At 50.3% G+C, this 70,325-nt stretch overlaps 2 protein-coding genes across 2 annotated transcripts in view; one reads left to right on the top strand and one right to left on the bottom strand.

The window, feature by feature from the left end:
- The window catches only part of LOC115830857, a 21,309-nt gene extending 21,274 nt beyond the window's left edge, over positions 1-35 (bottom strand). The window contains exon 1 of the mRNA XM_030795826.1: positions 10-35. The gene's annotated coding sequence lies outside the window, so the exon portion shown is untranslated. The remainder of the gene's footprint in view (positions 1-9) is intronic.
- Positions 36-15,635: 15,600 nt separating this feature from the next.
- MMD2 (monocyte to macrophage differentiation associated 2) lies at positions 15,636-68,241 on the top strand. The gene is made up of 7 exons (XM_003277910.2): positions 15,636-15,878; positions 47,188-47,269; positions 53,494-53,654; positions 58,223-58,297; positions 62,990-63,091; positions 64,286-64,355; positions 66,654-68,241. Exons 1-7 carry the CDS (start codon positions 15,832-15,834, stop codon positions 66,855-66,857), a joined length of 741 nt encoding a protein of 246 aa, XP_003277958.1. The 5' UTR covers positions 15,636-15,831; the 3' UTR covers positions 66,858-68,241.
- Positions 68,242-70,325: the final 2,084 nt, after the last annotated feature.

Below are 70,325 nucleotides of genomic sequence, written 5' to 3'. Positions count from 1 at the left end.
ACAACTTACTTTGTCCCCGATGGCAGTGAAAGTTGTTCAAGTGAATTACCTCTTCATTGTTGTTTCCCTCTTCCATTTTCTTTTTTTTTTTTTTTTTTTTTTTTTTTTTTTTTTTTTTTTTTTTTGAGACGGAGTCTCACTCTGTCGCCCAGGCTGGAGTGCAGTGGCGCGATCTTGGCTCACTGCAAGCTCCGCCTCCCAGGTTCAGGCCATTCTCCTGCCTCAGCCTCTCCGAGTAGCTGGGACTACAGGCGCCCGCCACCACGCCCGGCTAATTTTTTGTATTTTTAGTAGAGACGGGGTTTCACCGTGGTCTCGATCTCCTGACCTCGTGATCCGCCCGCCTCGGCCTCCCAAAGTGCTGGGATTACAAGCGTGAGCCACCGCGCCCGGCCACAAATGCAGACATGCACATACGGGACTGCTAATATCTAAACATGGTAACTATGTGTTTCAAAAGGGCTGAAAAGGAAGCAAAGAGGAACAGTAAGAATGAGGGAGTATCAAAACTCTTGCCATGTATCTGGTCAGGGGAACATCTGAAGCTTATGCTGAAAACATTCCTTAAGAAAACATATCCAAGGAGGTGGGTCAAAAAAAAAACCACACAGGCCGGGCGCGGTGGCTCACGCCTGTAATCCCAGCACTTTGGGAGGCCGGGGCGGGCGGATCACGAGGTCAGGAGATCGAGACCATCCTGGCTAACACAGTGAAACCCCGTCTCTACTTAAAAATACAAAAAAAATTAGCCGGGCGAGGTGGCGGGCGCCTGTAGTCCCAGCTACTCGGGAGGCTGAGGCAGGAGACGGGCGTGAACCCGGGAGGCAGAGCTTGCAGTGAGCCGGGATCACGCCACTGCACTCCAGCCTGGGCGACAGAGCGAGACTCCGTCTCAAAAAAAGGGGGGAAAAAATGTTCTCTTTGCACGATCAAAAGGACAACTGCTACCCAGGCCCTTAGGGATTCAGAGCCCTGACGGATTTGTCAGAAATTTCTGTAACCAGCACGCCGCGCACGCTCCACGTTGGTTGCAAGTAGCCCAAGTCTTGGATCCCTGGTCTCGTTCCACCGGGAGCAGGGCCACCTCGACGCGGGGACAGTGGCCTCGCTCCCTGCCCAGCGCCCGGACATCCGAGCCAGGCCAGCCCCCAGCGCCCCGCAGAAGGGTTTGACGCACTTGCGGCACCCTCGCGAGTGCCGGGTGACAGTCGCCAACTGTCGCGGAACAACACGCGCTCCAGATGTGAGGGGAGAGGAGGGAAGACGCCGCCCGCCTGGGCTGGGGTTCACAGGCCCTGGCCGCCTCCCGCCGCTCCTCCAGGCCGCGCTCGGGTGCACGGACACCGCCCCCGCGGCGGCCTCGGGCCGGGGGGAGGGAAGTGGCCCGAGGGGCCGGCTCGCGAAACTTCGCGAAGTGGCGGGAGGGGGTCGCTCCCGCCTCGCCACCGCACGGGGCTTGGAGACGCCCAGCCCAGCTCCCCGGCCCGATCCCGCCCGGGCCTCGGCCCGCGCCCCTCAGCTCTGCGGCGCTCACGGCCCGCGCCCCCGTCCCCACCCCCGAAGCTCAACTGAGGCGCCCCGCAGAGAGGCCGCCTCGCCTCACAGACCCGCCCAGGAGCTCGAGCGCGCCCCGCAGCCGACACTCACTCGCCACTCAACTCGCCGGCTAGGCAGGCAGGTTCGGCGGCCTTCGCTACCGCGCCGCTTACTCCTCAGAAGCCGCAGCTGTCAGCTCAGTGGCAGCCGCAGCTGTCAGCTCAGTGGCAGCCGCAGCTGTCAGCTCAGTGGCAGCCGCAGCTGTCAGCTCAGTGGCAGCCGCTGCACTCCTTCCGGCCCTGCCGCGGCGTCACCTCGCCCACGCGCACAGCGCCCCCTCCCGAGTAAGTACAGGAAAAACCATAGAAGCAGTTCGGGTGCTGCGGAGGAGGGACCCGGGGGCTCACCATAGAGAGGGCCGCCTAGCTGCGCCTGCATCCGGGCTCTCCGCCTGCGGAGACTTGACTCCCCCACGAGGCGGGAGGATGAAAGAAACGGAGACCCCCAATCCCCGACCTCACAGGAGCCACTGTCTCCCCAGAGCTGAAAAGGGTATGGGGCGGGTGGTTGTGGGCGTTTACTCGATATCTATTTATTTGCCCTAATTCCTTTGGCAAGTCATTCATTCATTCTGCAAATATATTCTGCGGATTTCCTGTGGGCCACGCACTGTTCTAGGAATTGGGGAAATTAAGAGTAAAGTGGGTCCCATGGCTGGGCACAGTGGCTCACGCCTGTAATCCCAGCACTTTGGGAGGCCGAGGTGGACGGATCACTTGAGGTCAGGAGTTCCAGACCAGCCTGGCCAACATGGTGAAACGCCGTCTCTACTAAAAATAAAAAATTTAGCTGGGCATGGTGGCGCGTGCCTGTAGTCCCAGCTACTCTGGAGGCTGAGGCAGGAGAATGACATGAACCCAGGAGGCGGAGCTTGCAGTGAGCAGAGATCGCGCCACTGCACTCCAGCCTGGACGACAGAGCAAGTCCCTGTCTCAGAAAAAAAAAAAAGAAACAGAATCTCGCTTTGTTGCCCAGGGTGGTCTCGAACTCCTGGCTCCAAATTATCCTTCCGTCTTGCCCCCCTAAAGTGGTGGGATGGCAGGTGTGAACTGCCACGTCTGGCTGGGAATTTTTTATTAGTAAAATGGGAATTTTAAGATATTATCTATTGCCCAGTGTTCTTGCAAGGATGAAATGGGGTCATGTGTGAATTGAGAAGCTCTCATTGGAGTTTGTTGACATGTTCTTGTCTTAAGCATTTTTGGAGTCATAAAGACAATTATCCTATCTCTGCATTTCTCCCAGTGAGGGCGAGAGGAAGCTACTCCTTCCTTCTAGGTAGTCTGGAATCATTCAGGTTATTTTTGAAGCCTCTGGCGTTTTTTTTTTTTTTTTTTTTGAGATGGAGTTTCACTCTTGTGCCCATGCTGGAGTGCAATGGCATTATCTTGGCTCACTGCAACCTCTGCCTCCCGGATTCAAGTGATTTTCATGCCTCAGCCTCCCATGTAGCTGAGATTATAGGCGCCCACCACCACATCCGCCTAATTTTTGTATTTTTAGTAGAGGCAGGGTCTCACCAAGTTGGCCAAGCTAGTCTCGAACTCCTGACCTCAGGTGATCTGCCTGCTTTGGCCTCCCAAAGTGTTGGCATTACAGGCGTGAGCCACTGTGCCCGGCCCTGTTTTTTTTGGGGGGGCGGGGGATTGGGGTCTCTGTCAGTGAGGCTAGAGTGCAGTGACTCAATCAATCATAGTTCACTGCAGCCTTGACCTCCCAGGCTCAAGTGACCCTCCCATCCCAGCCTCCTGAGTAGCTGGGACTATAGGTGTGTGCCACCACGCCCGACTAATTTTTTAATTTTTTTGTATAGATGGGGTCTTTCTATGTTGCTCAGGTTGGTCTCAAACTGCTGGCCTCAAGTGATCCTCCTGCCTCGGCCTCTCAAAGTGCTGAGATTATAGGCTTGAGCCACTGCACCTGGCCTGTTTTTGTTTGTTTTTTTGAGACGGAGTTTCACTCGTTACCCAGGCTGGAGTGCAATGGCACGACCTCAGCTCACTGCAACCCCTGCCTCCCAGGCTCAAGTGATTCTCCTGCTTCAGCCTCCTGAGTAGCTAGGATTACAGGCATGTGCTACCACACCCAGCTAATTTTGTATTTTTAGTACAGACACAGTTTCTCCATGTTGGTCAGGCTGTTCTTGAACTCCTGACCTCAGGTGGTCCACCTGCCTCGGCCTCCCAAAGTGCTGGGATTACAGGCATGAGCCACCATGCCCGGCCTGTTTTCTCTGTCTTAATGTTAACCAGCACCAAGAATCAGAAGGGGCAAGATAGCTACCTGCAGACTAAACTATTGTCAACAAGTGATGTTTTGCTGTTTTCCTGGGAAGAAGCATGGAAGTTCCATCTATGAAAATCCGTATCATCCGTGCTGGCTGTAATTCCATGCAGTTACGACCAAAGGCGTGCAACATGCACTCACCCCGTGAGCCTGCCAGAGAGCAGAGGCTGTAACTCCCCCGCCCCGTGAGTCATCAGGGCACGGCTTCATTGCATTTTCTGGTTACAATTAGTTTAATGTGCATCTGACCTGTGACATCATTGACAGTAGTGGAGGACCGCCATTATTCACAATTTGCCCGTCATCATTTTGTTCCCAAGAACTGTCATCAGCCGTGTCTACATGAAGGTGTGCTGGTGTTGTCATAGAGGACATTATTCCCGAACTCAGTCTGCTTTCAGAAGCAGTAATTTCCTGCCACTTTGGCCCATTACTTGCAAAAAAAAAAAAAAATCAATGGTATTGAGGTGTACTTTATACATGGTACAAGGCACCCCATTTAAGTGTACCTTTCTATCAGTTTTGACAAATTTATACACCCTCGTAACCCCCCACAATCAAGGTAGAGATCATTTCCATCACCCCAAACTATTCCCTCCTGTTCCTTCCAGTCCGTCCATAACCCTCATCCCTGGCGCTAGGCAACCACCTGCTTTTGGGTACCTGCTTTTTGTCACTTATTTATTTATTTATTTATTTATTTATTTATTTATTTATTTTGAGATGGAGTCTTGCTCTGTCACCCAGGCTGGAGTGCACTGGTGCGATCTCGGCTCACCGCAACATCCACCTCCTGGGTTCAAGCGATTCTTCTGCCTCAGCCTCCTGAGTAGCTGGGATTATAGGCACCCCCCACCACACCCAGCTAATTCTTTGTATTTTTATTTTATTTTATTTTTGTTACGGAGTCTCACTCTGTAGCCCAGGCTGGAGTGCAGTGGCGTGATTTTGGCTCACTGCAACCTCCGCCGCCCAGGTCCAAGCGATTCTCTTGACTCATCCTCTCGAGTAGCTGGGATTACAGACATCCACCACCATGTCCAGCTAATTTTTGTATTTTTAGTAGAGATGAAGTTTTGCCATCTCTACTAAGAAGATGGCCAACTAAAGTTGGCCAGGCTGGTCTCGAGCTCCTGACCTCAGGTGATCTGCCTGCCTTGGCCTCCCAAAGTGCTGGGATTACAGTCGCGAGCCACCCACCGCGCCCGGCCCTTTTCCTCATTTTAGACTAGAATGTCTCTTTCTGTAGTTTCACATACATGGGATCATATGGCATGTACTCTTGTGTCTGGTTTCTTTTGCTCAGCATGTTTTTTGTTTTTTGAGACAGGATGTCACTCTGTTGCCCAGGCTGGAGTGCAGTGGTATGATCTTAGCTCACTGCAGCCTTGATCTGCCAGACTCAAGCCATCTTCTTGCCTCAGCCTCCTGAGGAGCTGGGACTACAGGCACGCATCACCATGCCTGCCTAATGTTTTTGATTTTTAATAGGGATGAGGTCTTGCTATGTTGCCCAGTCTGGTCTCGAACTCCTGAGCTCAAGTGATCCTCCCACCTCAGCATCCCAAAGTGCTGGGATTATAGGCGTGAGCCCCTGTGCCTGGCCTCCGAATGTTTCTGAGATTCTTTTATGTTACATGTATCAGTAGTTCATTCCTTTTTACTGCTGAGTAGTATTCGACTGCAAAGATATGACACAATCCGTTCATCCATTCACCAGCCAATGCACACTGAGTTTCTTTTATTTTGGGGCAATTATGAATAAAACTGCTATGCACGTTCATGTAAAAGTTGTTGGGTGAATACATGTTCATTCTCTAAGTGTGGAATTGCTAAATCATATAGTAAGAACCAAACTGTTTCCCAAACTGGTACATCATTTTACTTTCCCACTGGCACTGAAGGAGAGGTCCAGTTGCCATTCTTGGTATCGCTAGTCTTTAATTTCAGCTGTTGTAATGGATATGTAATGGTATATCATTGTGGTTTTGATTTGCATTTCCCTGGTGGCTAATATGTTGAGCATCTTTTCTTGTGCTTATTGGCCTTTTGAATATCTTCCTTTTTTTATTTTTGTTTTTTTTAGAGACAACATTGTCTAGGCTGGACTGCAGTGGCATGATCATAGCTCATTGCAGCCTTGAATTCGTGGGCTCAAGCGATCGTCCCACCTCAGCCTCCTTAGTAGCTGGGACTACAGGCACATGCCACCACTCCTGGCTAATTTATATGGTTTTTTTTGGTAGAGATGGGGTCTCGCTATGTTGCCCAGGCTGGTCTTGAACTTCTGGCCTCAAGTGATCCTCCCATCTTGACCTCCTAAAGCACTAGGATTACAAGTGTGAGCCACTGTGCCCAGCCCTGGCCTTTTGTATATTTTCTTTTGTGAAATTTCTGTTCAAATTTTTAAAATCCCATTTTAAAAATTGGATTTGTTTTTGTCTTCTCATAGTTGACCTGTAAGGGTTCTTTTTATTGTTTGGATATAAGATTTTAGTATTGCATACATTTCCTCTGGCTTACTTTTCATTTTCTTCTTTAATTTTGTTTTTCATTTTTTATTTTCCAAGGCTGTCCCTTCCCTTCCCCTCTCCTCCCCTCCCCTCCCTTCCCTTCCCTTTCCAGACATGGTCTCACTCTATTGCCCAGGCTGGAGTGCAGTGGTGCAGTCTCGGCTCACCACAGCCTCAACCTCTCAGGCTCAAGCAATCCTCCCACCTAAGCCTCTCAAGTAGCTGAGACCACAGGCGCGCACCACCACACCCAGTTAATTTTTGTACTTTTAGTAGAGATGGAGTCACTTGATCTTGATGAGAACAACATAGTGAGTACTGGGATTACAGGCGTGAGTCACCGCACCTGGCCGAATTGTACATTTAAAAATAACTAAAAGAGGCCGGGCGCGGTGGTTCATGCCTGTAATCCCAGCACTTTGGGAAGCCGAGGCAGGCGGATCACAAGGCCAGGAGTTCGAGACCAGCCTGTCCAACATGGTGAAACCTCGTCTCTACTAAAGATACAAAAAATTGGCAAGGCGTGGTGGCGGGTGGAGGACGCCTGTAATCCGACCTGCCCGCGAGGCTGAGGCAGGAGAATCACTTGAACCCTGGAGGCGGAGGTTGCAGTGAGCTGAGATGGAGCCATTGTACTCCAGCCTGGCGACAGAACGAGACTCTGTTAAAAAAAAACAAAAAGATTTAAAAATAGAACAAGGCCAGGCACAGTGGCCTACACCTATGATCCCAGTGCTTCAAGAGGCTGAGATGGGAGGATTGCATGAGACTAGGAGTTTGAGACCAGCCTAGACAACATAGCAAGACCCTGTCTCTACAAAAAAATTAAAAATTAAAAATTAAAAATTAAAATAGGCCGGGTACACTGACATGAATGTAATCCCAGTGGGAGGCTGAGGTGGGAGGACCACTTGAGACCAGGAGCTTGAGACCAGCCTGGGCAACAAAGTGAGACCTCATTTTCTAAAAAAAATACATATATATATATATGTATATCTACGTATATGTATATATATATATATATATGTATATCTACGTAGATATATATATATATATATATATATATATGTATGTATGTATTTTTTTTTTTTTTTTTTTTTTTTTGAGACGGAGCCTCTCTGTGCTGCCCAGGCTGGAGTGTAGCAGCATGATTTCGGCTCACTGCAGTCTCTGCCTCCCAGTCTCAAGTGATTCTCCTGTCTCAGCCTCCCAAGTAGCTGGGATTATAGGCATGTGTCACCATACCCAGGTAATTTTTGTATTTTTAGTAGAGATGGGGTTTTGCCATGTTGGCCAGGCTGGTCTTGAACTCCTGGCCTCAAGTGATCCACCTGTGTCAGCCTCCCAAAGTGCTGGGATTACTGGTGCAAGCCACCATGCCTGGCCAAAAAAAATTTTTTTATAATAAATAAAAATAGGCAGCGTGTGGTAGCTCATGGCTGTAATCCCAGTACTTTGGGAGGCTGAGGCAAGAGGATCACTTGAGGCCAGGAGTTTGAGACCAGCCTGGGCAACACAGTGAGACCCTCATTCTCTAAAAAAAAAAAAAAAATAGCCAGGCATGATGGTGTGCACTTGTAGTCCCAGCTACTAGGGAGGCTGAGGTGGGAGGCTGGTTTGCACCCAGGAGTTCAGGGCTATAGTGGAGCTGTGATCATACCAGGTGGCAGAGCCAGACCCTGTCTCTGAAATAAAAATAAAATAAGACCAAAGTGTGTTTCCTACTCCCACACCACTCAATACTTAACACAAAGTACTTTTTTTGTTGTTGTTGTTGTTTTTTGTTTTTTTTTTTTTTTTTTTTTTTTTTTTTTTTGAGATGGAGTCTTGCTCTGTGGCCCAGGCTGGAGTGCAGAGGTGTAATCTCGGTTCACTGCAACCAACCTCCTCCTCCTGGGCTCAAGCAATTCTCCTGCCTCAGCCTCCCAAGTAGCTGGGATTACAGGCACCCGCCACCAAGCCCGGCTAATTTTTGTATTTTTAGTAGGGACAGGGTTTTGCTATGTTGGCCAGATTTGTCTCGAACTCCTGGCCTTAAGTGATCCACCTGCCTCAGCCTCCCAACGTGCTGGGATTATAGGCGTGAGCCACCATGGCCGGCCTGTTTACCAGTTTACTCTAAAGGGCATTACGAAAAATGCAGAGGAATGGCCAGATGCTGAGGCCGATGGGGCAAGTTTTGTGGGAAGGGGTGGAGCTTCCATGCCCTCTCTGGGCACACCACCCTCCCGGCACGTCCACATGTTCAGCATCGAAACTCTCTGAGTGCTGTCCTTTTTTGTTTTGTTTTGTTTTTTGTTTTTTTTTGAGACAGAGTCTTGCTCTGTCGCCCAGGCTGGAGTGTAGTGGCACGACCTCAGCTCACTGCACCTTCGCCTCCTGAGTTCAAGCAATTCTCCTACCTCACCCTCTCAACTAACCAGGACCACAGGCACGCCTCACGATGCCTGGCTAATTTTTTTATTTTTATTTTTAGTAAAGTAGAGACAGAGTTTCACCATGTTGGCCAGGCTGGTCTCAAACTCCTGACCTCAGGTGATCCGCCTGCCTCGGCCTCCCAAAGTGCTGGGATTACAGGCGTGAGCCACCATACCTGGCCCTTTTTGGTTTTTTTGGAGGCTTCATTTCATAGGCATGATGTACTGAATCATTGGCCATTGGTGATGAACTCACCCATCAGTCCCTCTCCTCTCTCCGGAAGTCAGGGGGAGGAGTAAACGTTCTAACCCTCTAATCATGTGGTTGTTTCGCCTGGCAACTAGCCCCCACATCCTCAGGCTACCCAGGAGCCCCCCAGGAGTCACCTCATTAGAACAAAAGATGCTCCTATCAGGACATTACGAAGATCTTAGGAGCTCTGTGTCAGGAAACAAAGATCAAATATTACAACTAAAGATTCTCCTAGTGCCCCCGTCTACAAAGGTTTTAGAAGCTCTGCCTCAGGAACCAAGGGCAGGAACCAAATAATATTTCTTATTATATCACAATATCACAAGCAGTTAAACATCAAAAAGGGAGTCAAGGCCGGGCGGGGTGGCTCATGCCTGTAACCCCAGCACTTTGGGAGGCCAAGGTGGAAGGATCACTTGAGCCCAGGAGTCTGGGACCAGCCTGGGCAACATAGTGAGACCTTGTCTCTACAAAAATTAAAAGATTAGCAGTGTGTCATGGTGTGCATCTGTGATCCTAGCTACTTAGTAGGCTGAGGTGGGAGGATTGCTTGAGACCAGGAGTTCGAGGCTGCAGTAAGCCATGATATGCCACTGCACTCTAGCCTGGACAACAGAGTGAGACCCTGTCTCAAAAAAATGGGTTGGGGGAGTTAGACTATTACATTTAGTATCAGTGTCAGTTTAGGTTCTGTATGCCATAACATGACACAAATGTGGGTATTCTGTTTTTTGTTTTTTGTTTTTTTTTTTTTGAGACAGAGTCTCTCTCTGTCCCACAGGCTGGAGTGCAGTGGTGTGATCTGCAACCTCTGCCTCCGGGGTTCAAGCATTCAAGCGATTCTCCTGCCTCAGCCTCCCAAGTAGCTGTGGGGACTACAGGTGCGCGCCACCGCACCTGGCTAATTTTTGTATTTTTAGTAGAGACGGGTTTTCTCTATGTTTGCCAGGCTGGTCTCAAACTCCTGACCTCAAGTGATCCTCCTGCCTTGACCTCCCAAAGTGCTGGGATTACAGGCACCTGCCATCGTGCCTGGCTAATTTTTGTATTTTTAGTAGAGATGGGGTTTCACCATGTTGACCAGGCTGGTCTTGAACTCCTGACCTCAAGTGATCTGCCTGCCTTGGCCTCCCAAATGCTGGGATTACAGGCATGAGCCACCATGCCTGCCCACAGGTGCTGTTGATGCTGTTCCCTTTGCTTGGAACTCACTTCCCCACCTGGATGCCTTTTTCTCACCTGCTCCTTCTTGTCCTCCTGCTCGTTTTCCAGCCGTCTTGCAAGACTCAGCTGAGAAGACTTCCCTGACTTCCTTCAGACCCTAATACCCCAAGCAACCTTGTTTCCCCATCCTAGGGCCACCCCCAGACCCCTAGCAAAGACACTCTCCTTGACCAAACTCCAGCCAGGCTCTTTTGAGCCCTTTCTCAGCTGGGCCTCAGCCTTGGCCCATAAAGATGAGCAAACACGAACCTCGTTTCCAGCCGCTCAAGGTTGCATCCCTAGGATGGCCCCTGTCCCTCGAAAAGTGCCTGCCTGAGAAAGCTCAAGGCTGCCAGAAGTTACAGTTTGTTCCAGCAACACAGGAGGAGAGGGCCCCTGTGTCCCAGCCTCTGTGGGAGGGCAGGAACCTAACTTTGATAAGCACCGTTAGCAAACCCAGATGGTTTCACATGGACCAATGCCCGCTTCAATACTTTTTGTAATTTTTCACTCCCTGATCCACCCTCTCCCTTTTCCATCTTTCTCCTTTTTAAATTATTTATTTATTTTTGCAACAGAGCCTTATTCTGTCACCCAGGCTGGAGTGGCAGTGGCGCAATCTTGGCTCACTGCAACCTCCGCCTCCTGGGTTCAAGCGATTCTCCTGCCTCAGCCTCCCAAGTAGCTGGCATTACAGATGCACACCACCACGCCTGGCTAATTTTTTGTATTTTTAGTAGAGATGGGGTTTCACCATGTTGGCCAGACTGGTCTCAAACTCCTGACCTCAAGTGATCTGCCTGCCTCAGCCTCCCAAAGTGCTAGGATTACAGGTGTGAGCCACCGTGCCTGGCCTTTAAATTTATTTTTTTAGAGACAGGGTCTTGCTCTGTTGCCCAGGATGGAGTGCAGTGGCACGACTAGCTCACTGCAGCCTCAAACTCCTGGGCTCAAGTGATCCTACTTCAGCGTTCCAAGTAGCTGGGACTACAGGTGTGCACCACCACACCTAGCTAATTTTTAATTTGTTGTAGAGTTGGGGTCCCGCTATGCTGCTGGCCTTGAACTCCTGGCCTCAAGTGATCCTCCCACCTTGGCCTCCCCGTGTGCTAGGATTACTGGTGTGAGCCATCACGCCCGGCAAACCTGCAAAACTTTCAATTGCCATCAACCTGGCCCTGGTGGCTACTGGTGCTACCTTGAGACGGAGAGCAGGGACAGAGGGAGGGTTTTGGCCAGGTGAGGTTGATGGGCTGATCTACTCAGTGTGAGTTGTCCCTGAGGCAGGGGCCTCAGTTTTCACCTGGAGATGAGGGCACGGCTGCCCACTCCCAGAGGTAGTGGAGAGAGAGGCTTAGGTGACCAGGCTGGGCCAAGCTGGAGCCCTCAGAGGTGGCAGGAGGTGAGTGTGGCTAAAGGGAGACAGGGTCATTAGGAACACAGTCAGGTGAGCGCAATCAGGCGAGCAGAGGGGGAGACTTCTGTGTGGAGGGGCAGACCTGCCGCCTGCCCCAGGCTTGTCCCCCAGCTGGTGCCTACCCGAAGCCCCATCCCTGCCTTCTCCCTCATCATACTCCAACCCCGCCTCCTTCTGAGCAGGAGTCAGGCCCTCAGTTGCCATAACAACTGGATCCCGGCAGTAAAAATAGTAACTAATTTTTTATTCAACTTCTTTTGCTCTTGGAGAAACAGTAAATCCATTTCTAGGCTTGAGTTTCACTTCGGGGGTCCCCTCTGCGGTCCTAAAGATTCCACTGCCATGGTCTGCTTGAAGGTCAACAGCAGACTGGGGCCAGGAAGAGGGCAGCAGGCCATGGACCCTGGACAGGCCCAGCCCCAGCCTCCTGGGAGCTGTGGTTACCAGTGGCTGCCTGAGCCTGGCTGGGGCAGAGGTGTCGCTGGTACCTGGGGACAGGACTCCTCCTGACTATGCACCAATGCCTAAAAAGTCATTTCTTCTGTTTCATTTCCCTCCTCCTCCTCCTCTTCCTTCTCCTCCTCCTCTTCCTCCTCTTCTTCCTCTTCTTCCTCTTCTTCTTTCTTCTTTTTCAGACAGAGTCTTGCTCTGTCACCCAGGCTGGAGTACAGTGGCACAATCTCAGCTCACTGCAGCCTCCGCCTCCCGAGTTCAAGTGATTCTCACGCCTCAGCCTCCCAAGTAGCTGGGATTACAAGCGTGTACCACCACCCCTTGCTCATTTGTTTTATTTTTAATAGAGATGGGGTTTCACCATGTTGGCCAGGCTGGTCTGGAACTCCTGACCTCAGGTGATCCACTTGCTTTGGCCTCCCAAAGTGCTGGGATTACAGGCATGAGCCACTGTGCCTGGCCCTTGTCTTTTTTTTTTTTTTTTTTTTTTTTTTTAAGAGACAGGGTCTCACTCTGTCGCCTAGGCTGGAGTGCAGTGGTGCCATCATAGCTCATTGTAGCCTCCAACTCCTGGGCTCAAGCGATCTTACTGCTTCAGCCTTCTGAGGAGCTGGGACTGCAGGCACATGCCACCATGCCTGGCTAATTTTAAAATTTTTTGTATAGCTGGGGTTTCACCATGTTGCCAAGGTTGGTCTTGAATTCTTGACCTCAAGCAATCTTTCTGCTTTGGCCTCCCAAAATGCTGAGATCACAGGCATGAACAGTGGCTCACCCCACCTAGCCTAAAAAAAGATAGATAGATAGATAGATAGATAGATAGATAGATAGATAGATAGATGATAGATAGATAGACAGATAGATGAGGCTGGGACGGAGGCTGAGATCCTGGAGGCAGAGGTTGGAAAACCTGGAGTTCTCATGTCCCAGGGCAGAAGAGTGTCTCAGCTCCAGGAGAGAGAGAGACCATCTGCCACTTTTTTCTTTTTTTTTAGACGGAGTCTTGCTCTGTCACCCAGGCTGGTGTGCAGTGGTGCGATCTTGGCTCACTGCAACCTCCGCCTCCTGGGTTCAAGCGATTCACCTGCCTCAGCCTCCCGAGGAGCTGGGACTTGTAGTCCCAGGATGGTCACAATCTCCTGACCTCGTGATCCGTCTGCCTCGGCCTCCCAAAGTGCTGGGATTACAGGCATGAACCACCGCGCCCGGCTGCATCTGCCACTTCTAATCCACTATCAGGGTGGTCTGGTGGGCTTTGCCTCCGAAGCATTCCTGATCCCTCCTCTGGTCCCCACCTCAGCCATCCCCCACCCCACCCCCAGCCCTCAGCCCTGCCGTGGCCTCTGAAGGCATCTACTTATAACCCTCTGGTCCTCCCCAGTGGGAGTACCGAAATAAATTAGATGGAGTCAGCAACACCTGTAATCTCCGCACTTAGGGAGGCTGAGGCGGGCGGATCACCTGAGGTCAAGGAGTTTGAGACCAGCCTGGCCAACATGATGAAACTCCATCTCTACTAAAAATACAAAAATTAGCTGGGCATGGTGGTGCACGCCTGTAGTCCCAGCTACTTGGGAGGCTGAGGCATGAGAATTGTTTGAACCTGAGAGGCAGAGGTTGTAGTGAGCTGAGATGGCGCCACTGCACTCCAACCTGGGCGACAGAGTAAGACCCCGTCTCACAAAAAAAGAAAAAAAGATGAAGTCCTTTGTCTTTTTTCCCACTTCTGGTCCTAGCTCCCTGGGGGCAGAGGGAGTGGATGAGGTTATCTTCTGAATGTTCAGCAGGATCTCAAATAAAGCATTACTGTATTAATAAAAAGGAACAGGGGCTGGGGCTTGGGAAGGAGGGTGAAGTGTGTGTGCAAAGGAAGGGCCTTCTCTTCGATCCAGGGACCAATCCTCGGGTTCCCCAGGTGCCGCTGGCATGTCTTTCACATGGAAGGCTGTCTTCCCTCCATCAGCCCCCAGGGGTTCCAAGCCTCCCATAGGGTGATTGGTTTTCCAAAGCCCAGAACCTGGCCCAGGTCTTCTAAGGGAGAAAGCTGGATTTTGTACTGAGGAATCCAGCCACCAGATGCAAATGACCCTGTCTTGGGGGTCACGAGGGTCCTCAGAGTCATGAAGTCTTGGGGGAAGAGGGTTTTCCCGGAGGCCCTGACCCTTCCCAGGCAGGTCCCGTAGGGGCCCCTGTGCCTCGCAGGGACGTGGCGGTAGGGAGCCGGGCAGTGGGGGGAGTGAGCAAGCCACAGGTAGGCAGTAGGTGCTGGGCCCAGCTACACTGGGGATGACAGGCGCAGTGTCCCCTGTCTCTCCAGCCCAGTCGGGGCCAGCGGGGTCGGTGGCCCTGTCTAGCCCTGGAGGGCTTTTTTCTCCCCACTGGAAAAAGTACTGGTGGAGGACACCTGGGAAAAAGGGGCTGGATTGGGAAGTCCCCCTATCCACTTCCCACTCTCTCCACCCCCCACCGACCCCACTTTCCAGTCCTCCTACCCTCAGGTCCCCCACTCCCCACCAATTCCTCCACTTCCCACTCCCTCCACCTCCAGGTCCCCCGCACCCTCCAACCCCCCACTTCCCACTCCCCCAACCTCCAAGTCCATTTCTTCCCACCAACCCCCTCACTCCCCCCAACACCCCCACTTCCCACTCCTTCCACCTCCAGGTCCCCTTCTTCCCACCAACCCCCCACTTCCCACTCCCTCCACCCCCAGGTCCCCCACTCCCCTCAACTCCCCCACTTTCCACTCCCTCCCCCCCAACACCCCCACTTCCCACTCCCTCCACCTCCAGGTCCCCTTCTTCCCACCAACCCCCCACTTCCTCCACCCCCAGGTCCTCCACTCCCCCAACTCCCCTACTTTCCACTCCCTCCACCCCCAGGTTCCCCACTCCCCCCAACCCCCACTTCCCACTCCCCTACCCCCAAGTCCCCCACTCCCCACCAAACCCCCACTTCCCACTCATCCCACGTCCATTCCCCCTCTCCTTACGCCCCACTTCCCACTTCCCCCAACCCCTCCAGCACCCTCAGTTCCCACTCCCGTCCCCTTCCCACTCTCCCACTCCCTCAGCCCCCCAACTTTGCATTCCACCCCCCCAGCGCCCCCCCTTCCCAATCCTTCCCACTACTCCTACTACCACTTCCCGCTCCCCACCCCACCAACCCCCCACCTCCCGGCTTCCAGCGAGGGCACGGGGGAAATGGGCCGGGGCCAGGGCCGCCCCAGGCCTGGGCGATGGGTGGCTCGCGCGCGCGGCCAGGACCCCCCCCGCCCCGCCCTCACTCCTTACGCCCACTTCCTCACCCCCACCTCCTCACCCCCACCTCCTCACCCCCACCTCTCCTACCCCCATCTCCCCACGACCCTCCTCCCACCCCAGCGGAGGCGGCGGGGTCCGCGGGAGAGAGGAGGGCCGGGCTTAGGCGATTGGCGGCGCGAACCCCTGAGCCCCCCCGCGCCCCCGCCCGCCCCGCCCCCGCCACCATCTGCTCGGGATTTGGCGTCGGCGGCTCCGGGCGCCTCCAGCTCCGGCTCGGGCTCGGGCTCCGGCTCCGGCTCCGGACGCCGACCAGGTCCCCTTGGCCCCCGCCGCGCGCCCTCCAACCTGCTGCTGCCGCCGCCGCGCCCCCCAAGCTCTGCCAGCTGCCCGCGCTCTGAGCCCGGGGCCGGATTCCCATGGAAGCGCCGCGATGTTCGCCCCCCGGCTGCTGGATTTCCAGAAGACGAAATACGCGAGGTGAGCGGCGGCCGCGGGGGTCCGCGGGGAGGGAGGGAGGGAGGGGCGTGCGGCGGCAGGGACCGCGGGGGCCACCTTGGTTCTCGGGCCCCGCCGCCCGGAGCGCTAGAGGGGATCGGCGGACCCCTGACCCCCGCCCGAGAAAACCAGGACCCAGGCAGCCTCGTCTTCTCGCTGGGATGGAGTAACCGGGGCGCCCGCCCCTCCTCGCTGGGTGCCATTGGGCAAGTCGCTTCACTTATCTGAACCTCATTTCCACGTTTGCAAAACGGGGGTTATGCGAGTCCCCGTGTCCTGGGTCGCCATGAGGATTAAGCGAGCTGGTCCTTGCAAAGCACTTTGCACAGCGCCTGGAGCCCAGGCCAGTTACGCTCGGGCAGTTACGCTCGGTCTCTCTTGGGCGCTCTTGTTCATGGTAAAAGGCGTTGGTACCACCTCTGTCCACCCTTCCAGCAAGTCGGAGGAAAGAGTAAGTGCTCTTTTCAGATGGAGAAACTGAGGCTCGGGTGGGGGGGTGGGGGGGGGGGGGCGGGGCACCTGTACATCCTGGTCTTTTCATAGTAGGAACTCCGTGGTCCCCTCAGAACCTCGGTCTGTTTTGTAAAATGGTGATTGACAGACACTGTGATATCTGAGAAGTTAGGCTCCTGTTGCTTGGAATTCCAGTGAAGAAGGTGGGCGTGGGGAGGGGGTTTCTCCTTTTACATATCTTTAAGATTTTGTTGGGAGGTGTGCTTGCCTGGAAGCTGGCATGTAAAATCCCCTCCTAAAGTTGCTCCTCAGTCCCCAGTGGTCTTCCGGGAGCACAGACTGTTCTGGTGGGAGCAGCCCCTGGGGGCCTCTTTGAAGGGGGCACTAGGCTGTCCTCCAGGTCATCTTTCCCCCTCTGCCACCTGGGGTCCCCTGCCTTGGTGAACAGAGGGGCCTGGTGTGTGCTGAGGCTCCAGTGGGTGGTGAGTGGGAGATGGCTTGGCAGTATTTTTCCTACTCACATCAGTGTGGCTTGTTACTTGCAACTGGTTGTTAAGAGTCCCCTGGTGCCCCTGAAGTCTCTACAAGTTCTGGTGAGATTGAGCACAGCTTGACAACAGAAGCTCTGGGCTAGGATGGTGTCCAGGGTAGGGAAGGCTGGTGGACAGGACGGAGCCCTTCCTTCCCCCTCAGTCTCACCCTCTGTTTCCCCCTGGGGGACATGATGAGTCTATCTTTCCTAAACTTGGGGAATCCCACCCGGAGATGTGATGCACTTGGGAAGGACTTGAGGATGAGTTCCTGTGGATTTGCTGTTGGCCAGATTGTGGGACTGGACAGGACTTCCTTTTTTTTTTTTTTTTTTTTTTTTTTTTTGAGATGGAGTCTTTCTCTGGTTGCCCAGGCTGGAGTGCAATGGCGTGATCTCGGCCCACTGCAACCTCCGCCTCCTGGCTTCAAGCAATTCTCCTGCCTCAGCCTCCCGAGTAGCTGGGACTACAGGCACCTGCCACCATGCCCGGCTAATTTTTTGTATTTTTAGTAGAGACGGGGTTTCACCATGTTAGCCAGGATGGTCTCAATCTCCTGACGTCGTGATCCCCCCACCTCGGCCTCCCAAAGTGCTGGGATTACGGGCGTGACCCACCACCCCCGGCCTTTGTTTTTTTTCTTTGAGACAGAGTCTCGTTCTGTCACCCAGACTAAGGCTGGAGTGCAGTGGCACATCATGGTTCACTACAGCCTCAAATTCCTGGGCTTGTGCTATCCTCCTGCCTCAGCCTCCAGAGTAGCTGGGATTCCAGGTGTGGACCACCACCATACCCAGATAATTTTTGTATATATATATTTTTTTGAGATGGAGTCTCACTCCATTGCCCACTCCGGAGTGTAATGGTGTGATCTCAGCTCACTGCAACCTCCACCTCCCGGGTTCAAGTGATTCACCTGCCTCAGCCTTCTGAGTAGCTGGGACTACAGTCGCCCGCCAGCACGCCTGGCTAATTTTTGTATTTTTAGTAGAGGCAGGGTCTTGCCATGTTGCCCAAGCTGGTCTTGAACTCCTGGGCTCAAGTGATCCTCTCACCTCGGCCTCCCAAAGTGAGCACTTGGACTTGTAAAGGCTGGCTCCAGGGGATTTTGTGAGACATAAGTTGGTGGACTGTTCACGGGAAAGGGAGAAACCCTGGGTTGAAGGCTGCCGACGTGGACATGAAGGGAAGGAGCTCTGAAGTCTCAGCAACCAGCCTGGGCCTTTCCTACACCTGCTGTGTGACCTTGGTAGATGTCTAAACCTCTCTTGACCCCAGCGGGTTGATTTGTAAAGTCAGGAGAGCTGGTCTAAATGGTCTCTAGATGTGGACACTTGTGCTGGCTGCCCTGGAGTTGGAATAGGGATCTGGAGCTGGAGCATGGGCCAGTCTTTCACACTTGGGCCAATCCAGCTTCTATGGGTGATGGGTCCAGGGAGGAAATGGATCACATGGATTAGTTCTATTTCTGTTCCCTTCCTCGTTGTGCAGTCGTTACAACTGCACAGTCCACAAATTAGGTCCGTAATAAAGGCTTCTTAAGTGATTTTTTTTTAAAGATAGGATCTTACTCTGTCGCCCAGGCTGGAATGCAGTGGTGTGATCATAGCTCACTGCAGCCTCAAACTCCTAGGCAAACATGATTCTCCATCTCAGCCTCCCTAGTAGCTGGGACTACAGGTGTGCACCTCCATGCCTGGCTAATTAAAAAAAAAAAAGTATTTGTAAAGATGGGGTCTCACTATGTTGCCCAGGCAGGTCTTGAACTCCTAGGCTCAAGTGATCCTCCTGCCTCAGCCTCCTGAAGTGTTGGGATTACAGGCATGAGCCACTGCACCCAGCTGATTGAATGAATTTAATGGTATAATCCAGGGCTGTCCATGAGTAATATACAAGCCACAGATGTGGCTTTATTTTATTTATTTAGTTTTGAGATGGAGTCTCACTCTGTCACCCAGGCTGGAGTGCAATGGCACAATCTCTGCTCACTACAACCTCCACCTCCCAGGTTTAAGCGATTCTCCTGCCTCAGCCTCCCAAGTGGCTGGGACTACAGATGCCCGCAACCACGCCTGGCTAATTTTTGTATTTTTAGTAGAGGTAGGGTTTCACCATATTGGCCAGGCTGGTCTCGAACTCCTGACCTCAAATGATCCACCCACCTTGGCCTCCCAAAGTGCTGGGATTATAGGAGTGAGCCACCACGCCCGGCCAGCTTTAAATTTTCTAGTAGACACTCAATTTAATGTGTGCCTAATATTCCATCTTGTTATAAGAAAGTACAAATAGGTGAAATTATTATAATTTTTAGAATATATTTTAGTTAACTCTTTATATCCAAAGCATTATTATATCAATATGCAATGAATATGAACAAATTATTTATGAGATATTTTACATTTTTTTCACCACAAGTCTTCATCTAATGTAAATTTTATACTTACAGCCTGTCTGAATTTGGGCTAGTCAATTCCAAGTACTCAATAATCACATGTAGATTGTGTCTACCATATTGGTATCTTCTGTGGTGAGAGATGGGTATTCCAAATTAAATGCTGTGTGACATTGTAAAAAATGCTCTCCTTCTTGGAGTGTCTGTTTCTCAGTGGATGGTAGGGCCAGCTAACCGCTAGGTTCTAACCTAGAGTCTTTGACGTAAGTAACCACCTGGTCACCTGGAATGGTTTTTGTACATCAAGAAACATTCATATCATAAAGCTGTAAGAATTAAGACAGTATGGTGTTGGTGCATGGTTGGGCAAATTGACCAGTGGAGCAGAATAAAGAGGCCTGAAATAGATTCATGCATGTAAAGGCATTTTAAGCTGTGTGTGGTAGCACGTGTCTGTAATCCCAGCTACACCTGAGGCCAAGGCAGGAGGATCACTTGAGGCCAGGAGATTGAGAACACTCTGGGCAACATAGCAAGATCCCATCTCAACTTTTTAGAAGGCATTTTATTTTTACCAAAGACGGTGTTGCTGATAAACCTAGGCAAGGATGGTCTATTGGATAAATGGTACTGAGACAATTCACTATTCAGTTGAGAACAGTGGAACAGGAACCCCACCTCACACCATACAGAAAAGACACTTTCAGAGGGATGAAAGATGTAAACGTGAAATAAATAAAAAAGTTGAAAACTTTGAGAATCTATAAAAGAATAACTTTTGAACTTTGGAGTAAGGTTTCTGAAGGCACATAAAGTACAAATCATAAAAAAAAAGATTGATGAACTTGACTACATTAAAAATTAAGTTTCAGCCTGGGGAAGGTGGCTTATGCCTGTAATCCCAACATTTTGGGAGGCCGAGGTGAGAGGAGCACCTGAGTCCGGGAGTTCAAGACCAGCTTGGGCAACATGGTAAAACCCCATCTCTACAAAAAATACAAACAATTAGCTGGGCATGGTGAAGTGCTCCTGTAGTCCCAGTTATCAGGAGGCTAAGGTGAGAGGCTTGCTTGAGCCTGGGGATTGAGGCTGCAAATGAGCTGAGACTGAGCTCCCGCACTCCAGCCTGGGTGACAGAGGGAGATCCCGTCTCAAAAAAAGAAAAAAAGATTAAGTTTCTGTTAATCAAAAATGCCATGAAGAAAGTAGAAGACAAGCCACAGTGTGAAGGACATATTTGCAACACCTTTAACCAACAAGTAATTAATATTCAAAACATAGAGAGAATAAGAAATAGAAAAAGACAAATAACCCAATAGAAAATGTAAAAGACATGGACAGGGATTTCTTGGAAGAGAACACGGTTGAGCATGTGAAGAACTGCTCCCTCTCAGTGGTAACCAAGACAATGCAAAATGAGATACCACTTTAATATGCAGTGCATAAGAAGCCTAACTGTCTGGGTGCAGTGGCTCAAGCCTGTAACCCCAGTGCTTTGGGAGGCTGAGATGGGAGGATCTCTAGAGGCCAGGAGTTTGAGACCAGCCTCGACAACAAAGTGAGATTCCCGCCTCTCCAAAAAGAAAAAAATTAGCTGGGCATGGTTGTGTGCCTGCGGTCCCAGCTACTCAGGAGGCTGAGGTAGGAGGATCCCTTGAGCCCGGGAGTTCAAGGATGCACTGAGCTATGATCCCGCCACTGCACTCAAACCTGGGTGACAGAACAACTCCATCTCTAAAAAATACAATAAAAGGCAAAATGTAAATTTAAGATGAACAACTAGAAAAATTTAAAGTCCAAAGTAGTTCAATAAAACCAAAATATTTTATGAAAATGAGACTGAGGCCAGGTGTGGTGCCTCACGCCTGTAATTCCAGCACTTTGGGAAGCCAAGGCAGGTGGATCACCTGAGGTCAGGAGTTGGAGACCAGCCTGACCAACATGGCGAAACCCCGTCTCTACTAAAAATACAAAAATTAGCCGGGTGTGGTGGCACGCACCTGTAGTCCCAGCTACTCGGGAGGCTGAGTCAGGAGAATTGCTTCAACTTGGGAGGCGGAGGTTGCAGTGAGCCAAGATCTTGCCATTGCACTCCGGCCTGGGCGACAGAGTGAGACTCCGTCTTAAAAAAAAAAGAGACTGAATCACATGAAAATGAAACCACTTAGGCTGAGGGTTCAATGTCCATCTAGTTGCCAGTGGAAAGAATTGGAATCGGGTTTTATACAAGTCATGTGTAGCCCAACACCTGCAGGAGTTCAGGAGTTGTAGGAATGTGTTGATATTGATGGTGTTTCCAGCTGCCATGTGCACCTGTTGGAAGTAGCCAGGTGGTGCTGACCAAGACAATTCCCTGCCCTCCTGGAGCTCACATTCTTCTCTGGGAAGCGGACAACAGATAATAACTATGTGATAACACTTCAGATAGGAATACAGTCAGGTGAGATGGGGAGCTGTAGGCATGGAGGAAACAAGGATTAAGATGCCTTCTTTGGCTGGGCATGGTGTCTCATGCCTGTAATCCTGGTGGATTACTTGAGGCCAGGAGTTCGAGACCACCCTGACCATTATATCGAGACCATGTCTCTAAAAAACCAGCCAAACAAACAAAAAAACAAACAAAAAAAGGCAAGGTGTGGCGGCTCACGCCTGTAATCCCAACACTTTGGGAGGCTGAAGCGGGCAGATCACTTGAGGCCAGGAGTTCGAGACCAGCCTGGCCAGCATGGTGAACCCCTTCTCTACTAAAAATACAAAAATCAGCCAGGTGTGGTGGTGGGTGTCTGTAATCCCAGCTACTCAGGAGGCTGAGGCAGGAGAATTGCTTGAACCCAGGAGGTGGAGGCTGTGGTGATCCAGGATTGTGCCATTGCACTCCAGCCTGGGCAACAGAGCAAGACTCTGTCTCAAAAAAAAAAAAATCTCATACAGAGCACGCAACTGAGATCCCCACATGTGCAGTTCACAATAGGGTTCATGCTCCTATGAGAGTCTAAAAAACAAAAAAAGGATGCCTTCTTGGTAGGACTAACTGTGAGGAAATGCATGCAGAGTGGTATACAGTTGGTGCCAAATAAATGATGGGCTGATACCATGCAGTGTTGGGTGGAGGCTGGGGCAGTGGCTGCCCTGCCTCTGCCTGGGGGGAGCTGTTCTTTCAGCACCAGCAGGTCTCAGTGTGTTGCTTTCCTCCTTGATGGAAGAGCTGAGTTGAAGAATATGCAGGGAGAAATAGGAAGTGAGATTTGCCTGGAAACCCCCACTTCATCAGCAGTGCAGAAATGCATCTGCAGATTCATCCAGGCACAGCCCACCCTTCCAGGCTTGTCCCAAGTCCCGGGCCTTTCAGGATCCTTCAAGAATGAGCAGGGGATGGCCCCACATGTCCTTCAGCTTTGCATACCTCTCCCCAGCCAGACTGCAAGCCGCTCAGAGCAGGAGTGGGACTCAGAGCAGGACTCCCCAAGGGGCCAGCATGGTCTGGCATGTAGTGGGCATCCCTGGCTTGTCCACTACCCACAGCTGGTTAGTTGGTTCATTGATGCATTAAAAAACCTTGTTGAGGCCGGGCATCATGGCTCAAGCCTGTAGTCCCAGCACTTTGGGAGGCTGAGCTGGAAGACCACTAGAGCCCAGGAGTTCAAGACCAACCTGGACGACATGGTGAAACCCTGTCTCTCCAAAAAAGGGCAAAAAATTAGCTGGGCATGGTAGCACGTACCTATAGTCCCAGCTACTTGGAAGGCTGTGGCGGGAGGATTGCTTCAGCCCAGGAGTTTCAGACCAGTCTGGGCAACACAGCAAGACCCTGTCTGTACAAAAAATTTAAAAATTAGCCAGGTGTGGTGGCTTATGTCTGTAGTCCCAGCTACTTTGGAGGCTGAGATGGGAGGATCACCTGAGCCTAGGAGATTGAGGTTACAGTGAGCCATGATGGTGCCACTGCATTCCAGCCTGGGTGACAGAGGGAGACCTTGTCTCAGGAGGTGGGGTGGGGAAGAATGAGTAGGGCTAGATGCTGGATGGGCAGAAACCACAGGTGTCCATGACAGGACAGGACAAGCCTCAGAGGTTGCAGCATGTAAGTGGGCTCTTCAAGATGAATAAGAGTTTTCCAGGGTGAGGAAAGGAAGAATGAGGGCATTGGGGGGTGAAGTGCAGGGACCCAGGGCAGGGTCTGGTGAGGTTGCAACACAGGCTGGGTGTGGAGAGGATACTGAGCCTGGTCCCAGTGAGTCCCGAGCACACCCAACCACTGTTCTGTGGCCTCTATGGCACCATTAAGGGCTTTTAAACTGAGGGTGGCATGATTTGGGCTCCAGAGGGCAGAAAATAAAGGGACAGAAGCTACTTTTGAGGCTGCCATCACAGTTATCAAGGGAGTAGCTCTCTTGGGATTCCAAGGATAGGGCTGCAGGTGAGCTGGAGCTGTAGGTGCCTTGTAGGGTCAGGGCTGCCCTTCACCTCCTGGACTGTGGGAGTTGCCTGTGGACATCAGGCCACTAGACCCATAAACCCTTCAGGGCACTCTCTTATGCAATGAGATCAAAATAAGGAAATTTAAGCCGGGCGCTGTGGCTCACGCCTGTAATCTCAGCACTTTGGGAGGCTGAGGCGGGTGGGTCATCTGAGGTCAAGAGTTCGAGACCAGCCTGGCCAAGATGGTGAAACCCTGTCTCTACTAAAAATGCAAAATTAACCAGACATGGTGGCGCATGCCTGTAATCCTAGCTACTTAAGAGGCTGAGGCACGAGAATTCCTTGAATCCGGGAGGCGGAGGGTGCAGCGAGCTGAGATCACGCCACTGCACTCTAGCATGCTGGGTGACAGAGTAAGACTCCATCTCAAAAAACAAAAAAACAAAAAAACAAAAAAAAACAAAGAAATTTAGCTTTAAAAAGGAAGGAAATTCTCTGGCACACGTGGCAGCCTGGATGAACCACAAGGACATTCATTATGCTAAATGAAATCAGCCCCAAGGGGACAAATACTGTATGATTCCACTTATCTGAGGTCCCTCGAGGAGTCAAATCCATAGAGACGGGAAGTGGAGTGGTGGCTGCCAGAGGCACGTGGGGGTGGGTAGGGAATGGGGAATTAGTGTTTAATAGGGACAGGGTTTCAGTTTTGCAAGATGAAAAGAGTTCTGGAGATGGATGGTGGTGGCGATGGTATAAGAAGGTGAATGTAGGGCTGGGCGCAGTAGCTCATGCCTGTAATCCCAACACTTTGGGAGGCCGAGGCAGGCGGATCACCTGAGGTAGGGAGTTCAAGACCAGACTGACCAACATGGAGAAACCCCGTCTCTACTAAAATTACAAAATTAGCCAGGTGTGGTGGTGCATGCCTGTAATCCCAGCTACTCAGGAGGCTGAGGCAGGAGAATTGCTTGAACCCAGGAGGTGGAGGTTGTGGTGAGCCGAGATTGCACCATTGCATTCCAGCCTAGGCAACAGAGTCAGACTCCATCTCTCACACACACACACAACACAGACACACACACACACACACAAAAGAAGGTGAATGTAATTAATGACAGCAAATTGGATGCTTAAAAATGGTTAGGATAGTACATTTGATGTGTGTTTTACCACAGTGAAAAAAATTATTCTAAAAATACCTAGCTGGAAATGGTAACATAGGCAGGTCATTTGTTAAATGTGAGAGAGGAGATGGGGGAAAAGGAAATTTAACGTTGATGCAAAATTATGATCAAATTGTCTTAGCCTGTTCACACTATTCTTATAAAATGCCATAGTACTGTTGAGCCATAAAAAGACTGATATTCTGGCCAGGCACAGTGGCTCATGCCTGTAATCCCAGCACTTTGGGAGGCTGAGGCGGGTGGATCAGGAGACCAGGAGTTCGAGACCATCCTGGCCAATATGGTGAAACCCCGTCTCTACTAAAAATACAAAAATTAGCCGGGTGTGGTGTTGGGTGCCTGTAGTCCCAGCTACTTGGGAGGCTGAGGCAGGAGAATTGCTTGAACCTGGGAAACAGAGGTTGCAGTGAGCCGAGATTGCACCATTGCACTCCAGCCTGGCAACAGAGCGAGACTCCATCTAAAAAAAAAAAAAAAAAAAGACTGAGATTCTGTCATTTGCAACAACATGGATGGAACTGGAGATCATTCTATTAAGTGAAATAAGCCAGGCACAGAAAGACAAACATTGCATGTTCTCACTTATTTGTGGGATCAAAAAATCAAAACAATTGAACTCTTGGACATAGAGAGTAGGAAGATGGTTACCAGAGGCTGGGAAGGGGAGTAGGCAGGTGGGGAGGAGGTTGGGATGGTTAATGGGTACCAAAAAATAGTTAGAATGAATAAGGCCTAATATTTGATAGCACAGCAGGGTGACAATAGTTAATAATTTAATAATAATAATTTTTTTGAGACAGAGTCTCACTCTATTGCCCAGGCTAGAGTACAGTTGCGTGATCTTGGCTCACTGCAACCTTCGCCTCCCAGGATCAAGTGATTCTCCTTCCTCAGCCTCCCGAGTAGCTGGGGTTATAGGTAGGTGCTACCGCGCCTGGCTAATTTTTCTATTTTTAGTAGAGACGAGTTTTGCTATGTTGGCTCAGCTCACTGCAACCATCTTTTGAACAAAAGAATACAAAAATTAGTTGGGTGTGGTGGCAAAACCCTGTAGTACCAGCTACTCTGGAGGCCAAGGTGGGAGGATCACCTGAGCTTGGGAGATGGAGGCTGTGTGAGCCATGACCCTGCCACTGCACTTTAGCCTAGACTAGGTGGCTTATAAACCACAGAAATTTATAGAACCCAAAAAGAATTTTGGAAAGAAAAAAAAAACACAAAAATGTATTTCCTACAGTTCTGGAGGCTGGAAGTCAAGATCAAAGTGTCAGCACAGTCAGATTTGTTCCCAGGTGGGAGATGGCAGACTTCTTATAGACTCACATGGCAGAAGGAGCTCTCTGGCCTCTTCTTCTAGGGGCACTAATCCCATTTGTGAGGGCTCTACCCTCATGACCTTGTCATTTTCCAGAGGCCCCACCTCCTAATACTATCACATTGAGGAGTGAGGATTTCAACATGTGGATTTTTTTTTTTTTCAGTGAGACGGAGTCTCGCTGTTATCACTCAGGCTGGAGTGCAGTGGCGCGATCTTGGTTCACTGCAACCTGCGCCTCCCAGGTTCAAGTGATTCTCCTGCCTCAGCCTCCCGAGCAGCTGGTACTACAGGCGTGTGTGCCACCATGTCCAGCTAATTTTTGTATTTTTAGTAGCGATGGGGATCCCCCCCAGGCTGGTCTCGAACTCCTGGCCTCAGGTGATCTGCCTGCCTCAGTCTCCCAAAGTGCTGGGATGACAGGTGTGAGGTACCACACCCGGCCTCAACATGTGGATTTTGAGATGATGCCAACATGCAGTTCATAACATTTTTATAGAGTTTGATATGGTTTGGATCTGTGTCTCTGTTGTAATCCCCGATGTTGGAGGTGGGGCCTGGTGGGAGGTGATTGGATCATGGGGGCGGATCATGGGGACGGTTTCTCATGAATGGTTTAGCAGCATCCACCTTGGTTGAGGTAGTGAATGAGTTCTTGTGAGATCTGGTCATTAAAAAGTGTGTAGTGGCCAGGCGCGGTGGCTCACACCTGCAATCCCAGCACTTTGGGAGGCCAGGGTGGGCAGATCACCAGGTCAGGAGATCAAGGCCATCCTGGCTAACACGGTGAAACCCCGTCTCTACTAAAAACACAAAAAATTAGCCAGGTATGGAGGCGCTCCCTGTAATCCCAGATACTCAGGAGGCTGAGGCAGGAAAATCACTTGAAGCCGGGAGGTGGAGTTTGCAGTGAGCTGAGATCGCACCACTGCACTCCAGCCTGGGCGACAGAGCAAAACTCTGCCTCAAAAAAAAAAAAGGCCGGGCGCAGTGGCTCATGCCTGTAATCCCAACACTTTGGGAGTCCAGGGCAGGCAGATCACCAGGTCAGGAGATCGAGACCATCCTGGCTAACATGGTGAAACCCCTTTTTTGTACTAAAAATACAAAAAAGTAGCTGGGCCTGGAGGCGCACACCTGCAATCCCAGATACTCCGGAGGCAGGAGAATCACTTGAACCCAGGAGGTGGAGGTTGCAGTGAGCTGAGATCGCACCACTGCACTCCAGCCTGTGTGACAGAGCAAGACCCTGTCTCAAAAAAAAAAAGTGTGTAGCACCCCTCTCCCTTCTCTCCCTTCCTCCTCCTCCTCTCATGTAAGACACCTGCTCCCCCTTTACCTTCCACCATGATTGGAAGCTTCCTGAGTCTTCCCCAGAAGCAGAAGCCACCATGTTTCCTGTACAGCCTGCAGAATCGTGAGCCAACTAAACCGCTTTTCTTTTTTTTTTTTTTCTTTTTTTCTTTGAGATGGAGTCTTGCTCTGTCACCCAGGTTGGGGTGCAGTGGCGCGATCTCAGCTCACTGCAACCCCCATCTACCAGGTTCAAGCGATTCTCCTGCCTCAGCCTCTGGAGTAGCTGAGATTAGAAGCATGCACCACCACACCGAGCTAATTTTTGTATTTTTAGTAGAGATGGGGTTTCACCAAGTTGGCCAGGCTGGTCTTGAACTCCTGACCTCAGGTGATCAGCCCATTTCGGTCTCCCAAAGTGCTGGGATTACAGGTATGAGCCACCACACCCAGCCTAAACTCCTTTTCTTTATGAATTACCCAGTCTCAGGTATTTCTTTCTAGTAGTGCAGCACGAGCCTGTAGTCCCAGCTACTGGGGAGGTGGGAGGATCCGTTGAGCCCAGGAGTTCGAGGCTGCAGTGAGCTATGATTGCACCACTGCACTCCAGCTTGGGCAACAGAACCAGACCCTGTCTCTAAAAATAAGAAGAAAGAAAGGCCAGGAGGATTATAGGCCATGTGGTATACTTCATCTTACTGGGAGATATCTGGTAGACCTGCCTCCCGTGGTGCTAGGTTGATCCATGGGGGCTCTAAGGTAACCCCTGGGATGAGAGATACTGAGGTCCTTTTCAGCATCCTGTTACTCAGCAGCCTGTCACCTGGTGGTCTTAGCATCCATTGGTTATCATTGTCTGAATCCTTTGTTTCACTTGCAGTAGCAATTTTATGCTTTTTCAAGATTCTCCCTTAGTGAAGACTCTGCACCCCCACCTCCCTTCAGCATCGCTGGACTCAGCTTTTTAAAGTACTTGGATTTTCATTATTCTCTTAGATAAAGCCAAGGTTTCATTTCTTTTGGAGAAAGGCTGCAGAGGGAAACAAATTTATCAGTCCGTGCTTGGAGCGTGGCTATTCTTAGGATGCGTGGATGGTGTTTCGACTCTGTGAAGCTCCTGGGATTGTGTGCACAGGGTGGGGTGTGTGTGTGTGTGTGTGTGTGTGTGTGTGTGCATTTTGCCCCAGAGAGGTGTAGGTCTCCAGAGGAATCTTCTGTGAGCGGGCAGCTGCGTTACATAGGAATGAATGCTGAATTCTGGTCTTTGGGAAAGGAGTTGGGCTGGAAACTGGCTTGTACCTATTTCAGAGCTCTCTGCTTTGGAATTTTCACTCCTCTGTCCTGGAGGAAAGAAGGAAAGGGGCCGGGTGTGGTGGCTCACGCCTGTAATTCCAGCACTGTTTGAGGCCAAGGCGGGCGGATCACTTGAGCTCAGGAGCTCGAGACCAGCCTGGGCAACATGATGAATACCCGTCTCCACTAAAAATACAAAAATCAGCCAGGTGTGTTGGTGCACACCTGTAATCCCAGCTAGTTAGGAGGCTGAGGCAGGAGAACCGTTTGAACCCTGGAGGCGGAGGCTGTAGTGAGCCAAGATTGTGCCACTGCACTCCAGCCTGGGCGACACAGTGAGGTCTCCAAAGGAAAGGAAGGGAGAAAGGGGAGGGAAGGGCTGGGTGAGGTGGCTCATGCCTGTAATCCCAGCACTTTGAGAGGCTGAGGCGGGTGGATCACGAGGTCAGGAGTTCAAGAACAGCCTGGCCAACATGGTGAAACCCCGTTGCTACTAAAATATACAAATTAGCTGGGCATGGTGGCGGGCGCCTGTAGTCCCAGCCACTCCGGAGGCTGAGGCAGGAGAATTGCCTGAACCTGGGAGGCAGAGGTTGCAGTCAGTCAAGATTGCGCTGCTGCACTCCAGCCTGGGCGACAAAGCAAGACTCCGTCTCAAAAAAAAAAGAAGAAGAAAGAAAGAAGAAGAAGAAGGAGAAGGAGAAGAAGAAGAAAGAAGAGGAAGAAGAAGAAGAAAGAAGAAGAAGAAGAAGGAGGAGGAGGAGGAGGAGGAGGAGGAGGAGGAGGAAGAAGAAGAAGAAGAAGAAGAAGAAGAAGAAGAAGAAGAAGAAGAAGAAGAAGAAGAAGAAGAAAGAAGAAGAAGAAGAAGAAGAAGAAGAAGGAGAAGAAGAAGGAGAAGAAGAAGAAATGTGTTGGTGTTTAGGACTGAAAAGAAGAAGAAGAAGAGGAGGAGGAGGAGAAGAAGGAGAAGAAGAAGAGGAAGAAGAGGAAGAAGAAGAAGAAGGAGAAGGAGAAGGAGAGGAAGAGGAGAAGGAAGAAGAAGAAGAAGAAGAAGAAGAAGAAGAAGAAGAAGAAGAAGAAGAAGAAGAAGAAGAAGAAGAAGAAGAGGAGGAGGAAGAAATGTGTTGGTGTTTAGGACTGAAAAGAAGAAGAGGAAGAAGAAGAGGAAGAAGAAGAAGAAGAGCTCTGTGATGGCACACTGGACCCATGGCCACTGGGCCACTGGCTGGGCTGGACCATTTTGGTGGAGAATGGCCATTCCAAGGCCTCCCCAATCTTCCACCAGTCCTTTCGCAGGAATAGTAGGAGTGCTGAGAGGGTTGAAAGACAGAGAGCACTGGCCACTCTGGAGCCTGCTCCACAGATCCAGCGTGGGGTGGGCTGGCCCAGGTCATGCCTCTTGGCTCCAGCAGGAGGGTGGGCTCCCCCCTGGCTCCCCTCATCTCTGGAACTAGAGCCACCTTTGCTCCCTCCAAGTGAGCCCAGGGCTAAAGTTTCCCTGGGGCCAGGGGAGGGATGGGAAGGATTTGCTAATTTCCTTCAGAAAGGATTCCAATTTTTTTTTTTTTTCTTGCTCTATTGCCCAGGCTGGAGTGCAGTGGTTCGATCATAGCTCACTGCAGCCTTGAACTCCTGGGCTCAAGTGATCCTCGCTCCTCAGCCTCCCCAGTAGCTGGGACTACAGGCATGTGCCACCATACCCAGCTAATTTTTACATTTTTTGTAGAGAGGGAGTCTTGGACATGGTAGGGTGCAGCTGTAGTCCCCAGCTACTTGGGAGGCTGAGGTGGGAAGATTGCTTGAGCTCAAGAGTTCAAGACCAGCCTGAGCAACGTAGTGAGACCTCGTCTCTACAAAAAATAAAGAGAAAATTAGTTGGCGGTGGTGACGTGCACCTATAGTCCCAGCTACTCAGGAGGTTGAGGTGGGAGGATCACTTGAGCCCAGGAGTTAGAGGCTGCAGTGAGCCGTGATCGTGCCACTGCACTCTAGCCTGAGTGACAGAGCAAGATCCTGTCTCAAAAAATAAAGTAAAATAAAATAATCAGTCAACAACAGTGATTTGCCTTCAAGCTGCCCTCCTCTTCGGCTCTCAAGGCAGTTTGTGAAGTGTCTAGGACAGGAATTTTCCAGAAGGGCTTCAAGCTCGGGGAGGTTAAGTACCATTTCCTGGGTTGCACAGCCAGGGCTGGACTGCAGGGCTAACATGCCGGCCACTGGACTCCAAATCTAGAGGTTTTCTGTGGCCACAATGTGCGTGCTCAGCCTAAACTCTCCCCCTGCCCTTTGATACAAGCTAGGTAATGGGCACTGCTAGGGGGCATCAGAGTAGAGCAGTTGGGTCTCAGTCTTCTCTTCTGTGAAAGGGGTAGGGTGTGAGTTGAAAAGGGCAGGACCGACCGGGCACGGTGGTGCACACCTGTAATCCCAGCACTTTGGGAGGCTAAGGCGGGTGGGTCACGAGGTTAGGAGATTGAGATCAACATGGTGAAACCCCACGTTTACTAAAAATACAGAAAAAAGGCCAGGCGCAGTGGCTCATGCCTGTAATCCCAGTACTTTGGGAGGCCGAGGCAGGTGGATCACAAGGTCAGGAGTTTGAGAACAGCCTGGCCAACATAGTGAAACTCCATCTCTACTAAAAATACAAAAAATTAGCCAGGTATGGTGGCAGGCGTCTGTAATCTCAGCTACTCAGGAGACTGAGGCAGGAGAATCGCTTGAACCCGGAAGGCGGAGGTTGCAATGAGCCGAGATAGCACCATTGCACTCTGGCCTGGGCAACAGTGAGAGACTCCATCTCAAAAAAAAAAAAAAAAAAAAAAAAGAAAAAGGGCAGGACCTCCTGAAGTGTACTCCAACTATCTAAGGGGTCACTGGCTGGGATGGAGTTAGGACAGAAGAATAGACAGGATGGGGCCGGGCGTGGTGGCTCATCCTGTAATCCCAGCACTTCGGGAGGCCGAGGTGGGTGGATCACTTGAGGTCAGAAGTTCAAGACCAGCCTGAACAACATGGTGAAACCCCGTCTCTACTAAAAAACAAACAAACAACAAAGCCGGGTGTGGTGGTGGCGCGTGTCTGTAGTCCCAGCTACTTGGGAGGCACAGGCAGGAGAATCGCTTGAACCCGGGAGGCAGAGGTTGCAATGAGTGGAGATAGCACCATTGCACTCCAGCCTGGGCAACAAGAGCGAAACTCCGTCTCAAAAAAAAAAAAAAGAGGTATAGACAGGATGGAAAGTGTAATGGGAATTAGAAATGCCCTCCTAGGGCCGGGTGTAGGGCTCATGCCTGTAATCCCAGCACTTTGAGAGGCTGAGGCAGGAGGATAGCTTGAGGCCAGGAGTGCAAGACCAGCCTGGGCAACATAGCAAGACTCCATTTCTAATTAATTTTTTAAAAATTTAAAATTAAAAAAAAAAGAGAGAAATGTCCTCCCAGGCAGGGCCAGGTGGCTCACACCTGTAATCCCAGCACTTTGGGAGGCCAAGGCAGGAGAATCACATGAGGCCAGGTGTTCGAGAACAGCCTGGGCAACATGGCACGACCCCCCATCTCTATAGAAAAAATAAAAATAAAAAATAAGACCGGGCATGGTGGCTCAAGCCTGTAATCCCAGCGCTTTGGGAGGTCAAGGCAGTGGATCATCTGAGGTCAGGAGTTCAAGACCAGCCTGGCCAACATGGCAAAACACTGTCTCTACTAAAAATACAAAAATTAGCTGGGCATGGTGGCACGTGCCTGTAGTCCCAGCCACTCGGGAGGCTGAGGCAGAAGGATCACTTGAACTCAGGAGCTGGAGGCTGCAGTGAGCTGAGATCATGCCACTGCACTTCAGCTTGGGCGACAGGGTGAGACTTCATCTCAAAAATATATAAATAAATAAATGACCTCCTACCAGCACCAGGAATGTTGCACCACAAATGTATCTTTAAAGTGTCCTTTGGCATGCGGATTATTTTGTCACCTCAAGGACTCTTTAAAGATACATTTGTGGTGCAACCTTCCTGGTGCTATTGGGAAGACATTTATTAATTTCTTTATCTGAGTCAGGGACACCAGACCCCCATGACATGCAATTTACCTACATAACAAACCTGCACATGTACCCCTGAACCTAAAACAGAAGTTTAAAAAAGTATAAAGAAAAATAATAATAAAATGCAGTATTTGACTGTTTAAAAAAAGTGTCTTTTTTTTTTTGAGACAGGGTCTCACTCTGTCGTCCAGGCTGGAGTGCAGTGGTGCCATCTCGGCTCACTGTAACCTCTGCCTCCCAGGTTCAAGCGATTCTCCTGCCTCAGCCTACTGAGTAGCTGGGATTACAGGCACCCGCCACCACGCCCGGCTCATTTTTGTATTTTTAGTAGAGACAGGGTTTTGCCATGTTGGCCAGGCTGGCCTTGAATTCCTGGCCCCAAGTGATCTACCTGCTTCCCCCTCCCAAAGTGCTGGGATTACAGGCGCGAGCCACCGCGCCCGGTCAGAAGTATCCTTTTTCTGCTATTGCCTGAAAACTTACCAACTCTCAAAGTAAGGCTGCCTCTGACCTGCCAACCTGGGACACTTTGATTGGCTGTTGGTGACGTCACAGGAGTCTCTGGGAGATGATTGGTGGGTGAGAGCCCCTAGGTCAGGTGGAAGGTGGGCTTGATGGTTAGGGCTGGTGTCTGTGGCATGTTCACAGAGGCCTACCCAGGAGCTAGCTGAGGACGAACAGGTGGCAAAGGGGCCCCTATCTTTGTTGGGGCGACCCCTTCTCCTAACCCCACTCAGAGCAGCCAGCGATGACCATGGCCCCTTCTCACTTGTTAGCATCTGGGAGCCTCCTGAGGCTGGGAGATGGTCCTGGCTTTGGAGATACGGACCCTTCTCATCCCACAGGGGAAGAGATTTCCCGGGGAGCCACAGGGTGGGCGCCAAGGCTGGGAACTGGTCTCAGATCTGTCGGGTCAGTACCCCCAGGCCCAGGGGGCCGTTCACATGGGATGCCACGCACAGTGCACCTGAGTGCTGTCTCCTGCAGATCATGCCAATGTCCCCCGCCTCTGGCACGAGATGCAAGCCTGGGCCCCTTCCACCCCTTGCTCAGTTTCCCCTTCCTGTTCCCATCACTGTCTGCCCTCGGATTTTATTTCATGACCATTCCCAGGTGGCACCGGCCCAAGGACTGTTTCCCAAAGACTGAGCCAAGATACCGCCGGCCTTTCAGGAGGAGTCTTGAATTCATGAATGGACACAAAGAAGCGGCCAGGGCCAAGCGGAGAGGGGGAGAGAGGCTTAGCACGGCCGGGGCCAGCTTGGCCCTGCGTGGTCCTTTGCCTCTGCGGGACAGACGGACAGAACCCCCTTTGTGTAGGAGCCTGGGCAAATCTCTCTAGTCCTCTGTCCAAGGGACTCAGGGTCGCCACTGACAGGCACCAGCCCAGCCTGGGAGGGGTGGCTGCAGCCGCGTTCCCGGGCCTGGGCTCATTCATGAAAGGGGTCAGGCTTCTCTCTGGGGGCCATAGACCCCAGCTGGGTCAGGCCAGAGAGAGAGGGAGGAATTGCAGAAGCTGAGCTCTGAGACTGGGCCTGACTCCTGCCAGACTTCGGAGGAGGGAGCTGGGGGAGCTGGGGTGTGCTGGACCCTGCACCTAGGTCAGGATGCTCAACATGCCAGGCCCCGGGAACCCCTTCACACCCTGTCAGTCAGTCCTCACTACCGTCAAGGGCAGCCACTCTCCTGGCTTCATTGGACCTTCATCAGACCTGCGTTGCCTGTTCTTGAAGTTTATAGAAATAGATTGGGCCAGGTGCGGTGGCTCACGCCTGTAATGCCAGCACTTTGGGATGCCAAGGCGGATGGATTGCTTGAGGTCAGGAGTTCAAGACCAGCCTAGCCAACATGGCAAAACCCCGTCTGTAGTAAAAATACAAAAAAAATTAGCCAATGTGGTTCTGTACACCTGTAGTCCCACCTACTCAGGAGGCTGAGGCAGGAGATCGCCTGAACTTGGAAGGCAGAGGTTGCAGTGAGCCGAGATTGTGCCACTGCACTCCAGCCTGGGCAACAGTGCAAGACTCCATCTCAAGAAGAAAGAAAAGAAAGAAAGAAAGAAAGAAAGAAAGAAAGAAAGAAAGAAAGAAAGAAAGAGGGACGGAGGAAGGAAGGAAGGAAGAAAGAAAGAAGGAAGGAATAGATTGGAAGTGTGTGCACCACCATTTGACATTTGTCTGCGGTCTGCAGAGTGTCCTTATTTCTTCTGAAAGCTAATTCATTCATTCTCATTACTATCTAGTGTTCCACTGTGTGAATATTTCTATGCTAATTCTACCATGGGTAGGCATTTGGGTAGTTTCCAAGACTTTTTTTGTTTTCTGAGACAAGGTCTCTCTCTGTTGCCCAGGCTGGAGTGCAGTGACATGATCATAGCTCACTGTAGCCTCAAATTCCTGGGTTCAAGCTATTCTCCCACCTCAGCCTTCTGGGCAGGCGAGACCACAGGTACACACCACCACGCCTGGCTAACTTAAATTTTTCTGTAGAGAAAGGGTCTTGCTGTGTTGCCCAGGCTGGTCTTGAACTCCTGGCCTCAAGCAGTCCTCCTGCCTCCCTAGTGCTGGGATTACAGGCATGAGCCACCGGGCCCAGCTTCCAGGATTCCTTTTACCTAGCACCTCCCCTCCTCAACTTTGTTTTTTTGGTTTTTTTTTTTGAGACGGAGTCTCGCTCTGTCACCCAGGCTGGAGTGCAGTGGCATGATCTCAACTGACTGCAACCTCTGTCTCTCTAGTTCAAGTGATACTCCTGCCTCAGTCTCCCGAGTAGCTGGGATTACAAGTGCCCACCACCATGCTCAGCTAATTTTTTTGTATTTTTAGTAGAGACAGGGTTTCACCATGTTGGCCAGGCTGGTCTCCAACTCCGATCTTAGGTGATCCACCCGCCCCAACCTCCCAAAGTACTGGGATTACAGGCGTGAGCCGTCAAGCCCAGCCACCCCTCCCCAACTTTGATGCAGCTTGTTTGATGTCATCTGGCCTTCAGTGTTGATTCCAAAACTTGACTTTATTTAAAATGTTTTTTATTTGATAGGATTTTAAAAAGATCACTGAGGTAGTACATGAACATTGTAGCTGGTCAAGTAACACACAAATATAAATAAAATAACATTTCTCATGCCTGTCTCCCCAGTCTCTCCTCTGCTACAGCCAAAGGTTGGCTTTGCTTTCTTTTATACCTTCTGCCTTTCCAAGTCGACAACCTGGCCTTGCCCCTTGCTGTGTTTTGAATGTTTGTCTCTTTGAAAACTTATTCTGAAACTTAATCCCGATTGTAACAGTATTAAGAGGGTGGGAAATTTGACTGTGGTATTGGAGGGGTGGGACCTTTGGGAGGTGATTAGGATTAGCTTCGGTCTTGAGGGTAAGGCATTAGTGGCTTTAGAAGAGGAGAAAAAGAGACTTGAGTTAGCACATACAAGCCCCTCACCACAGGATGTCCCATACTGCCTCGGGATTCTACAGCGTCCTCAGCAACAAGAAGGCCCCCACCAGACACAGTCCCTAGACCCTGGACTTCCCAGCCTAAGGAGCTGTAAGAAATTAAATTGTTGGGCCAGGCATGGTGGCTCATGCCTGTAATCCCAGCACTTTGGGAGGCCGAGGTGGGCGGATCACAAGGACAGGAGTTTGAGACCAGCCTGACCAACATGGCAAAACCCTGTCTCTACTAAAAATACAAAAATTAGCCGGGCATAGTGGTGGGCACCTGTAATCCCAGCTATGGGGGAGGCTGAGGCAGGAGAATCTTTTGAACCGGTAGGTGGAGGTTGCAGTGAGCTGAGATCGTGCCATTGCACTCCAGCCTGGACAACAAGAGCAAAACTCCGTCTCAAAAAAAAAAAAAGAAAGAAAAAAAGAAAAAGAAATTAAATTGTTTTCTTAGGACCAGGTGATGTGGCTCATGCCTGTAATCTCAGTGCTTTGGGAGGCCAAAGGAGGAGGACTGCTTGAGGCCAGGAGTTTGAGACCAGCCTGGGCAACATGGCGAGATTCTGTCTCTACAAAACATTAAAAATTAGCTGGGTGTGGTGGTGCATGCCTGCAGTCCCAGTTACTTGGGAGGCTGAAGCAGGAACATCGCTTGAACCCAGGAGCTGGAGGCTGCAACAAGCTATGATTGTGCTAGTGCATTTCAGCGTGAATGACAGGGCGAGAACCTGTCATTATTTTCTCTAAAAAACAAAACAGCAAAAAATAATTTATAATTTATAATAATTTCCCTTCCTTCCTTCCCTCCTTCCCTCCTTCCCTCCTTCCCTCCTTCCCTCCTTCCCTCCTTCCCTCCTTCCCTTCTTTCTTTCTTTCTTTCTTTCTTCTTTTTCTTTCTTTCTCTCTCTCTTTCTTTCTCTTTCTTTCTTTCTTTCTTTCTTTCTTTCTTTCTTTCTTTCTTTCTTTCTTTCTTTTTGTGTCAGAGTCTCTCTCTGTTGCCCAGGCTGGAGCACAGTAGTGCGATCCCGGCTCACTGCAACCTCCACCTCCTGGATTCAAGTGATTCTCCTGCCTCAGCCTCTCAAGTAGCTGGGATTACAGGTGCGTGCCACTGTGCCTGGCTAATTTTTGTATTTTTAGTAGAGACAGGGTTTCCCCATGTTGGCCAGGCTGGTCTTGAACCCCTGACCTCAGGTGATCCACCCGCCTCAGCCTCCCAAAGTGCTGGATTACAGGCATGAGCCACCACGCCCGGCCCATAATAATTTCTTTATAAATTACCCAGTCTCAGGTATTCCAGCAGAAGATGGACTAAGACACCCTTTAAAGACTGTGTGGGCTGGGCATGATGGCTCACGCCTATAATTCCAACACTTTGGGAGGCCGAGGCGGGTGGATCACTTGAGGTCAGGAGTTTGAGACCATCCTGACCAACATGGTGAAACCCCATCTCTACTAAAAATACAAAAAATTAGCCGGGTGTGGTGGCAAACGCCTGTCATCCCAGCTACTTGGGAGGCTGAGGGAAGAGAATTGCTTGAACCCAGGAGGCGGAAGTTGCATTGAGCTGAGATCGCGCCGTTGCACTCCAGCCTGGGTGACAGTCAGACCGAGACTTTGTCTCAAAAAAATAAAAATAAAATAAAATATTCTGTGGCAAACATTTCCTGTATAATTTTAGCATTTTTTAGGCTGGGTGTGATGGCTCATGCCTGCAATCCCAGCTCTTTGGGAGGCTGAGGCAGGAGGATTGCTTTAGCCCGTGAGTTCAAAACCAGCCTGAGCAACACAGTGAAACCCCATCTCTACAAAATAAATTAATAATGAAAGAAAAATAACACTTTTATTGTAATTACATGAGTAAAATTTGAATACAATCTTATAAAGATTCAAACAACACAAGTCAAATGAAAGACTCTTTATCTCCCACCCAATCCTAAAAATTAAAAAATAAGGGAGGGGGGCAAAGTCTTCTGTGACCAGCACCCCCAAACTCACCAATCTCCCTGTTTTCTTTCAAGCCTATTTCTATGCATTTATGTTTCTAAAATATTGTGGGGTGTGTGTGTTGAAATGAAATCATGTTGTGTATATAATTTTATTACTTGATTTTTTCATTTGATTTTGATGAACATCTTTGCATTGTATGTGATTTCACTTTACATTTTTTTCCTTTTTTTTTTCTTGAGACAGAATTTCATTCTTGTCACCCAGGCTGGAATGCAGTGGCACGATCTCAGATCACGGCAACCTCTGCCTCCCGGGTTTAAGTGATTTTCCTGCCTCAGCCTCCCAAGTAGCTGGGATCACAGATGCCCACCACCACGCATGCGTAGTTTTTGTATTTTTAGTAGAGATGGGATTTCTCAATGTTGACCAGGCTGGTCTCAAACTCCTGACCTCAGGTGATCTGCTTGCCTCGGCCTCCCAAAGTGCTGGGATTGCAGGCGTGAGCCATCGCACCCAGCCAAAAATTTTTATTTGGAAATAATTATAAATGCACAGGCATTTGCAAAAATGGTAGAAAGATCCTGAGTATCCTTCCTCCAATTCCCCTAGTGGAACATCTTACATAACGCAAGTACAGGGTCCAAAGCAAGCAGTTGATATTGAAGCCATTCCACAATGCCAAGCATCATGGTATAGCACCATCAACATACACAATTTTTTTTTTTTTTTTTGAGACAGGGTCTCTCTCTGTTATTCAGGCTGGAGTGCAGTGGCTCAATCATGGCTCCCTGCAGCCTCAACCTCCCTGAGCTCCAGTGATCCTCCCACCTCAGCCTCCTGAGTAGTTGGGAGTGCAGATGCATGCCACCACGTCTGGCTAATTTTTTTTATCTTTTTGTGGAAATAAAGTCTCACTGTCTGTGCCCTTTTTTTTTTTTTTGAGATGGAGTCTCGCTCTGTCGCCCAGGCTGGAGTGCGGTGGCGCGATCTCGGCTCACTGCAAGCTCCGCCTCCTGGGTTCACGCCATTCTCCTGCCTCAGCCTCCCGAGTAGCTGGGACTACAGGTGCCCGCCACCACGCCCGGCTAATTTTTTTGTATTTTTAGTAGAGACGGGGTTTCACCGTGGTCTCGATCTCCTGACCTCGTGATCCGCCCGCCTCGGCCTCCCAAAGTGCTGGGATTACAAGCATGAGCCACTGCGCTCAGCCTATGCCCATTTTTTAAATGCTAAAAAAAAAAAAGAAACTTATAAACATGCCAATATCCAGGCTTTACCCCAGACCGAATAAACTGAAATCTCTGGGTGTGGAGCCCAGTCGTCAGTATTTTATTATTATTCTTTGCGACAGGGTCTCACTCTGTGGCCCAGGCTGGAGTGCAGTGGCATGATCATAGCTCACTGCAGCCTCAACCTCCTGGCTCAAGTGAGCCTCTCACCTCACCCTCTCAAGTAGCTGGAACTACATTTATGCACCACAACGTATAGCTAATTTTGTTTTTCTTTTTTTGAGACAGAGTCTCGCTCTGTCTCCCAGGCTGGAGTGTGGTAGTGTGATCTCATCTCCGTGCAACCTCCACCTCCCAGGTTCAAGAGATTCTCCTGCCTCAGCCTCCTGAGGAGCTGGAATTACAGGTGTGCGCCACCATGCCTGGCTAATTTTTGTATTTTTAGTAGAGATGGGTTTCACCATGTGGGCCAGGCTGGCTTTTAACTCCTGACCTCAGGTTATCCGCCCGCCTCAGCCTTTCAAAGTGCCGGGATCACAGGCATGAGCCACCGCGCTCGGCCTTAAACTGTATTCTTTATGACATCTGCAGGCTAGGTAATATTATTCCCGTTTACATACCTGGAAGCTGCAGCCCAGAGACGTTAAGTAATTTTCCCTAGCTCACACAGCGGTTAACTGCCCATGCATGCATTTTCCACCCAACAGTGCCAAGCTCCAAAGCCTGTACCTCCTCAAGTTCTGGGTGAGAATTCAACATTCTCTCCTCGTCTCCTGCCAGCGTCTGGCTCTGGGTCCTGGCTTAGTTTGGGAGTCCTCGACCAAGCCATGGCCATGTGCTCATCTAAGCAGTAAGGGTTGGCTACGAAATGAGGATTCTGTTCTCCAGGGAGGAGGAGGAAGAAAAGGCCACTTCCCTCCTTTAGTTTAACCAGCCACGGCCTGCTAGAAACGTTGGCTCTTTCAAGAGAAGTTTCCCACAGTCAAGGCTGCCTCTCTGACTGCCACCTCTGTTCTAACACATCTCAATTTTATCTATGCATTTCACTTGTTAAAAATGCATCCTGGCCAGACCCAGTGGCTCACACCTGTAACCCAGCACTTTGGGAATCAGAGGCAGGAGGATTGCTTGAGGCCGGCAGTTTGAGACCAGCTTGGGCAACATGGCAAAACCCTGTCTCTGCTAAAAATCCAAAAAAATTAGTCGGGTGTGGTGGTGGAAAAAATAAAAGCGTTGTGGGCCGGGCATAGTGGCTCATGCCTGTAATCCCAGCACTTTGGGAGGCCGAGGTGGGCAGATCACTTGAGGTCAGGAGTTTGGGACCAGCCTGGCCAACATGGCAAAACCTCGTCTGTAGTCAAAATTCAAAAATTAGCTGGGCATGGTGGCGGATGCCTGTAATCCCAGCCACTTGGGAGGCTGAGGCAGGAGAATTGCTTGAACCCGGGAGGGAGAGGTTGCAGTGAGCTGAGATTGCACCATTGCACTCCAGCCTGGGAGACTGTCTCAAAAAAAAAAAAAAGAAAGAAAGAAAGAAAAAAATGGCTAATGGCCGGGCACAGTGTCTCATGCCTGTAATCCCAATACTTTGGGAGGCTGAGGCCAGAGGATCACTTGAGTCCAGGAGTTTGAGACCAGCCTAGGCAACATATCAAGAGCCTGTCTCTACAAAAAATTTAAAAATTAACCAGGCATGGTGGTGTGTACCTGTGGTCTCAGCTACTTGGGAGGCTGAGGCAGGAGGAATGATTGGGCCCCGGAGTGCGAGGCTGCAGTGAGCTATGATGGTACCACTGCACTCCAGCCAGGGTGATAGACCCTATCTAAAAAAAAAAAAAAAAAAAAAATTTATTATCCCTCAACTGGAGAATGGATGAACAAACTCTGGTATGTCCATGCAAAGCAATACTGCTCAGCAGTAAAAAGGAAGGGACGTGCAATACCAGGGAGGTGGAACCTCAGATGCTCCCTGCCGAACAATAAAGCCAGACTGCAAAGGGGATGCAGGAGCAAAGATAGGGATGGAAGAGTCGAGAATAATCACCAGGAAAGATAACGTTCCATTTAGGAGGGGCCATTTTCTTTTAGTATAAAACAAATTCACCTTCAATACATTTTGTTTTATTTTGAGACGATCATGCTCTGTCACCCAGCCTGGAGTGCAGTGGCACGATCTTGGCTCACTGCAGCCTTGACCTCCTGGGCTCAAGCGATCCTCTTGCCTCGGCCTCCCAAGCAGCTGGGACGACAGGCACATCCCACCACACCCAGGTAATTTTTTAATATTTTGTAGAGACCGGGTCTTGCTATGTTGCCAAAGCTGGTCTCAAGCGATCCTCTGGCCTCAGCCTCCCAAAGCGCTGGGATTACAGGCATGAGCCACCGCGCCTGACCACAACACATTTTAAGAGAAAATAAGTAAATCCCTCTTTGGCATTCAGAGTAGTTTCTTTTCACCTAAGAATGCACTTTCGACACTATACAACAGATTCTTTTTAAACATTTTTTTTAAAAAAGGCTGTACAACTGCTGTGTGACTCCACGTATGTGACATTCTGGAAAAGGCAAAGCACCGAGGCCAAGCCTGGTGGCTCACGCCTGTAATCCCAGTGCTTTGGGAGGCCAAGGCAGGTGGATCACCTGAGGTTGGGAGTTCAAGACCAGCCTGGCCAACATAGTGAGATCACCCGTTTCTACTAAAAATGCAAAAATTAGACAGGGGTGGTGGCGCATGCCTGTAACCCCAGATACTCAGGAGGCTGAGGCAGGAGAATCACTTGAACCCGAGAGGTGGAGGCTGCAGTGAGCTGAGATTGTGCCACTGCACTTCAGCCTGGGTGACAGAGCAAAACTCCATCTCAAAAAAAAAAAAAAAAAAAAAAAGCACAGAGGACAGGGGACAGGGCCTTGGCTGCCCGGCTGGCGCTGGGCAGAGGTTTAAGGTGCAAAGAGAGGGCAGGAGAGAATTCTGGGGGATGGTGGATCTGTTATTCATATTGATGGTGGCGGTGGCAGTTATAGGACTCTCCGCATTTATCAAAACTCACAAAACTATAGCAAAAAAAGAGGAAATTTTGCTTTATGTAAATTATAATGCAAATTAAAATATGAATTCACTTTTTCTTAAAATGCATGACTAGAGGTTTAGGGAGGAAAGAAATGAGGTCGCAAGGAGTTAAAGGGAAAGTGCTCGGGTCTTCAGGGTGGTGGGAACACTGTTTCTTGGTCGTTTGCCCACGGCCCTGTCTCCGGGCCTCCCTCTCCCCTCTCCACCAGCATTCAATGGCCACAGTGACTGAGAGACAAGGAGAGTCTTGTGGAACTCAGAAATAAATAAATAACTGCCCGCCCCAGGTCGCCACGGCAACCGTGACATCACCCTGGGACCCATGTGGCTGGTGTTTGTTATAGGAGCAGGAGGAGCCAGGGCTGCAGGCCTGCACCTGGTGGCAGGTGGAGGGGGAGACCTCAGGGGGAGAATAGGTTTCCCACCTTGGAGACCGGTGCAAACCACACCCTCATAGTTGGTCTCCAGACTCCCTGCCCAGTTGGTGGGAAGCGTAAATTGGCCCGGCCTCCTGGAGGGCTTTTGGGCAGAGTCTCTCTAAATGAATACTGTGAGGCCAGGCACAGTGGCTCATTCCTATAATCCCAGCACTTTGGGAGGCCAAGGGAGGACGATTGTTTGAGGTCAGGAGTTTGCGACCAGCCTGGGCAACAGAGCAAGACCTAGTCTCAACAAAAAATTAAAAAATTAGCTGGGTGTGGTGGCAGGCACCTGTAACCTCAGCTACTCAGGAGGCTGAGGCAGGAGGATTGCTTGAGCCCAGGAGTTGGAGACCAGCCTGAGCAATATAGTGAGACTCTATCTCTACAAAAATTAAAAGGTATTAGCTGGGCATGGTGGAGTGCACCTGACAAGGGAGGATCCCTTGAGCCCAGGAGTTCAAGCTTGCAGTGAGCTGTGATCATACCACTGCACTCCAGCCTGGGTGACAGGGTGAGACCTTGTTTCAAAAGAAAAAGGTAAAGAGGCCAGGCACAGTGGCTCATGCCTGTAATCTCAACACTTTGGGAGGCTGAGGTGGGAAGATTAACTGAGGTCAGGAGTTTGAGACCAGCCTGGACAACATAGTGAGACCTCGCTTCTACAAAAATAAAAATAAAATAAAATAGCCGGGTGTGGTGGTGTGCACCTGTAATCCCAGCTACTTGGGAGGCTGAGGTGGGAGGATTGCTCGAGCCCAGGAGGTCGAGGCTGCAGTGAGCTATGATAGTGGGGCCACAGAGCAAGACCCTTTCTCAAAAAAACAAAAACAAAAACCAACAACAAAGGCTGGGCGCAGTGGCTCAAGCCTGTAATCCCAGCACTTTAGGAGCCTGAGACAGGTGGATCACCTGAGGTCAGGAGTTCAAGACCAGCCTGGCCAACATGGTGAAACCCCGTCTCTACTAAAATTACAAAAAATAGCCGGGCGTGGTGGCAGGTGCCTGTAATCCCAGCTACTCAGGAGTCTGAGGCAGGAGAATCACTTGAACCCAGGAGGTGGAGGTTGCAGTGAGCTGAGATCATGCCATTGCACTCCAGCCTGGGTGATAGAGCAAGACTCAGTCTCAAATTAAAAAGAAAGAAAAAAACAAGCACGACATGCACCTGTGTTTGTGTCCGAGGGCTGGAATCACAGGTGACCACACACCAGCGGCTTAGAACAGCAGATATTTCTTCGCATTGCCACAATCTCTGCCTCCACCATCACATGGCTGTCCTCCCTGTGTGTCTCTGTCTTCATTTGATGTCCTTTCTGTGTCTCTTTCGTCTTTTTTTTTGGAGACACAGTGCCTGGCAGACCCCCCTGCCCAGCTTTCACTCCTGCCCTGCCCATACCGGCATACATGAAGCCAGCATACACAATATGCTCCATAAATGAGCCCTGAACTATGCTAGCATACAGCTAGCACACAGAAGGTGCTCAATCAATGCCCCAGGTCTGTACTAGCATGAAGCCAGCACACAGAAGGTGCTTAATAAATGCTCCATGAGCTGCAGTTAGCATGGAGCCAGCACACAAAAGGTGCTTAATAAATGCTTCATGAACTATACTTAGCATGGAGCCAACACATCAAAGGTGCTTCATAAATGCTCCATGAGCTGTACTTAGCATGGATCGAGCACACAGAAGGTGCTTAATAAATGCTTCATGAACTATACTTAGCATGGAGCCAGCACACAGAAGGTGCCTAATAAATGCTCCATGAGCTGCACTTAGCATGGAGCCGGCACACAGGAGATGCTCAATGAATGCTTCATGAACTATACTTAGCATGGAGTCAGCACACAGAAGATGCCTAATAAGTGCTCCATGAGCTGTACTTAGCATGAGGCCAGCATACGGAAGGTGCTCAATGAATGCTCCATAACTGTACTTAACCTGGATCCAGCATACAGGAGGTGCTTAACAAATGCTGCATGAGCTGTATTTAGTGTGGAGCCAGCACACAAAAGATGCTTAATAAGTGCTCAATGAACTATACTTAGCATGGAGCCAGTACACAGAAGGTGCTCAATGAATGTTCCAGGGTCTTTACGAGCATGGAGCCAGCACACAGGAAATGCTGAATAAATAAATGCTCCATGAACTACTGGTATGACACCGGCATACAGAAAATGCCCAATAAATTCTTAGTGACCCACATATACTGCATGGAGTGATTTGTTCTGAACCATACACTCATTTGTTTGGGGGGCAGTCTACAAAGTAACCATCGGACCTGGGGGGAAAGTTTTTGGTGTGTTTAGTGGAGTTTAACCCCATTGGGTGGCTGCTTGGCAACGTCCAGGTGAGCTGATTCCGAGCCTGTGTGGGCTGAAGACATGCTTGCTGCTGTGGTCCTGGCTGCTGGTCCGACAGCCAAGTGTGTGCAGACCTTACCCCCAGCTCTTGGATGCCTCTTCCCTGCCCAGCCAACCCGTGTCTGTCTTCCCAGCCTAAGTCCCCCAGCACAGACTTGCGTCAAAGCAGAACCAGATGTCGGAGTCAACTAGGGCTGGGTTGTGTCCCTTCCCACCCAGTGATCTCTTTCCCTCACCTCCCTGCCCTGTAGCTTCTCCATCTGTAAAATGGCCAATAGCTCCACATGGTGCTCCGGTGAGGATTAAACAGAGGTGATAACGCTTTGAAGATTCTAAAAAGACACCAAAACGTTGGGAATTTTTGTTTTGTTTGTTTTGTTTTGTTTTCTTGAGAATGAGTCTCTCTCTGTCACCCAGGCTGGAGTGCAGTGGCACAATCTCGGCTCACTGCAACTTCTGCCTCCTGGGTTCAAGTGATTCTCCTGCCTCAGCCTCCCAAGTAGCTGCGATTATAGGCCTGTGGCACCATGCCTGGCTAACATTTTTTTTTTTAAATGGAGTCTCACTCTGTTGCCCAGGTTGGAGTGCAATGGTACGATCTCGGCTCACTGCAACCTCCACCTCCCTCAAGCCATTCTTCTGCCTCAGCCTCCCAAGTATCTGGGATTACAGGCACATGCCACCACTCCCAGCTAATTTTTGTATTTTTAGTAGAGATGGGGTTTCACCATGTTGGCCAGGCTGGTCTCGAACTGCCTGCCTCGGCCTCCTAAAGTGCTGGGATTATGGGCGTGAGCCACTGCACCTGGCCAGGGAGGTTTATTTTTAAGATAAAGTCATGAGCCCAGAAGAAATAAGTGCACGTGTTCACCAAAAAATATGCACAAAAATATTCGTGGGCTGAGTTATCCATAATATCCCCAAACAGGAGTGTCCCCCTGCAGTGGGTTGGAGAAGTCACTTGTGGTCTGTTCACCCAGTGGTATACGATACAGCCATGAAAACTACCAGTTGCTTGGCCAGGTGCGGTGGCTCACACCTGTAATCCCAGCACTTTGGGAAGCTGAGATGGGAGGATTGCTTGAGCCCAGGAGGTCGGGACCAGCCTAGGCAACGTGATGAAACCCTATCTCTATAAAAAATAAAAAAAAATTTAGCAGGGCATGGTAGATTGTGCCTGTAGTGCCAGCATCTCAGAAGGCTGAGGTGGGAGGATCTCTTGAGCCCACGAGGTGGAGGCAGCAGTGAGCCATGATTGCACCACTGCACTCTAGCCTGAGTGACAGAATGAGACTCTGTGGAAAAAATAAAAAATAAGAAAGGCAGGGCATGGTGGCTCACGCCTGTAATCCCAGCACTTTGGGAGGCTGAGGCGGGTGGATCACCTGAGGTCAGGATTTCAAGACCAGCCTGGCCAACATGGTGAAACCCCATTTCTACTAAAAGTACAAGAATTAGCCTGGCGTGGTGGCACACGCCCAGCTACTCAGGAGGCTGAGGCAAGAGAATTGCTTGAACTTGGGAGGCAGAGGTTGCAGTGAGCTGAGATCACGCCACTACACTCCAGTCTGTCGACAGAGCGAGACTCCGTCTCAAAAAAAAAAAAAGGTAAATGAAGAGAATGCTATATCTAGCATTTAGTAAAATTTTGTAACAAACACTGCATTGGGGATTAGGCACAAAATATTGGATAAGCCAAAACGATTTAATGATCAGAAAGAGTGAGGGAGGGGTGGGAAGAGGAGAGAGAGAGGCGGAGATGGAAAAGGGAGAAGGGGAGTGCTCTTCTTTTCCTACCAGTAGGAAGTGAGGTCTTCAGGCTTCCTGGGAATTCGGATGGCACCTCTTCCCCAGCGGAGCTTCCTGGAATTCTCCCTCTGGAATTCTTCCTCTCCTTCCAGGTTCATGAACCACCGAGTCCCTGCCCACAAGAGGTACCAGCCCACAGAGTATGAACATGCGGCCAACTGTGCCACCCATGCTGTGAGTTGGCTTTTGGGGGGCTCAGGGCTGAGATGGGGACACTTCCGGGGAAGGGGGGTAGGGGAAGGCACCTCCTTCACGTATGTCCTAAGTGGCCTGTTCCTCGGGTCTTCTGTGGCCCTCAGAAGAGCGAGTGTGTTTCGAGGGAAGGCCACTGGGGTAAATTGGACTGCAGTGCTGGCCATGTCTCTCTCTTGCTCTAAGAACCTTTGATGGGGCCAGGCATGGTGGCTCACACCTGTAATCCCAGCACTTTGGAAGGCTGAGGCGGGCAGATCACCTGAGGTCAGGAGTTTGAGACCAGCCTGGCCAACATGGTGAAACCCCATCTCTACTAAAAATACAAAAATTCGCTGGGCATGGTGGCAGGCACCTGTAACCCCAGCTACTCGGGAGGCTGAGACAGGGGAATCACTTGAACCCAGGAATCGCAAGTTGCAGTGAGCCGAGATCATGCCATTGCACTCCAGCCTGGGTGACAGAGCAAGATCCTGTCTCAAAAACAAACAAAAAAGAACCTTCAATGGCTCCCTAGTACCTAGTACGGCATCGTGTCACTCTAGCAAGCTCCTAGGTTGTCTGTCCACGCACCTCCCGCCACCATGCCTTGCTCTCGGGCTCAAGCACTTGAATCCCTCACTGTTTCCTAAATAGAAGACATGACTCCATGCCTTTGCACGTGCTGTTCCTGTTACCTGGAATAGTTCTCGTCTCCACTCCAGCCCTGCCTATGAAACCCTTTCCATCAGTCACAAGCCCTGCTGAAATGTTCCCCAACAAAGCGTTCCCCTCTGCCCAGATGCTGGGAAGCTCTGAGCCGGTGCCTGCCTCCCCAGCCATTGTAGCCCTCACAGCCCAGCACCATGCTAGCTGTCCATCGTGCCTTCATTCAGCAAACAGTTCCTGGGTACCCTCAAGGCACCAGGCAGTGCTCCAGGCCCTGGCAATGCAGATGTGAGTTCAAACAGAATCCCTGCTGGATTCTTTGATATCTCAGGACATCTCAGCACACCTGGCACAGGGAGGTGCCCAGATAGCGTGTGTGGAGGTGAATTAATTCTCAAACCCCTCGCCCTGACCTGTTAGACCCCGGGGTCTATTGTGTGTTTGGCCTGAGCCCAGGCCTTTAACCGTGGGCCACCGGTGTATTAGAAAGGAGTGGCTGGTGCTGATTTGAACTTAGTGTGTGCCTGGACCACACTAGGTTTTGTTTTGTTTTGTTTTGTTTTGTTTTTTTGAGATGGAGTCTTGCTCTGTCACCCAGGCTGGAATGCAGTGGTGCAATCTCGGCTCACTGCAAGCTCCGCCTCCCAGGTTCACACCATTCTCCTGCCTCAGCCTCCCGAGTAGCTGGGACCACAGGCGCCCGCCACCAAGCCCGGCTGGTGTTAGCCAGGATGGTCTCGATCTCCTGACCTCATGATCCACCCACCTCGGCCTCCCATAGTGCTGGGATTAAAGGCGCGAGCCACTGCACTGGCCCACACTGGGTTCTAAGTTCGTATTTTCTCAGTCAGTCCCTTTTGAGCAGGGGCTCTACTGAGCAGAGACTGGTTCTCACTGGCTCACCTCTGAAGCCCCATGCTGTGTGCATAGTAGGGGCTCCGAAAATATTTGAGAATGAACACATAACTCCCTCTTTTGCAAGGGAGGAAACTGAGGCTTGGGTGAGAGAATCTGCCCAAAGCGGCAAGCTAACTCATCGACACAGGTCTATACTGCACCCTGAAAAGTAAAACTCTAGGAAGAGAAGACCTGCCTTTGAATCCCAGGTCCATCATTTAGTGGCCCTGAGCCTCAGTTTCCTTATCTGTAGAATGGGCATCGTAAGAGCCACTCCCAACGGTGGCCGTGAGTGTTGCTAAAGGCACCATGTTGGCACAATGTGGGCACATTGACAAGTGTGTTTCTTTTCCAGCATACTCTTGAGGAAAGAGGTGCTGAATTGGCTGGGCACAGTGGCTCATGCCTGTAATCCCAGCACTTTGGGAGGCTGAGGTGGGCAGATCACTTGAGGTTGGGAGTTCGAGACCAGCCTGGCCGACATGGTGAAACCCCATCTCTACTAAAAATACAAAAATTAGCCGGGTGTGATGGTGTGCACCTGTAATCCCAGCTACTGAGGAGGCTGAGGCAGGAGAATTGCTTGAATCCAGGAAGCAGAGGCTGCAGTGAGCCAAGATTGTGCCACTTTACTCCAGTTGAGTGCAGAACAGAATGAGCGAACTCGTTTTCAAAAAAAAAAGGAAGTGCTGAATTGCTCCTGCCATCATACCTGGGAGAAGCTGTGAGGCTGGGGACAAAAACCTGTTTAGGATCTCCTCTGGCCACTGATGCTATAAACACAAGGCATATTCATAGTCCAGCAGGCTCCAGGAAGTGGGTGATTGAGTCACAAGTACCAGGCCCCTGCTGTTAACTCATTCATTTATTGGATGCACCCTCAGTTAGCACCTATGAGCACAGGGTGAGGGCAGGGTGATGGCATGTATCATTTCATTCCTGAGGACATGTCCTGTGCTCACAGGTTTGTGGAATGAAAGAATGAGTGAGTGAGCAACTGAATGAATACTAGGCATGGTAGGTGATCGCAAAATAGCACAAACTAGGATCCAGGCACAGTGGCATGTGTCTGTGGTCCCAGCTACTCAGGAGGCCAAGGCAAGAGGATCATGCGAGCCCAGGAGGTCGAGGCTGCAGTGAGCTATGATTGTACCACTGCACTCCAGCCTGGGCAACAGAGAGAGATTCCATCTCTAAAAAAAATAAAATAAAATATTTTAAAATAGCACAAAACATAATCAGAGTCTACAGCCTAATGAGAAGGATGTCCCCAAATTATGAAGCAGCATGAGATAGTTGCTGTTTATTTTTTTTGAGATGGAGTCTTGCTGGGGCTACAGGCATGCGCCACCATGCCTGGCTAATTTTTGTATTTTTAGTAGAGATGAGGTTTTGCCCTGTTGGCCAGACTGGTCTCAAACTCCTGGCCTCAAGCGATCCACCTGCTTTGGCCTCCCAAAGTGCTGGGATTACAGGCATGAGCCACTGCACCTGGCCAGTTGCTGTTTATTTTTTTAAGATGATGTAGTAAGATTAACGAAAGTTATTTTTGTTTTTTTTTTTTCTGAGATGGAATCTCTCTCTGTCACCCAGGCTGGAGTATGGTGGCGTGATCTTGGCTCTCTGCAACCTCCGCCTCATGGGTTGAAGTGATTCTCCTGCCTCAGCCTCCCAAGTAGCTGGAATTACAGGCGCATGCCACCATGCCTAGCTAATTTATGTATTTTTAGTAGAGAGGGGGTTTTACCATGTTGGCCAGGCTGGTCTTGAACTCCTGACCTCAGGTGATCCTCCTGGCCTCCGCCTCCCAAAGTGCTGGGATTACAGGTGTGAGCCACCGCACCCGGCCAGAAATGATTTTTTAAAGTTATAATTTCATCCCCTACAGCAAGGCTTCTATCTTCCCTGTTGATGTTCAGTCTGCCATGCGCAGATGGACATGTAGGTGGCTGATGGCCTCTTATTAAGGAGCCATCCTATTCTGCTGTTGACCTGTCCCCATTCTGTGCACTGCTGTTGACCTGTCCCCATCCGGTGCCCAGCCTGGGTGTTGGGGAGGCTAGTGGGACACCTCCTTCCTTTGGGACTCACCTGGGCTGATTTTGCAGACAGATTGCTTTTCAGTGAGTCCTGGAGGATGCACATTGTTGGGGCTGAATTACCACCTGCCTACCTTTTTTTTTGAGACGGAGTCTCGCTCTGCCGCCCAGGCTGGAGTGCAATGGCGTGATCTCCGCTCATTGTAAGCTCTGCCTCCTGGGTTCAAGCCATTCTCCTGCCTCAGCCTCCCGAGTAGCTGGGACTACAGGCACCCGCCACCATGCCTGGCTAATTTTTTGTATTTTTTTAGTAGAGATGGGGTTTCACCATGTTAGCCAGGATGGTCTCAATCTCCTGACCTCGTGATCCGCCTGCCTCGGCCTCCCAAAGTGCTGGGATTGCAGGCGTGAGCCACCGTGCCCAGCCTACCACCTCCCTACTTTTTAAAAAAATGTTTAAAATTATTTTTTTTTTTTGAGATGGAGTCTCTCTCTGTCACCCAAGCTGGAGTGCAGTGGCGCAATCATGGCTCACTGCAGCCTCCGCCTCCTGGGTTCAAGCGATTCTCCTGCCTCAGCCTCCTGACTAGCAGGGATACAGGCACCTACCACCATGCCTGGCTAATTTCTTTTTTTTTTTTTCTTAAGTAGAGATGGGGTTTTGTCATGTTGGCTGGGCTGGTCTCGAACTCCTGACCTCAAGTGATCTGCCCGCCTTGGCCTCCCAAAGTGCTGGCATTACAGGTGTGAGCCACTGCACCCGGCCCTGACTTGCCCACCTCTTCCCAAAAGGGTTCTTCCAGCATTTCTTCCTTCCTGCCTGCCTCGCTGCCTGACTTCGGTATATATTTCTTAGGTGCCCACCGTGCACTGGTGACCCTGTGCAGCTCGTGTTGTGTGGGGGAAATAATGATTAAGTAAGTCTACCATATAAGATGTGGGGGCTGCCAGGGAGAGAGGGCACCAGGTACTACAGACAACTGGAGAGGCCTGTGTCAGTCAAAGGACAGAGCAGGTGCTCCTGCCAGAGTGATATTAACCAGCTCCTGAAGGATGAGTAGGAGCCAGCCTCCCAGAGAGTGAAGGGAACAGCATGTTGAGGACAAGGGAACAGCACGTGCAGAGGCCCCGAGGCAGGAAAGTGTTGGGACAACTGGACGAAGGCCAGGAAGGCCAAGGTGTGGTGACCTGGGGCAGAGCAGGAGGGAGAGTAGGGAAAAGTACAGTAGAGGGGCTGGGAAGGGCCAGGCCATGCACCTATAAGGGCAGAGGATTTGGAGATTACATTCTCTACAGTGAATCATGGTGGACCATCCACTATTTTTAAAAAAATTTTTTTTGAGACAGAGTCTTGCTCTGTCACCAGGCTGGAGTGCAGTGGCGCAATCTGAACTCACTGCAATCTCCACCTCCCGAGTTCAAGCAATTCTCCTGCCTCAGCCTCCTGAGTAGCTGGGATTACAGGCACGCACCACCATGCCTGGCTAATTTTTTGTATTTTTCAGTACAGACAGGGTTTCACCATATTGGCCAGACTGGTCTCGAACTCCTGACCTCGTGATCCGCCCGCCTCAGCCTCCCAAAGTGCTGGGATTGCAGGCGTGAGCCACCGCTCCCGGCCGCCATCCACTATTTAAACCCGTTTACAAGCTGAATGGTACCTGGGCGCCTGTGCTGCTCAGGGCTGGGCTCTTCCTTCAGGGCAGTCCAAGCAGATGAGGTCAGGACATCAGTGATGATGTGTGACATGTGGCACATCATACTTCTCTGGGTGGTAGCCCAGAGAGGGGCTGGGGTGTGATGGGGACAGCCACTCCCTGGGACATGGTCTTTGACCGTTTCATACATGGACCCCTTTGAGAATTGAATCAAAGATCTAGACCTGCACTGTCCAGGTTGGCAGCCACTGGCCCCACATGGCTGTTGAAATTGACACCTGAGGCTGGGCATGGTGGCTCACGCCTATAATCCCAGTCCTTTGCAGGCCAAGGTGGGAGGATCGCCTGAGGTCAGGAATTCAAGACCAGCCTGGGCATTATAGCCAGACCCCATCTCTATAAAAAAATGTAAAAATTGGCCAGTCGTGGTAGTGTGCGCCTGTAGTCCCAGCTACTTGGGAGGCCAAGGTGGGAGGATCACTTGAGCCCAGGAAGTCGAGGCTGTAGTGAACTGTGATTGCACCACTGCACTCCAGCCTGGGGGACAGGAAGGAAGGGAGGGAGGGAGGGAGGGAGGGAGGAGAGAGGGAGGAGGGAAGGGGAAGAAAGAAAGAGGAAAGGAAAAGAGAAAAGAAAAAAAGGAAAGGAAAGGGGAAAGGGGAAAAGGGAAAGGAAAGGAAGAAGGGAGGAAGGAAGGAAGGATGGAAGGAAAGAAGGAAAGGGAAAGGAGGGAGGGAAAGAAGGAAGGAAGGAAGGAAGGAAGGAAGGAAGGAAGGAAGGAAGGAAGGAAATTTACACTTGAATCCCTTAAAGTAAAATAAAATGATTCCGCTCTTCAGTGGCACTGACCACATTTCAAGAGCCGAGTGCTGCCACGTTGGGCAGCTCATCCGGGGAAGGGGCAGGAGGTGTGCTCTGAGTCACCCAGCTGCTGCACCCGTCCCTGCCGTCCCTGCCCCTCCAGTTCTGGATCATCCCCAGCATCCTGGGCAGCTCCAACCTCTACTTCCTGTCGGACGATGACTGGGAGACCATCTCCGCCTGGATCTACGGCCTCGGCCTCTGCGGCCTCTTCGTGGTGTCCACCGTGTTTCACACCATCTCCTGGAAGAAGAGCCACCTCAGGTGCCTCCCGCCCAGAGGGGACCCATGCTGGGTAGGGGGTCGGGGCAGGGGGACCCATGGCGGCCCGCGGGGTGAACCAGGACATCCGGTCTGCCTGGTGACATTCTCCACTGAGCTGGGAGGGGCTGGGCTGGGCGACCCACAGGCTGGCTTTGCAGGAGGCAAAAGCCCTGGCTTACACAGGATGCGATTGAATCTCTTCGGGGCACACCACCTTGCCCATGGGAGCCTGGTTTGCTCACTTTTTGTTGTTGTTTTTTGTTTTTTTTTTGAGATAGAGTCTCACTCTATAGCCCAGGCACGAGTGCAGTGGCGCCATCTCAGCTCATTGCAACCTCCGCCTCCTGGGTTCCAGCAGTTCTCCTGCCTCAGCCTCCTGAGTAGCTGGGACTACTACAACACGCCCAGCTAATTTTTTTTGTTGTTGTTGTTTTGGGGTTTTTTTTTTTTTTGGTAGAGATGGGGTTTCACCATGTTGGCCAGGCTGGTCTCGTACTCCTGACCTCAGATGGTCCACCCACCTCGGCCTCCCGAAGTGTTGGGATTACAGGTGTGAGCCACTGTGCCTGGCCAACTTGTTTTTTGTTTGTTTGCTTGTTTGTTTGTTTGAGAAAGAGTCTTTTTTTTTTTTTTTTTTTTGAGACGGAGTCTCGCTCTGTCGCCCAGGCTGGAGTGCAGTGGCGCAATCTCGGCTCACTGCAAGCTCCGCCTCCCGGGTTCACGCCATTCTCTTGCCTCAGCCTCTCCGAGTAGCTGGGACTACAGGCGCCCACCACCACGCCCGGCTAATTTTTGTATTTTTTAGTAGAGACGGGGTTTCACCGTGGTCTTGATCTCCTGACCTTGTGATCCGCCCACCTCGGCCTCCCAAAGTGCTGGGATTACAAGCGTGAGCCACCGCGCCCAGCGTGAAAGAGTCTTAATCTGTTGCCCAGGCTGGAGTGCAGTGGTACAGTCTCAGCTCACTGTAGCCTCCACCTCCAGGGCTCAAGCAATCCTTCTGCCTCAGCCTCCTGAGGAACTGAGACCACAGGTGTGTGCCATCATGCCTGGCTAATTCTCGTATCTTTTTGTAGAGATGGGGTTTCACCATGTTGCCCAGGCTGGTCTCCAACTCATGGGCTCAAGTGATCCACCCACCTCAGCCTCCCAAAGTGCTGGGGTTTCAGGAATGAGCCTTCACGCCTGACTTGTTTTGCTTGCTTCTGAGAGGACCAAGAGAAAAGCCCTTGCTGGCTGCAGGGTGGTCATGACGGGCCAGCTCCCCTCTGGGCTTCGTTCCAGACATGCTACAGGTGCCATTCCCTAATCTTTCCAATAATTCTGCAATGTAGGCATTAGAATCCCTGAGTTTTACAGTTTTGATTTTTTTTTTTTTTTTTTTTGAGATGGGGTCTCACTCTGTCACCCAGGTTGGAGTGTGGTAATGTCATCTCGGTTCACTGCAGCCTCCACCTCCAGGGCTCAAGCGATCCTCCTATCTCAGCCTCCCGAGTAGCTGGGACTACAGCATGCACCACCGCATCTAGCTAATTTTGTGTATTTCTTGTAGTGATGGGGTTTCATCGTGTTGCCCAGGTTGGTCTTGAATTCCTGGGCTCAGGCAATCTGCCCTCCTTGGCCTCCCAAACTGCTGGGATTACAAGTGTGAGCCACTGTGCCTGGCTAGTTTTGATTAAAAAAAAAAAAAATTACGAGCTGGGCAAGGTGGCTCATGCCTGTAATCCCAGCATTTTGGGTGGCCGAGGTGGGAGGATCACTTGAGGTCAAGAGTTTGAAACCAGCCTGGCCAACATGGTGAAACCCTGTCTCTACTAAAAATACAAAAATTAGCCAGGCACGGTGGCTGGCACACACCTGTAATCCCAGCTACTCAGGGTGCTGAGGCACGAGAATCGCTTGAACCTGGTAGGCGGAGGTTGCAGTGAGCCGAGATAGTGCCACTGCACTCCAGCTTGGGCAATAGAGTGAGAATCTGTCTCAAAAAAAAAAAAAAAAAAAAAAAAGAAAAGAAAAAGAAAAAGAAAAAGAAAAGAAACCTTATTTGCTCAAAGTTGCATAGCAGCCACATTCAACCCAAGCTGACTCTGGGAATCCAGGCCCCCCATAAAGCTGTATGTCACTCCCTTTAATTTCTAGGAAGACATGCAGTTGAGCTGTGCATACAGTCATTAGTCAAATTTGTTCAGGTCTGCACTTTGCTAGACAGGACCACAGTTTGTACTGGTCAGTGATTGCTTTGTAACGAAGTATTCCAGAGCACTATGGCTTAAAATAACAAGAAACACTTATTCTCTCTCAAAGCCTTAAGGGGTTAGGAATCTGAGAGCTTTAGCTGTGTGGCTCCAGTCTGTGGTGTTTCCTGTAGTCAGAGGCTGGCTGGGGCTGCTGTCATCTGACGGCTTGACTGGGTCTGGAGGGTCTAAGCTCCCTCACTTGGCTGGTGAGCTAGTGCTGGGTTGTAGTGTGGCTGTCTTCACAGCCACTTGGGAGCTTGTTTTCCCCAAACTTAGCGACTTAATAGAGCAAGGCAGAAGCTGTAATGTCTTTTATGACCTGGCCTCAGGAACCACACACCATCATTTCTGCAGTGTCCTATTGATTCCCTGAGTTTACCTTATTTGTTTTGGGAGGGAAGGGTCCCAGTGTGTGAATACTAGGGTCTTGGCTCATTGGGCACCATTGTGGAGGCTGGCCCCATGCCAGTCCCATGTATTGAGGGTTATTGCTCACTACACAAGGTGAGGTCATCATAAAAACGGTTGGTGTTTATTTATTTTTATTATTTTTTTTTTTTTTGAGACAGAGTTTCACTCTTGTTGCCCAAGCTGGAATGCAATGGCACAATCTCAGCTCACTGCAACCTCCACCTCCCAGGCTCAAGCAATTCTCCTGCCTCAGCCTCCCTAGTAGCTGGGATTACAGGCACTCACCACCACACCCAGCTAATATATATATATATTTGAGACAGAATCTTGCTCTGTCGCCCAGGCTGGAGTGCAGTGGCATGATCTCAGCTCACTGCAAGCTCCGCCTCCTGGGTTCACGCCATTCTCCTGCTTCAGCTTCCCAAGTAGCTGGGACTACAGGTGCCCACCACCACGCCTGGCTAATTTTTTGCATTTTTAGTAGAGACGGGGAATGTTTTGTATTTTTTGTAGAAACGGGGTTTCACCATGTTAGCCAGGCTGGTCTCAGACTCCTGACCTCAGGTGATCTGCCCACCTTGGCCTCCCAAAGTGCTGGGATTACAGGCGTGAGCCACCACGCCTGGCCAAAACAGCTGGAATTTATTGAGCACTTACTATGTACTGTGCTGAGTATTAGCTAATTTAATCCTCCCCACAGCCCCGTGTCAGGTTGCTGGCATCCTCTGTATTTTACAGAGAAGGAAGCTGAGACCTAGAGCGAATAGGTAACTTGCTCAAGGTTATGTACTCCTGAAGCGTAGAGCTGGAATTCAAACTCGGGCCTTCTGGCTCCAGAGCTTGGATCCGAACCACTAAGTTCTTCTAGCATTAGAATGTCAGCTCCCAGACAGTCTTGAGGGGCACGAAATTTAGTAGTTTTTGCACTTTTTTTTTTTTTGAGACAGGATCTAGCTCTGTTGCCCAGACTGGAGTGTGGTGGCACAAACATGGCTCACTGCAGTCCCAGCCTCCCAGGGTCAAGAGATCCTCCTGCCTCAGCCTCTGGAGTAGCTAGGCCTACAGGCACGCACAATTATGCCTGGCTGATCTTTCTAATTGTTAGTAGAGATGAGGTCTCACTATGTTGCCCAGGCTGGTTTCCAACTCCTGAGCTCAAGCAATTCTCTCACCTCAGCCTCCCAAAGCTCTGGAATTACAGGTGTGAGCCACTCCATCTGGCCATTTTTGTCCTTTGTCCACAGAATTCTTTCCCCATTATAAATCTTTGGAAAAACCCAGTATATAAAGAAGAAATGCACAGTCGCTCTGATTAAAGTAGGGGAGGATGGCTGGGTGCGGTGGCTCACGCTTGTAATCCCAGCACTTTAGGAGGCCAAGGCGGGTGGATCATGAGTTCAGGAGTACAAGACCAGTCTGGCCAACATGGCAAAACCCTGTCTCTACTAAAAATACAAAAACTAGCCTGGCATGGTGGCGGGTGCCTGTAATCCCAGCTACTTGGAAGTCTGAGGCAAGAAAATGGCTTGAATCCGGGAAGCGGAGGTTACAGTGAGCTGAGATGGTGCCACTGCACTCCAGCCTGGGAGACAGAGCGAGACCTTGTCTAAAAAAAAAAAAAAAATGTGTGAAGGAGGAGGATGTCCAATCCTTACCTATAGGGATGCAAGGCCCTCAGTGGGACCCCCGAGGCAAGGTGTCTCCATGCAGCCCCTAGGGTGATAAGGAGCCTGGTTTAAAGACCACTGCCCTGATCACTTACAGATGGGGATTCTGAGGCCCAAGGGGTCCTGACTGGATAGAGGAGCCCAGCCCTGCTAACCTGTAGGCAGGCACGATCAGCCTAGGGCACGGCTCTGGGGGCACTGGCCCTTCCCTGCTGTGCAGGGGCTGTGACTGCCGGCTTCTCTGCCGCCCTAGGATGGTGGAACACTGTCTACACATGTTCGACCGGATGGTCATCTATTTCTTCATAGCGGCTTCCTACGCACCCTGGTGAGTACCGTCCCGCCGCCCAGCAAACGCTTGGCGGCCTTTCTTTTCACCGTTTGAGTTTATTTTTCTATTTGGCCGGGTCATATGTTGACTTGGCACAGAGGAGTTAGGTGAAAAGCTTCCTGCCACCCTTTTCTCCTTCCTGGAAGCAGCTACTTATACCCACTTTCTTGTGTGTCCTTCTTGAGTTATTTTATGCAGAAAAAGCAAATACATACATTGTTTTTTTTTCTGAGAATTCTGAGACAGAATCTCACTCTGTCGCCCAGGCTAGAGTGCAGTAGCGAGGTCTTGGCTCACTGCAACCTCTGCCTACCCGGTTCAAGCAATTCTCCTGCCTCAGCCTCCCGAGTAGCTGGGATTACAGGCATGCGCCACCACGCCCAGCTAATTTTTGTATTTTTAGTAGAGATGGGGTTTCACCATGTTGGCCAGGCTGGTCTCAAACTCTTAACCTCCAGTGATCTGCCCGCCTTGGCCTCCTGAAGTGTTTGGATTACAGGTGTGAGCCACTGTGCCCATCCGGAAAAGCAAATATTAATATGTACATATGTATGCATATGTGTCTATATATATACACATATATAAATATGTGTAATAGACATAGACATATGCATACACATGCATATACATACATATATACTTATATTTATATTTACTTAATATTTAATTTGTTTAATATAGCTTCTAAATTTTTAATTTTTTTTTAAGAGACAGGATCTTGATCTGTTGCTTGTACTGGAGTGCAGTGTTGTGATCATAGCTCGCTGCAGCCTCCAACTCCTGGGCTCAAGTGATCCTCCTGCCTCAGCCTCCCAAGTAGCTGGGACTGCAGGTGCAAGCCACCATGCTTGGCTAATATTTTTATTTTTGTAGAGATGGGTCTCAGTATGTAGCCCAGGCTGGTCTTGAACTCCTGGCCTCAAGACATCCTCCCGCCTCAGCCTCCCAAAGTGTTGGGAGTACAGGCATGAGTCATTGCAATGGCCACATTTTATAAGTATATATTTATTTTGTTTTTATTTTTTGTTTTGTTTTGTTTATGTTTTTGAGATGGAGTCTTGTTCTGTTGCCCAGGCTGGAGTGCAGGGGCGTGATCTCGACTCACTGCAACCTCCACCTCCCGGGTTCGAACGATTCTCCTGCCTCAGCCCCCTGAGTAGCTAGGACTACAGGCACGTGCCACCACACCCTGCTAAGTTTTGTATTTTTACTAGAGATGGGGTTTCACCATGTTGGCCAGGGTGGTCTGAAACTCCTGACCTCAGGTGATCTGCCTGCCTCAGCCTCCCACAGTGCTGAGATTACAGGTGTGAGCCACCGCGCCCGGCCTCAGTTTCTCTTCTTTACCTTTACCCCTGGTTGTGATTAACTGGGCACTGCCCTGTGCGAGGCCCTGTGCTGGTATCTGAGGGTATTGTCACAAACAAAACCCCCAGCTCCCTCTCCTTGTGGGGGACAAAAACAAACAAACTGAAAACCAAATAATACTGAAGGTTTTACATAATCAGGGAGAATACAGACATTTTCATAAAGTCTAAATTAAAGCAGTCAGAGAGAAGCTGATGGAAATGAAAGAAAGAGACAAATTCTTCAGGCATTGAGAGTGAAAAAATAAATTATTTGCAAAGTGAAAAAAACAGGCTGGCTTCTGAATGTGGCCACAGCACCATTTAATGCTGACACACAGTGGAGACACTTCTAATAATTTCCCAGAGATAGACTTCAGAATAAACTATCAAATGGGGTTCTCATGCAGACATAAAAACAATAGGCACCATTGTCACACATGAAAGAAGTCCAAGAATACCATATCCATGAGGAGTTTTTGAAAGAAACTAGTTTGTGATGGCATGTGCCTGTGGTCCCAGCTACTCAGGAGGCTGAGACAGGAGGATCGCTTGAGCCCAGGAAGTCGAGGCTGCAGTGAGCTATGATTGTGCCACTGCCCTCCAGCCTAGGAGAGTGAGACCCTGTCTCTAAAAAAACAAACAAGAAACTGAAACATGTAATTTAAAAAATCCACCGGCCAGGCACAGTGGCTCACACCTATAATCCCAGGACTTTGGGAGGCTGAGGTGGGCGGATCACAAGGTCAGGAGATCGAGACCATCCTGGCTAACACAGTGAAACCCCGTCTCTACTAAAAATATGAAAAATTAGCCGGGCTTGATGGTGGGCGCCTGTGGTTGGATTTTTTTTTTTTTTTTTGCTGAGATGGAGTTTTGCTCTTGTCGCCCAGGCTGGAACGCAATGGCGTGATCTTGGCTCAGTGCAAACTCTGCCTCCCGGGTTCAAGCAATTCTCCAGCCTGAGCCTCCCAAGTAGCTGGAATTACAGGCTTCTGCCACCACACCCAACTAATTTTTGTATTTTTAGTGGAGATGGGGTTTCACCATTTTGGCCAGGCTGGTCTTGAACTCCTGACCACAGGTGATCCGCCTGTCTTGGCCTCCCAAAGTTCTGGGATTACAGGCGTGAGACACTGCGCCCGGCGGAAAATCCAGTTTTCTTGTGCTTTACATAATTTATTTTAACTTCAGAGTCCGAGTGAATTTTATGGTGAAGAAACATTTGTTTGAAGTTCAGCAAAATTTTTAAGTGTCCATTTTCTTCTTTTAAAGACCAATTAAAATTAAATGTAATACTTTTAATTTAAAAAGATGTGTATAACTTAATTCTCACCCTTTCTCCTTTCCCTTCATCCCATCCTATCCTTCTACCCAGTGGCCTAGTTTTAGGTCTACTTGGAAGGATATCTAGAATGATGTTCACTGATGGTTATTTTGGGTAATGAGATGGGTTATTATTTTTTGCTCTTAAACTTTTCAGTGTTACTTAACTTCTTTATAATGACAGACTCCAAGCAGGTCACTTTTTTTGGCAGAAGTTTTACATAACACATTCTCATTTCAGAAATTCATTCCAGGCCAGGCGCGGTGGCTCACGCCTGTAATCCCAGCACTTTGGCAGGCCGAGGTGGGCAGATCGCCTGAGGTCAGGAGTTTGAGACCAGCCTGGCCAACATGGTGAAACCCCATCTCTACTACAAATACAAAAATTAGCCAGGCATGGTGGTATGCCTGTAATCCCAGCTACTCGGGAGGCTGAGGCAGGAGAATCACTTGAACCCGGGAGGCGGAGGGTGCAGTGAGCTGAGATCGAGCCACTGCACTCTAGCCTGGGTGACAGAGCGAGACACCATCTCAAAAAAAAAAAAAAAAAGAAAGAAAGAAATTCATTCCAGAAAAAACTTAAAGGACCATCTTCCCCAGTCATCACCACCACTATTAACTACACTTTCCAGACAAAACCACTTGGGAAGAGGTTCAGATCTTTTTCTGTGCATTGACCGTTATCCGCCCCCCCTTATTTTTTTTGAGACGGAGTCTTGCTTCGTCGCCCAGGCTGGAGTGTAGTGGTGCGATCTTGGCTCACTACAAGCTCCGCCTCCTGGGTTCATGCCATTCTCCTGCCTCAGCCTCCCGAGTAGCTGGGACTACAGGGGCCTGCCACCGCGCCTGGCTAGTTTTGCTTTTGTATTTTTCAGTAGAGACAGGATTTCACCATGTTAGCCAGCATGGTCTCAATCTCCTGACCTTGTGATCCACCTGCCTCGGCCAACCAAAGTGCTGGGATTACAGGCGTGAGCCACCGCGCCCGGCCGACAGTTATTTCTTTATACATCCACACAATATTGTCATCTTATTCTTCTTGGTTCATACCCTCCACCCCCCTGAACACCTCACAATATAGCTTAGAGATCTGTCTATGTTGGTAAAAACAGATCTTCCTCATATTTTTCATTTTTATATTATTACTATTTTTAATTTTTTTTGAGACAGGGTCTCACTCTGTTGCCCAGGCTGGAGTGCAGTGGTGTGATCATGGCTCACTGCAGCTTCAACCTCCCAGGCTTAAGCCATCCTCCTGCCTCAGCTTCTCAAGTAGCAAGACCTTGTCTCTTAAAATAATTATTAACAAAGGATTGGAGGCCGGGCGCGGTGGCTCAGGCCTGTAATCCCAGCATTTGGGAGGCTGAGGTGGGTGGATCACCTGAGGTCAGGAGGTCGCGACCAGCCTGGCCAACATGGAGAAACCCCATCTTTACTAAAAATACAAAATTAGCCGGGCGTGGTGGCAGGCACCTGTAATCCCAGCTACTGGGGAGGCTGAGGCAGGAGAATCACTTGAACCCAGGAATCGGAAGTTGCAGTGAGCCGAGATTGTGCCACTACCCTCCAGCCTGGGGCACAGAGAGAGACTGCATCTGAAAAAAATAAAAAATAAAATAAAATAAGATAAGATAAAATAAAATAAAATAAAAGTAAAATAAAATGTAAAATAGCATTGCTTTGGTTAGCTGCCGAAACTGCGGTGACGGAGAATGCACAATTGCCTCCAAACAGGCTTTACTTGTTCATAATCCCACCAGTTTGAGATGCTACTTACCTTTTCTTCTAGATATTATCAATTTTGCTAATTTTCCTCTAATCACTGCTTGCTGTTTCAAGTTATCTAGCGCCCTTTCTGCCTGTTCACCCATCTTCCTGTGAGCGCCCATGTCCCAGCTGTGGAGCCACAGGTGACAGGACTTCCCTGGGGTCCATTTCCTGTGACAGGCCAGTCCTCGAGGGCTGGGGTCCTGGTGGGCCCCCCTCAGGGCCACGGCCTTGGCTCTTTCTCTCCCAGGCTGAACCTTCGGGAGCTGGGCCCCTGGGCCTCCCACATGCGCTGGCTGGTCTGGATTATGGCTTCCGTGGGCACCATCTATGTCTTCTTCTTCCACGAGCGGTAAGCCAGGCCTGGGGGCTTCAGGGAGGCGAGATTCCCTTAGATGCTCCGGCCTCCCCAGCACTCCTGGGCTGCTGAGAGCCCAGGATGATGCCATAATCGTGAGAGCACAGCTCTGGCTGTCATGGCATTCGGGCTGATGGGTGGCCACCAGGTCTTGCAGACCCTAGGGTCAACTTGAAGTTGTCAAAAAAGACATCATAGGTGGCCAGGCGTTGTGGCTCACATCTGTAATCCCAGCATTTTGGGAGGCCGAGTGATCTGCGAGGAAGGCGGATCACTTGAGGTCAGGAGTTCGAAACCATCCTGGCTAACATGATGAAACCCTGTCTCTCTTAAAAATACAAATATTAGCTGAGCGTCGTGATGGGCGCCTGTAATCCAAACTACTTGGGAGGCTGAGGCAGGAGAATGGTTTGAACCTGGGTAGTGGAGGTTGCAGCGAGCCAAGACCACGCCACTGTGCTCCAGCCTGGGCAACAGAGCGAGACTCTGTCTCAAAAGCAAACAAACAACAACAAAAAAACATAGGTTCCTAGCCCCATTGGATTGGGGTGGTGGGGGGGGAATGGTCACATGCCACCTGCCCTACCTAAATTATTAGCAGATGAAGGGGAGAGGTCCTGAAAGAGCCACACTCTCTGTATTCCCATTCTGTCGAGTGATGGAGATGGAAATAATTCAGTGGGGAAAGAAACAGGATGATAGAAGCAAAAGAGAGTAACAGACTTCCTGCAGTCTCAGAGTTCAGGAACCTCTGGAAGTCATTTAGTTCAGGGACAGCAAAGAGGCTTCAGCTGCTGCAGCAATCCAGCTCGATTGGAAGTGGCTGCTTGGGCCCTGTGGGAAGAGATGCTGGGATTGAATAGTGATGTCTGCCATGGGCTGAGCACCGAAAGTGCCCATGTGTGTGCTATGCCCAATGTTTGTAATCCCTGCTCTGGTACCAGCATGCATTTTACAGATATGGAAACTGAGTCTCAGGGAGGGAAAGTGCCCAAGGTCACATAACTGCCAACACCTGTTGGATGTAGCTGGGTGAAATCTGAGCCAAGGCGTGCTGGATAGAGAAAGCGTCCTTTCTTCTCACCGTTCTGGCCAGAGTGTTCCCTCTTCCCCAAGAATAGGGAGCTGTGTGCAGTTTCTTCATGGGGAGGCATGTCCTAAGGCCAGCACGGCTTGTCTTCCTGCCAGGTACAAGCTTGTGGAGCTTCTCTGCTACGTCGTAATGGGCTTCTTCCCCGCCCTGGTCATCCTCTCCATGGTAAGTGCTGCCAGCCCTGCATAGATGGGTCCCTGCAAGAGACCAAGAGTGTCCAAGCTGGACCTGGCTGTTAAGATTGTCACAAAGCCTCTCCTTTGGCAGGTGGGGAAACTGAGGCCTGGCATGACTTGTCTAAAGAGGCAGTAGGCCAGGCATAGTGGCTCATGCCTATAATCCAGTCCTTTGGGAGGCTGAGGTTTGAGGATAGTTTGAGTCCAGGGATTTGAGACCAGCCTGGGCAACATAGTAAGACCCATCTCTAAAAAAAAAAAAATTAGCCAGATGTGGTGCACACCTATAGTCTCAGCTACTCTGGAGGCTGAGGCAGGAGAATCTCTTGAACCCGGGACACGGAGGTTGTAGTGAGCCGAGATCACACCACTGCACTCCAGCCTGGGCTACGAGAGTGAAACCCTGTTTCAAAAAATAATAATTTTTTTTTTTTTTTGTAGAAGCAGGATCTCCCTGTGTTGCCTAGGATGGTCTTGAATTCCTGGCCTGGTGAGGGCTTGGCAGGTTCTTCTTGCTCAATTCCCTCCTATTCTATGAGTGTTTCTTTTGTTTTTCTTTTTTTTAGAGATGGGGTCTCACTATGTTGCCCAGGCTGGTCTCGATCTCCTGGGCTTAAGCCCACCTTGGCCTTCCAAAGTGCTGGGATTACAGGCGTGAGCTACCGTGCCCTGCAAAGAGTTTCTTTTACTAAGAACAACTCATGTTAATAGTACTCACATCTGGGGGCCAGGACTACTACTTTTTTCTTACCATGTTTTTTCTCTAAATATTTTTTGCCATGAAGCAAAAAAAAAAATTATTTTCTCTACTTTTTTTTTTTTTTGCCATGCCATTACTTTAAAAAACTCTGGCAAAATATTCGGTTCAGTTGCAGTAAGCACACTCACATTGTCACGCGACCATCCCCATCCTCCATCTCCAGAACTTTTTGCATCTCTGCAAACTATAACTCTGTCCCGTCCACATTTTTGTTTTTTTGAGACGGAGTCTCACTCTGTTGCCCAGTGTGGAATGCAAAGGCACGATCTCGGCTCACTGCAACCTCCAACTCCCAGGTTCAAGTGATTCTCGTGCCTCAGCCTCCCGAGTAGCTGGGATTACAGGCACATGCCACCACTCCTAGCTAATTGTTGCATTTTTAGTAGAGACGGGGTTTCGCCATGTTGGCCAGGCTGGTCTTGAACTCCTGACCTCATGATCCACCCTCCTTAGCCTCCCAGAGTGCTGGGATTATAGGCGTGAGCCACCACTCCTGGCCTTGATCTCATTTCGTTTATCCATTCATTCCTTGGTGGATCCCTGGGTTGCTTCCACCTTTTGCTGTTGTGATTATGCTGCTATGAACATGGGTGTGCAAACATCTGTCAAGACCCTGCTTTCAATTCTTTGGGTATATACCCAGATGTATTACATTTTTACAAAAGATAAGCTATAGGACAGGTGCAGTGGTTCACGCCTATAATCCCAGTACTTTGGGAGGCCAAGGTGGGCAGATCACCTCGGGTCAGGAGTTTGAGACCAGCCTGGCCAACATGGTAAAACCCGTGTCTACTAAAAATACAAAAATTAGCCAGGCGTGGTGGTGCACACCTGTAGTCCCAGCTACTCGGGAGGCTGAGGCAGGAGAATTGGTTGAACCCTGGAGGTGGAGGTCACAGTGAACCGAGATCTCTCTACTGCACTCTAGCCTGGGCAAAAGAGCAACCGTGTCTCAAAAAAAAAAAAAAAAAAAAAAAAAAAAAAAAAAAACAGATAAGTTATAAAAATATTATTTGAGGCTGAGTGTGGTGGCTCACACCTGTAATGTCAGCACTTTAGGAAGTCGAGGTGGGAGAATCACTGGAGACCAGGAGTTTGACACCAGCCTGGGCAATATAGTGAGACACCCACATCTCCAAAAATAAAATAAAATTAGCCAGGCATGGTTGCGCCATGGGATATCTATAGTCTCAGCTACTGGGGAGGCTGAGGCAGGAGGATCATTTCAGGAGTTGGAGGCTGCAGTGAGCTACGCTTGTGCCATTGCACTCCAGCTGGGGCAACAGACAGAGACCCTGTCAAAATAAAAAAAATTGGTGAGATTTTAATAGAAATGAGAATGTCTATCATCTGAGACCTAGTCTGGGGAGAATTGCTGGTATATCAGTGTTGAGGCTTCCCACCTGGGAGTCTGGGCTGGTTTGCCATCTGCGTGTCTTCTGGTTTTGGGTGGTGGGGACTGGCTGGTGCTTCCAGCCACACTGGCTGCCCCTCTGACCTGTGCCCCACCCTTGTCCTTGCCGACAGCCCAACACCGAGGGCATCTGGGAGCTGGTGACCGGAGGGGTCTTCTACTGCCTGGGCATGGTCTTCTTCAAGAGTGACGGAAGGATCCCCTTTGCCCATGCCATCTGGCATCTCTTTGTAGCATTTGGTGCTGGTACCCACTACTATGCCATCTGGAGGTACCTCTATCTGCCCAGCACCCTGCAGACCAAGGTGTCCAAATGAGGTGACCCAGACTCCAGAGATTGTTTGGGCTTTAGGAGTGGAGCACGTTTCTGCGAACGTTAACCCAGAGCACAGCGCCAAGGCCTGTCTTCCCTTCATTGGGTAGATTTCTTGATGGCTCCGAGGTGACTTCGAGTCCCCAGTGAGAAAGAAAGCATTTAGCCATTCTTACAGAGGAGAAATTAACCCTGTAATGTGTTTCTATTTTAGATGAGTGTTTCCTAATACAAGCAACATTAACATCTTCAGAAAAGGAAGCAGGCGTGGTCCTGGAAAATTGGGGAATGACGAGCCAATGTGTGTTTCTTAAGGTCCTGAGGAATCTGGCAAGGAGTCCTGTGGGTTGTTTATACCTGAGTGGCCAGGGCCTCCCTCTCTGCTACCAAAGTTCAGGCTGGCGAATTGTCTCCGGTTCAGGGAAAGGGGACAGCCCAGCTTGTAGATGAGGGATGGTGAATGGCTGTGAGGATGGCAGACATCACCAATCAAGTGCAGCACATGGGTGATGTCAGAATTCTTCCCAGCACAGTGTTCTGGGCAGCCAGTACCAATCAATTTGGCACTCATGATGGGACCTCTTTGCCCTTCCTGTCTGGTGTGCTCTGAAATGGGATAATGGCCAGAGTAGCTGAAAATCTCCAAATGGGCATTTGCATGCCTATCTCCTCATCTCCCCCTCCCTTTTGGGAAGCTCCTGGAGTAGGCAGTTTGGGGACAGTAGAGAGAAACTGAGGCACACCCCCATTTAGCCCCTGATGTTCTGTTCCACCGTAGTTGGTTCTCAGTACAGTTGGGGATGAGGATGCTGTTACTTGGCCATTTCTTCCTATCCCCAAAAATCCAGAGACATTACAAGAGCCATTCATTCATTAGATGGGGCAAACAGCCCCCGGGCACTTGCTCCCTGTTCCATACTTAAGGTTTGTGATGCCAACATTTGGATTCTCTCTTGGTGCCAATCAGTGGCTGTTAGAGGCTACTCAGGTGTACCCCAAAGGGAAGGCGCACGGATCTGGGGAGACTGTTCCAGGTCCCCTCAACCTCTGAAGTGCCCAGTAGCCCAACAACAAGGCTTCTGGGGGCCTGTTCTTCAGCCTCGGTCAGGGTGGGGCCAGCCTCTCTGTGCAATGCTGCCGGGACATTTACTGGGGAGGTGAGTAGCAGGCGCAGCTCCAGGATCTGAATTGGAGTCTCAGATTCTCTGGATAAAGAATCTGTCTCAAGTCAGGAGGTCCTTATTCTGCGACTCCCAGCCAGAGTGGAGAGGGCACGGACAGGATGCCTTATGCTTATCTCTAGCACATTCCAGGGGGTTCCAGGGCTCCTGCACCTGGAATCCTGTGTGTCCAAGCCAGTATTAAATTATCTCGACACATTCCACAGACCAGACTGCCTCCGTGCTGGGAGATGCTGTGTGGATAGCTTTTGTCCTCCTGCCTGTGTGTGTGCGTGTATATATGCGTGTGTGTGCACACGTATGTCTACACAGGCACTCCTAATGCCTGGAAGCTGTCTTCAGTAAGCCTGCCCTGTGGAGCTCACCAAATATTTCCCACCAGCTGGGGTCAGGGCTGGAGGTCAATGGGGAAACTTTTGCAGGGGAGGGCTGGTTGGAGAGAGACTCGTTCCCAAACGGGGACAGAGACACTGAAAACTTGACCTCTGCCTGGGCCTGGGGCTGGGAGAGGGGGTTCTGGGGGTTCTGGGATGCTGTTTAGGAAACCCCCCAAGGCATGGCACCATGCCAGGCCAAGATAAAATCCTGTGATCAAGATGCTGATGACACCAAAGCACCTTCCTGGGACCAGTGACTTGGGACTACTCCTTCTTCCTTGCTTCCTTCTTTCCTCCTCCTCTTCCTCCTTCCCTCCCTCCTTTCCTCCCCTTCCTCCCATTCCTCCCCTCCTCCTCCGCTTCCTCCTCCTTCTCCCCTTCCTCCTCCTTCTCCCCTTCCTCCTCCTCTTCCCCTTCCTCTTCCTCCTTCTCCTCTTCCTCCTCCTCTTCCCCTTCCTCTTCCTCCTTCTCCTCCTCCTCTTCTTCTCCTTGCCTCCTCCTCTTCTTCTTCTTCTCCTTGCCTCCTCTTCTTCTTCTTCTTCTTCTTTCTTCTTCTTCTTCTTCTTCTTCTTCTTTCTTCTTCTTCTTCTTTCTTCTTCTTCTTCTTCTTCTTCTTCTTCTTCTTCTTCTTCTTCTTCTTCTTCTTCTTCTTCTTCTTCTTCTTCTTTCTTCTTCTTCTTCTTCTTTTTCTTCTTCCTTCTTCTTCTTCTTCTTCTTCTTCTTCTTCTTCTTCTTCTTCTTCTTCTTCTTCTTCTTCTTCTTCTTCTTCTTCCTTTGTCTTCCTCCTCCTCCTCCTCCTCCTCTTCTCCTCCTTCTCCTTCTCCTTATTTTCTTCAAAGATACTTTGACTTCTTTTCCTATTTGGATGACTTGGGACTTCTTTAGTGGCTCCATAGCAGCTGCTGACTCCTCAGTCTCACACCTGCACCTCCTGTGCCCCCTCCTCCTGGGCATCTGGGCTTCCATTTCCCCAGGACAGCCTGCTCCTTCATGCCCCTGGATTTTTGGAGGTGCTGGTCCCGCTGGTGGGAACTGTTGATCCCCTTGTCCACGCAACTTCCTCCTACTTATCCTTCAAAGTCCAGCTCAGGCATCAGCACTGGGGAACTTCTGGCCTTCCTCTGACTTAGGGGCTTCCCCTCTGCTCCCTGTCATGGCCCCTGCCTTCCGGCATCACGGCTTGGAGCCCCGTCCTTCATCATGCAGCTACTTGCACCGGTCCCAGACCTGGGAGCTCCTGGAGGGAGGGACTGTGTCTTGCTGGGATCAAATTCAGCATAACCCCGGCACTGTGGGAGCTTTGCTCAATTTCCTAACCTCTGTGAGCCTCAATGTTCTCAGCTGCTAAGTGGGAAGGCAGCACTTTACGGGCTGCGTGAAGATGCAGCAGGATAACAAATGCACACCACCACCTGCTCTCCTCATTAGTTCTGCTGGCTTTCCAATGGAAAGCAACCCCTGATCCTGAAGATCACACGATTTCAGGGGCGTCAGCCAAAGGAATGAATCACTAATGGTGGAATTTCCAACTGTAGATAGTCTGGTGAGAACATGGAGGGCATTCTGAAGGGCTTTGGCCACATTTCCTCCCCTCACTCCAATTCAGGACATGCTTCCCATAAACGCTTTTTCTTCCCCGCATCATCCTGGAAGTGATTTTCTCAGGAGTCCATTTCACCCAAGCCCAGACCCTGGATGTCCTCTGAATGTATCCTAAGTAGTGCAGGAAAGGAAAAGAAGTTTCCTAGGCCATTCTCTCCAGTGGGCAAGGCCCTGTCCTGGGCGCGTTCTAGGCTGTGCACTGGGTGTGTGATGTAGAGAGGGGCGCTGAGCGCGGTGGCTCACGCCGGTAATTCCAGCACTTTCGGAGGCCGAGGTGGGTGGATCACCTGAGGTCAGGAGTTCGAGACCAGC

Source organism: Nomascus leucogenys, chromosome 17 (assembly GCF_006542625.1).
Source record: "Nomascus leucogenys isolate Asia chromosome 17, Asia_NLE_v1, whole genome shotgun sequence".
NCBI lineage: Eukaryota > Metazoa > Chordata > Mammalia > Primates > Hylobatidae > Nomascus > Nomascus leucogenys.
This window is presented reverse-complemented; position numbering and strand designations above follow the sequence as displayed.

Excerpts from the sequence above, each read along its gene's own strand:
- MMD2 (XM_003277910.2), top strand. The coding sequence starts at position 15,832 with ATGTTCGCCCCCCGGCTGCTGGATTTCCAGAAGACGAAATACGCGAG. Across the intron at positions 15,879-47,187 it reads CAGAAGACGAAATACGCGAG|GTTCATGAACCACCGAGTCC; the intron begins GTGAGCGGCGGC and ends CTCTCCTTCCAG. Across the intron at positions 63,092-64,285 it reads GTCTTCTTCTTCCACGAGCG|GTACAAGCTTGTGGAGCTTC; the intron begins GTAAGCCAGGCC and ends TCTTCCTGCCAG.